Genomic DNA, 72089 nt, shown 5'->3' on the forward strand with positions numbered 1-72089 from the left:
GAACTCTCACACCCCGTGACCACAGCAGAGTCCAACGGGAAAACAAAGACTCTTCTTCTTTCCTGGCAAAGATTCAGCCAATGAAAAGCATGGACTCTGTGTCTTCTACTTTGTCTTCTCAACTTCCTTTTCCTCTCTATAACATCCTTCTCCTTCCCTTGCCATGTGAGGACTTGCAGGTGGCTTGCCATGGTTGCAGACCCCAGAACTGCAATTCTCTGCTGATCCCGAATAAACCCATTTTTGCTGGAATAATACCTGGCACTTTATTTGTTTTAGGTCAACAAATGCAAAGAGAAAAGTTTTCCTCCTGCTGACATATATATTGAAACAATTTAAGTGGATGATTTGAAAATTGCAAAAGGTTGTGTAATAATAACTTCCATTTAAAGGGTACCAATGCATGAAGTGTGTTACAAGTGCTTAATTCACTGTGACTTATATAATGTCCACAAGAGCGCTCTAAATTGGAAGTGTCAGTATGATGCTTGTTCTACATTTAAGAATACTGAGGCAGAGAATCATTAAGTAATGTGACTGAAGTCCTTACAGTATTAAGTATGAGAGTATTTGCTTGAACCAAGGCTGTCAGACTCCAGAGTGTGAACACTACGGTGTCTTGTCACCAAGTTATGTATTCTGACAATTTCATTTTATTAAATTCTATTCTATCTATATTATCAAATCTATTCTATCAAAATCTATTCTTCAAAAAATCACTAATATAGAACACAGAAGACTGGATATTTAGTCTGGATCCCCACCAGAGGAAAGTAAACTATTAAAAATAAATTAATATGGCTTTACTGATATGAATGGAAAATTGAAACATTGCTCTCCATTTTGATCATCTTATATATTCTACTTTTCTCCCAATGTATGTTGTTTAAGGTATTTGATATTCATAAATCAAAATGTACAACTATTACCACTCAAACTAAAATTAGTAAATTGTATGAACTGTTTGATTTTAAAGAAGTCTGAATATGTTTATAAATTTTCCATATATGCAGAATTCTCTTCGCTGTTTAATAACATTGTCTAGTGGATTTTGATTTAAATCATTCATTCTGTTTAAATATTCCAAACAGTTAGTTAAAAATCTTCTGAACCATTTTGAAAGGAAGTTACTGAATAGTAATTTTAGTTGAATATTCAAACATATTCATATATTTAAAACACTTGGATAACAACTCCCTTACCAGTTATTAAAGCAAGGGGTGTTATTCAGGCTAAAATTATCTAGAAAAAAAAAAGTTGAGATTATTTCATCACTTTTAATATACTAAATGATAGATATAAAGTTTGTTAAAATATAGGAACTGTGGGTAAGGAAAATACTATAAATCAGGAGAACAGAGTATAACAGAAGAGCACATTTAGAATGTTGATGAAATCGGAATGTGTCTTGGGATATATAGTGAATATTCATTCACCCAAGAAAAACTTATCTAATCTTTATCTAATAATTCAGCATTCTAATTACATGGCTAGATTTGAATTAATATGTTTAACAAGGATATGCATTTTAATTTTACTTAACCTCATCATAATTTGATTAAAAATATGAATGATTTTATTCTTCTGCTGAATACTTGGCACTTTCTGCATTTACACAAATGAAAGCTTAGGTATTGGAAATAGACTTTGGGTTTTATACCAAATCTAGTCTCTTTGCATTGATATTAAATTGTTATTTATATTAATAATAGAAAAATATTTTTGAGATTTTATAGGAAACAGAGCTGAAACATTAGTATTATTCCTTAATGAAAGCTTTCTCTTCTCTCATAATTTCAGAAAGTTGTATGTTTTTGTGATATATTAGTTTTATTTTTTTAAATTCTTTTCATAGAAAAAAGTGCTTTTAGGTAAGATTATACTTGAGAATTAAATCAAAGAAAACCTAATAGACACTGACTTGGTAAAGAAAGGAGGAATAAAGTATCTCTGTAACCAGCAAATTAAATCTTTCTCAACTCATATTATGAGATCTTACAGACTTAGTGTTACATTTGGAGGTAAATATTAAAAATATAAAATGTTTTTTATATGTGACTGTTGAGGGAAATATCTTAACTTTGATTCCAGTCACCTTTCCACTAAAGCTGAAATAATTTTTCTGATATTCAATGTTTCTTCTATCACAAGAAAGAAAAATGCTCTTAAATACGTTCTCCATCATATGGCTGTTTTGGTTAGACTTCATCCCATCAGGAATAAACAAGCAGTGCCCTAGGTTTATGCCCTTCTTAGTAATCAAAATTAGTCCACAGTAATTAAACTGCTTCCTAACGTTGGACATGTAAGTCATTATGATTTAAATGGGTTTATTTTTATTTTGAAGGTAGAGTGGGAACTGACCAAGATTTCACTGACATTATGCCAAATGAATAATATCCTACAGAAAAATGAACACGTAAAAATTTTAAAAACCTAGTTTTAAACGTCTGTTTTACAGTTGAGAAATCCTGCCACTCACTGATTAGTTTACATTGATATTTCCCAGAATTTTAGTGCTCTTATCTAAGTTATAATAAAAGTACTATTAAAAAACTTGTTTTGATGGTTTAATGAAATGTTATATTTTAAAAACATATTGTAAGCCATAAAGTATTATGAAACTAAGCTATTACTATAATATAATTAATTGAGTCCAAATTTCCCAAAGGAAGAAACTGGTGGAAAAAAATACAAATATATATATTTGATTTAAAGATGTTGTTTGATAGATTATGGAAGGGTAAAAATATTCTTAAATTATAACTGATGATCACTTTTTAACTTTATTATTTCTAGAAATTTCTTTTTCCATGTATGCTTAAAATGTCAAAGAAAAGATGCCAACATTTTTTATCTTTGGTCTTGAAACAGATGTTGCTGATATGAATTGTGCATCTGTCCTTTGATGACAATATGAGTCGTGTTCTGAGTTCTGGAGAGATGTGTGTAGATGGCCTAGATTGTGCCTTTTAGGACATATGTAAGCTCAACAGCAGAAACGAAGTAAACGCACATTCCAGTCTACTCTTCTGGCTTTACGCTTTGCAAATTATTTTTCAAGCATATATATTTGCTGTAACTTCTGTATGTATTATACCATGCTTTTATACATTTATTTTAATGTCTTATTTAAATTAATATTGTCGTGGGCTCAATTGTGGACCTCCCCACCCACATTTGTATGTTGAAGTTCTAATCCTCAGTACCTCAGAATGTGACCATTTGGAAATAGGGTGTTTAAAGAGATAATGAAGGTAAAATGAAGTCATTAGGGTGGGCCTTAATCCATATGACTGTTGTCTGATAAAATGAGATTAGGACAAGGACAGACCCAAGGGAAAGATCAAGTGAAGATAAAGAGAAGAGAATCATCAACAAGCCTAGAAGAAAGGCCTCAGAAGAAACCAACCCTGATCTCAGACTTATAGCCTCCAGAATCATAAGACAAGAAATCTTTGTTGTTTAAGCCACCAAGTCTGTGGTACTTTGTTACAGTATCCCTAGAAAACAAATACAAATGACAATAAACCAAATAAGATATAATTCTTATTTTCCACATTTGTTGTGTTTTAATTTTTGTTCCTTTTCTTACAAGAATCTCTAGACTAATCTATATGTTTCATGATGCCATTTATTAACGAAACTAAAAATTATGGTAAAAATAGATTGTTACTATCAAGGACAGTCACAATGAGTTCATAAAACCCAGAGAGCTGAAATGATCAGAAGTCAATACTTCTGAATCAAGACCCAGTGAAATTTTATATGTAATACTGCACTTATAGTTGATTAAATATGTTTGACATTGTTTGTCTTGCATGTTAGAAATGTGTTTGATTGTGAAAAGCCCACATTTACAGAATTTTTTAAAACTTATTGTTCCAAACAACCATAAGAAAATGAATTAACCAATTTTAGGAAAATTCTTGAGAGTGTTTTTGATATTTCTTATCTTCAGTTAAAATGTACTTTAGCATCACATTTATCAGATACCAAAAAATTATAAATATTTACTAACTGAAAGAAATAAGCAGTTGTTATTCAAAGTGGCTGAGAATTCCACTGTTAACACGTATAGAAAAGAACAAAATAGTGAGTGGGAACTTTTTACTGTATTTTGGATGCTTGTTTGCAGTTTGGGCTGTTACTCTTTCTGTTAAGTATCATATAAAATTATGAGGGTCTAGAGTCTAGAGGAACAGTCAGGGTGAGTCAGGGTCAGAGGGTGAAAGAGGATGCATGTTTGAACAGGAAAATGATTGGATGCGTTAGTGTGGTAGGAGAATTTAGGACTAATTTTCCCTAAACTGTCAAAACACAGAGGGTGGGGCTTCCCCAGTGGCGCAGTGGTTAAGAATCCATCTGCCAATGCAGGGGACACGGGTTCGAGCCCTGGCCTGGGAAGATCCCACATGCTGTGGAGCAACTAAGCCCGTGCGCTACAACTACTGAGCCTGTGCTCTAGAGCCTGCGAGCCACAACTACAGAAGCCCGTGTGCCTAGATCCCGTGCTCCGCAACAAGAGAAGCTACCGCAATGAGAAGCCCGCTAGCCGCAAATAGAGAAAGCCTGCTCGCAGCAACGAAGACCCAACACAGCCAAAAATAAAATAAATGAATTTAAACAAAACAAAACAAAAAAAACACTGAGGATGCCCTTTAACTTTGTAGGCAGCAGTGTTTGGGGGTTGTTCATTCTGATAGAACAGGGAAAATGGACCAGCACAAGGGTCAGTGAGCAGAGCAAAAGGGTAATTGCAGGCCTGGCATAGCATGGGTTATTAGACTGCTTTTCAGCTAAACACTCAATAGACATAGGTAGTAATTAAGAAAAATTAAAGTGAAAAAATCATAAGACTACATCTCTAAAAAAAATAAAGCACAAAATAGCACCACTTCATGGCCTACTAAAAGATCACCGCACAGTAGAGGTAGGTTTTCCAGCAGAATAGAGGAGCAGCTGTGATTCAACAAAAAAGTGAACCAGAACCTAACCCCCCCCCCAGAAAAAAATGTCACCTGGAGACATTTTTCTTTTTATAGTTCAATGAATGATTTAAAGATGTTACTCAGTATTTTATGGAATGGTGGAAATATTCTTAAATTATAACCAGTAATCATTTTTCAACTTTACTATTTCTAGAAACATGTCTGTCTAAAATGTTACAGAAAAGATGTCAACCTCTGTCTCTGACCTTGAAACAAATGCTGCTGGTGACAGGAGCAAGCTAGAGAGTTTCAACTTTATTCAATACCACTGTGACTCTATTGTACCATCCATATTTGTAGAGCCAGCCCATTTACACAGGCATTTTCAGTGTCAATACTTTCACAATTCCCTATGTTCAAAATCAATCCTAAGTTCATTAATACCCTAGAAAATTTTTCCTTTGCAATTAAGAAAAAATGACAATGATTTTTTACAACTGTTATGGCATTTTAATCCTGGATTCCCTTTTGGATAAATTACCTATCTTGTCACAGTCTGGTTTACACTGGGCCACCATAACACATTTATACAAGTAACATAATTGTATCCTGAACTCAGCTGCCAGCTGATTACATTTTCATTCATAACCCATCTCAACTGCCCTGCTCATTATTCTAGGTTAAAAAGGATTTAGATAAAGGAAATCTTCGTTTACTTACATGAAATTAGATCTGAATTTTGCATTCTAACCTCCATTAACCCATTCTTAAATTACCCACTACTGACATGTGAAATCATTTAAAACTCATTGATACTCATTCTATACAAAGCAATATATGTAAATAAAAGTTTTAAGGCTTTTGAGATATTACACGGTAACAACATTTTTAAGATGTTGTATCTATACCTCTTTTTGCAAGGAAAAAATCCGTTTAATTACTAGGAACAAATAACAGCAAATTCTGTATCTTTCACTACCTATCTCTTCTCTTTCCCCAGGGTCTTATGTCATCAGAGTAACTTAATAACAACCCTTCTTACAGGATTTGATTATTTGGGGTTAATAGTGCCATTATCAATAGAATGCTGTATAATATTTAAATTGAAAGACTTTCTGAGAAATGAAACTAACCTGATTTTCATTCCCTTACATACTGTTCATATAAAATGTGAATTTACATATGAATTTTCAGTTCTGGAAAAGGAAAAGTCATTTGTCACTTTGGTTTGTAAATATATATTAAGGTCAGCATTTTCAGCTGACCTTAATGGCTTGACTAAATTTCAACTTATATAATTACTATCTGCCTATGCAAATCACCCCTTTAATTAAAATTGCATAATATAGGCCCAGTTTCATGATGTAAATTATGCTAATTTTTTTGAGTCATTAAACTTCACCAAGGATCGTCCATGCTTCTGCACTAGAGTTTCATGGATTTATTTCTAAATCATATAACTGATGAATTGAGACACAAAGCAGCCATTTTGCTGCAGCAGATTTATACAAATGATCCTATGAAAATATAAAAGCATACTATTTTATAACCCAGTAGTACAGACAAGCTATATCTATCATCCATATCCTTAGCCTCACCTAATTTTGACACTTTTGCTTTCTAAATGCCTATATTGTTGAATTTTTATAGAAATGTGCTATTTATTTAATCAGAGAAGTAATTGCTTTGAATTATGTTAGAATTAGGCTAATTTCTAAGACATTATGGATCCAGTCTTCCCAAATTATTGTTATAGAAGAATCCCTGCATTGATGTGAAATATAATGTATTTGAAACTCAAATATAACAGAACTTGTGACCAGTCTGAAACATATGGTAGTAGGAAAAAGTATAGAGAGATAAACACTGTGACTTTATGTAAATGGTTAATAATGAGAAAATTATCTCACAAAAGCAATAGCAAAATTTCTTTACAAACCATCTTTTATGCTTCCTCATTCCAAAGTTTTGCACCACATCAAATCCAGTCTCTCTACACACTCTGGCTTTATTATCCTGTTGCCCCTTCTTTCATTTTCTCTGTTTTCCCATTCACATCTGCCTACATGCTCCTGCCCCGCCACTATTTCAGTTGCCCTTTACTGGTGTCCTAAATACCTTATGGGTGTCATTGGCATCCCTGTTTCATCTACTGTCCTTGCTGCTCACAGAGAAATCTTTCGGGGTTATCACATTCCTATTGTAAAACTGAGAGTGACATGTATTCTTTTGCTGTCTCCATTTTTTTCATTTGCTTTTTGAGAAAATGAGGGCTTGAGCTTATTTACACATACTAAGGGGAGAAAGCCAATAGAATTAGAACAATTGAAAACATAAATGAAAAAGGTGATAATCAGAAGATCCTAGAATAAAAGGAAGGAGAAATGACGCTGAACTCTGATGAGAAATTAGCTTTAGGCAAGAGAGAATGTGGGACATAGATGCTATCATAGAAAGGAAGGGGGGATGCCCACATGAGTTATCCTGATATTCTTAGGGAGACAGAGAAACAGATGATCTCTTAGGAGTAAAGAAAAATAGTAGTAGGTTTTTCTTGACTTGCAAAGAATAAAAGAGGCAACTGAAAGTATACACCAGATTCAAGTGAAGTCAAATACTAAGGCCACATTACAAAATTGGAGAGAAATGACTTCGCTTTTTCTGAAACAATCACAAATCCTCAGCTCATTCAGGAAAAGGAAACCACTACTGTTGTTTGCACATTTCACTTTTTATTTCACTGTACTTCACCACAGAATTGAAATCACTCACAACTTCAGGGACAAGGATATCCAAGAAATTTATTATTATTATTATGGAAAACCTGAACGAACTTTTTGGCCAAACCAATACTATCCAGCCTGTCTAGAGTAGAGATTTCAGACAAAGGTTGACATTGATATTGAACAACACTTTAATGTAATTTATTTTTATTTTTTAATTTATTTTATTTTATTTTTACATCTTTATTGGAGTATAATTGCTTTACAATGGTGTGTTAGTTTCTCCTTATTAAAAAGTGAATCAGTTATACATATACATATGTCCCCATATCTCTTCCCTCTTGCATCTCCCTCCCTCCCACCTTCCCTATCCCACCCCTCTAGGTGGTCACAAAGCACCGAGCTGATCTCCCCGTGCTATGCGGCTGCTTCCCACTAGCTATCCATTTTACATTTGGTAGTGTATATATGCCTATGCCACTCTCTCACTTTCTCCCAGATTACCCTTCCCCCTCCCCGTATCCTCAAGTCCATTCTCTAGTACGTCTGCATCTTTATTCCCATCTTGCCCCTAGGTTCTTCAGGACCATTTTTGTTTTGTTTTGTTTTGTTTAGATTCCATATATATGAGTTGGCATATGGTATTTGTTTTTCTCTTTCTGACTTACTTCACTCTGTATGACAGCCTTTAGGTCCATCCACCTCACTACAAATAGCTCAGTTTTGTTCCTTTTTATGGCTGAGTAATATTCCATTGTATATGTGCCACATCTTCTTTATCCATTTATCTGTCGATGGACACTTAGGTTGCTTCCACGTCCTGGCTATTGTAAATAGAGCTGCAATGAACATTTTGGTACATGACTGTTTTTGAATTATGGTTTTCTCAGGGTATATGCCCAGTAGTGGGAGTGCTGGGTCATATGTAGTTCTATTTTCAGTTTTTTAAGAAACGTCCATAATGTTCTCCATAGTGGCTGTATCAATTTACATTCCTACCAACAGTGCAAGAGGGTTCCTTTTTCTTCACACACTCTCCAGTATTTATTGTTTGTAGATTTTTTGATGATGGCCATTCTGACCGGTGTGAGATGATATCTCACTGTAGTTTTGATTTGCATTTCTCTAATGATTAATGATGTTGAGCATTCTTTCATGAGTTTGTTGACAATCTGTATATCTTCTTTGGAGAAATGTCTATTTAGGTCTTCTGCCCATTCTTGGATTGGGTTGTTTGTTTTTTTAATGTTGAGCTGCATGAGCTGCTTGTAAATTTTGGAGATTAATCTTTTGTCAGTTGCTTCATTTGCAAATATTTTCTCCCATTCTGAAGGTTGTCTTTTCATCTTGTTTATGGTTTCTTTTGCTGTGCAAAAGCTTTTAAGTTGCATTAGGTGCCATTTGTTTATTTTTGTTTTTATTTCCATTTCTCTAGGAGGTGGGTCAAAAAGGATCTTGCTGTGATTTATGTCATAAAGTGTTCTGCCTATGTTTTCCTCTAAGAGTTTTATAGTGTCTGGCCTTACATTTAGGTCTTTAATCCATTTTGAGTTTATTTTTGTGTATGGTGTTACGAAGTGTTCTAATTTCATTCTTTTACATGTAGTTGTCCAGTTTTCCCAGCACCACTTATTGAAGAGGCTGTCTTTTCTCCACTGTATATTCTTGCCTCCTTTATCAAAGATAAGGTGACCATATGTGCGTGCGTTTATCTCTGGGCTTTCTATCCTGTTGCATTGATCTATATTTCTGTTTCTGTGCCAGTACAATACTGCCTTGATTACTGTAGCTTTGTAGTATAGTCTGAAGTCAGGGAGCCTGATTACTCCAGCTGTGTTTTTCTTTCTCAAGATTGCTTTGGTTATTCGGGGTCTTTTGAGTTTCCATACAAATTGTGAAATTTTTTGCTCTAGTTCTGTGAAAAATGCCAGTGGTAGTTTGATAGGGATTGCACTGAATCTGTAGATTGCTTTGGGTAGTATAGTCATTTTCACAATGTTGTTTCTTCCAATCCAAGAACATGGTATATCTCTCCATCTATTTGCATCATCTTTAATTTCTTTAATCAGTGTCTTATAATTTTCTGCATACAGGTCTTTTGTCTCCTTAGGTAGGTTTATTCCTAGATATTTTACTCTTTTTGTTGCAATGGTAAATGGGAGTGTTTTCTTAATTTCTCCTTCAGATTTTTCATCATTAGTGTATAGGAATGCAAGAGATTTCTGTGCATTAATTTTGTATCCTGCTACTTTACCAAATTCATTGATTAGCTCTAGTACTTTTCTGGTAGCATCTTTTGGATTCTCTATGTGTAGTATCATGTCACCTGCAAACAGTGACAGTTTTACTTCTTCTTTTCCAATTTGGATTCCTTTTATTTCTTTTTCTTCTCTGATTGCTGTGGCTAAAACTTCCAAAACTATGTTGAATAACAGTGGTGAGAGTGGGCAAACTTGTCTTGTTCTTGATCTTAGTGGAAATGTTTTCAGTTTTTCACCACTGAGGATGATGTTGGCTGTGGGTTTGTCATATATGACCTTTATTATGTTGAGGAAAGTTCCCTCTATGCCTACTTTCTGGAGGGTTTTTATCATAAGTGGGTGTTGAATTATGTAGAAAGTTTTCTCTGCATCTATTGAGATGATCAGATGATTTTTCTCCTTCAATTTGTTAATATGGTGTATCACGTTGATTGATTTGGGTATATTGAAGAATCCTTGCATTCCTGGGATAAACTCCACTTGATCATAGTGTATGATCCTTTTAATGTGCTGTTGGATCCTGTTTGCTAGTATTTGTTGAGGATTTTTGCGTCTATGTTCATCAGTGACATTGGCCTGTAGTTTTCTTTCTTTGTGACATCTTTGTCTGGTTTTGGTATCAGGGTGATGGTGGCCTTGTAGAATGAGTTTGGGAGTGTTCCTCCCTCTGCTATATTTTGGAAGTGTTTGAGAAGGATACCTGTTAGCTCTTCTCTAAATGTTTGATAGAATTCGCCTGTGAAGCCATCTGGTCCTGGGCTTTTGTGTGTTGGAAGATTTTTAATCACAGTTTCAATTTCAGTGCTTGTGATTGGTCTGTTCATATTTTCTATTTCTTCCTGGTTCAGTCTCGGGAGGTTGTGCATTTCTAAGAATCTGTCCATTTCTTCCAGGTTGTCCATTTTATTGGCATACAGTTGCTTGTAGTAATCTCTCATGATCCTTTGTATTTCTGCAGTGTCAGTTGTTACTTCTCCTTTTTCATTTCTAATTCTATTGATTTGAGTCTTCTCCCTTTTTTTTTTTTTGATAAGTCTGGCTAATGGTTTATCAATTTTGTTTTTCTTCTCAAATAACCAGCTTTTAGTTTTATTGATCTTTGCAATCTTTCCCTTCATTTCTTTTTCATTTATTTGTGATCTGATCTTTATGATTTCTTTCCTTCTGCTAACTTTGGGGTTTTTTTGTTCTTCTTTCTCTAATTGCTTTAGGTGTAAGGTTAGGTTGTTTATTTGAGATGTTTCTTGTTTCTTAAGGTAGGATTGTATTGCTATAAGCTTCCCTCGTAGAACTGCTTTTGCTCCATCCCATAGGTTTTGGGTCGTCGTGTTTTCATTGTCATTTGTTTCTAGGTATTTTTTAATTTCCTCTTGATTTCTTCAGTGATCTCTTGGTTATTAATTAGTGTGTTATTTAGCCTCCATGTGTTTGTATTTCTTACAGATTTTTCCCTGTAATTGATATATAGTCTCATAGCATTGTGGTCAGAAAAGATACTTGATACGATTTCAATTTTCTTAAATTTACCAAGGCTTGATTTGTGACCCAAGATATGATCTATCCTGGAGAATGTTCCATGCGCACTTGAGAAGAATGTGTATTCTGTTGTTTTTGTATGGAATGTCCTATAAATATCAATTAAGCCCATCTTGTTTAATGTATCATTTAAAACTTGTGTTTCTTTTTTTATTTTCATTTTGGATGATCTGTCCATTGGTGAAAGTGGGGTGTTAAAGTCCTCTACTGTTATTGTGTTACTGTCGATTTCCCCTTTTATGGCTGTTAGTATTTGCCTTATGTATTGAGGTGCTCCTATGCTGGGTGCATAAATATTTACAATTGTTATATCTTCTTCTTGTATTGATCCCTTGATCATTATGTAGTGTCTTTCTTTGTCTCTTGTAATAGTCTTTGTTTTAAAGTCTATTTTGTCTGATATGAGAATTGTTACTCCAGCTTTCTTTTGATTTCCATTTGCATGGAATAACTTTTTCCATCCCGTCACTTTCAGTCTGTATGTGTCACTAGGTCTGAAGTGGGTGTCTTGTAGACAGCATATATACGGGTCTTGTTTTTGTATCCATTCAGCCAATCTATGTCTTTTTGTTGGAGCATTTAATCCATTTACATTTAAGGTAATTAGTGAAATGTATGTTACTATTACCATTTTCTTAATTGTTTTGGTTTTATTATTGTAGGTCTTTTCTTTCACTTGTGTTTCGTGTCTAGAGAAGTTCCTTTAGCATTTGTTGTAAAGCTGGTTTGGTGGTGCTGAATTCTCTTAGCTTTTGATTGTCTGTAAAGCTTTTAATTTCTCCATCAAATCTGAATGAGATCCTTGCTGCGTAGAGTAATCTTGGTTGTAGGTTTTTCTCCTTCATCATTTTAAATATGTCCTGCCACTTCCTTCTGACTTGCAGAGTTTCTGGTGAAAGATCAGCTGTTAACCTTATGGGGATTCCCTTGTGTGTTATTTGTTGTTTTTCCCTTGCTGCTTTTAATATTTGTTCTTTGTATTTAATTTTTGATAGTTTGATTAACATGTGTCTTGGCATGTTTCTCCTTGGATTTATCCTGTATGGGACTCTCTGTGCTTCCTGGACTTGATTAACTATTTTCTTTCCCATATTAGGGAAGTTTTCAACTATAATCTCTTCAAATATTTTCACAGTCCCTTTCCTTTTCTCTTCTTCTTCTGGGACCCCTATAATTCGAATATTGGTGTGTTTAATGTTGTCCCAGAGGTCTCTGAGAGTGTCCTCAATTCTTTTCATTCTTTTTTCTTTATTCTGCTCTGCAGTAGTTATTCCCACTATTTTATCTTCCAGGTCACTTATCCGTTCTTCTGCCTCAGTTATTCTGCTATTGATCCCTTCTAGATAATTTTAAATTTCATTTATTGTGTTGTTCATCACTGTTTGTTTGCTCTTTAGTTCTTCTAGGTCCTTGTTAAACGTTTCTTTTATTTTCTCCATTCTATTTCCAACATTTGGATCATCTTTAGTATCTTATTCTGAATTCTTTTTCAGGTAGACTGCCTATTTCCTCTTCATTTCTTAGGTTTGATGGGGTTTTGCCTTGCTCCTTCATCTGCTGTGTGTTTCTCTGTCTTCTCATTTTGCTTAACTTACTGTGTTTGGGGTCTCCTTTTTGCAGGCTGCAGGTTCGTAGTTCCCATTGTTTTTGGTGTCTGTCCCCAGTGGCTAAGTTTGGTTCTGTGGGTTGTTTAGGCTTCCTGGTGGAGGGGACTAGTGCCTGTGTTCTGGTGGATGAGGCTGGATCTTGCCTTTCTGTTTGGCAGGTCCACGTCTGGTGGTGTGTTTTGGGGGGTCTGTGGCCTTATTATGATTTTAGGCCTCCACTGTAGTAACGGATGGGTTTTTGTTCCTGTCTTGGTAGTTGTTTGGCATAGTGTGTCCAGCACTGTAGCCTGCTGGTTTTTGAGTGGAGCTGGGTCTGGCGTTGAGATGGAGATCTCTGGGAGATTTTTGCTGTTTGATATTACGTGGAGCTGGGAGGTCTCTTGTGGATCAGTGTCCTGAACTTGGCTCTCCCACCTCAGAGGCACAGCCCTGATGCCTGGCTGGAGCACCAAGAGCCTGTCCTCCACACGGCTCAGAATAAAAGGGAGGAAAAAAAGAAAGAAGAAGATAAAAAAAAAAAAGAAATAAAATAAAGTTATTAAAATAAAAAATAATTATTAAGAAAAAAAAATTTTTAAGTAGTAAAAAAAAAAACAAAACGGACAGACAGAACCCTATACAGACAAAAATCACACACAGAAGCATACACATACACACTCACAAGAAGAGAAAAAGGGAAAAATATATATATATCTATCGTTGTTCCCAAAGTCCACCTCCTCAATTTGGGATGATTCATTGTCTATTCAGGTATTCCACAGATGCAGGGTACATCAAGTTGATTGTGGAGATTTAATCCGCTGCTCCTGAGGCTGCTGGGAGAAATTTCCCTTTCTCTTCTTTGTTCGCACAGCTCCCGGGGTTCAGCTTTGGATGTGGCACCGCCTCTGAGTGTAGGTCGCCTGAGGGCATCTGTTCTTCGCTCAGACAGGACGGGGTTAAAGGAGCAGCTGCTCCGGGGACTCTGGCTCACTCAGGGGAGGAGGGAGCGGTACGGAGGAGGCGGGGCGAGCCTGCGGCGGCATAGGCCGGCGTGACGTTGCACCAGCCTGAGGCGCGCCGTGCGTTCTCCCGGGGAAGTTGTCCCTGGATCACGGGACCCTGGCAGTGGCGGGCTGCACCAGCTCCCGGGAGGGGCGGTGTGGAGAGTGACCTGTGCTCGCACAGAGGCTTCTTGGTGGTGGCAGCAGCAGCCTTAGCATCTCATGCCCGTCTCTGGGGTCCGCGCTGATAGCCACGGCTCACGCCCGTCTCTGGAGCTCCTTTAAGCGGCGCTCTTAATCCCCTCTCCTCACGCACCAGGAAACAAAGAGGCAAGAAAAAGTCTCTTGCCTCTTCGGCAGCTCCGGACTTTTTCCTGGACTCCCTCCCGGCTAGCCGTGGCGCACTAGCCCCCTTCAGGCTGTGTTCACACCGCCAACACCAGTCCTCTCCCCGGAATCCGACCTCCGAAGCCCAAGCCTCAGCTCCCAGCCCCACCCGTCCCGGCGGGTGAGCAGACAAGCCTCTCGGGCTGGTGAGTGCTGGTCGGCACCGCTCCTCTGTGCGGGAAACTCTCAGCTTTGCCCTCCGCACCCCTGTGGCTGCGCTCTCCTCCGTGGCTCCGAAGCTTCCCCCCTCTGCCACCCGCAGTCTCCGCCCGCGAAGGGGCTTCCTAGTGTGTGGAAACCTTTCCTCCTTCACAGCTCCCTCCCACTGGTGCAGGTCCCGTCCCTATTCTTTTGTCTCTGTTTTTTCTTTTTTCTTTTGCCCTACCCAGGTACGTGGGGAGTTTCTTGCCTTTTGGGAAGTCTGAGGTCTTCTGCCAGCGTTCAGTAGGTGTTCTGTGGGAGGTGTTCCACATGTAGATGTATTTCTGATGTATTTGTGGGGAGGAAGGTGATCTCCGCGTCTTATTCTTCCGCCATTTTGAAGCTCTCCCCTAATGTAATTTAAATTTCAAGAAATCTTCTCCCTCAATTGCTAGTTCAGATTCTCTAGCTTCATACAGAATCCTTTTATTAGAGTTCAAAAGAGAAACAGAACCAATAGGATACATGATTCATATATATACATATGTATATATATATACATATGACTCTGACAAATACAGGGATTCTGTAGAAATCTGTAGAAATCTTGATACATATGAGGAGATTTATTAAAGGAATTAGCTCACATGATTGTGGAGACCTCTCATCGGCAAGCTGGAGAAATAGGAAAGCCAGTGGTGTCATTCAGCCCAAGTCTGATAGCCTGTGAATGGGTGGGTGATGGTGTAAACCCCAGTCTGAGTCTGAAAACCTGAGAATCAAAATAGATGAAGTCCAAGGGCAGAAGAAGATGGCTGTCTCAGCTCAAGCAGAGAGGAAATTCAATCTTCCTCCACATTTTTGTTCTCTTCAGGCCTTTAATGAATTGGATAACACCTACCCACATTTGCAAGACTGATCTTTACTCAGGCTACCGATTCAGATGCTAATCTCTTTCAGAGAAACCCTTACAGACATACCCAGAAATAATGTTTTACCAGTTATCTGGGCACCTCTTAGTCCTGTCAAGTTGACACATAAAATTAACCATCAAAATTCCTACCAAGTGTTGCTATCAGAACTCCATCTGGCACTTCTATTTTCACCTAGGCAGTCTAAGTCCTCTCTCCAGGTGCTACTTCTTTCCAACTTGATGGTGGTACCCATGCATAAAATGACAACAAAGCTTTGCAGTAAAGGAGTCCCAAAGAAATACTGTTGCCCCCAGTATTGGTAACTAAACAGGTTGTTTTTCATAGACATCTCTTCTTAGGTTCCAGCAAAGAAACATAAGAACCTGTTTTCTTGTGTTTAGATCAAGAGATATAGGATGATGATGGTACTATGCTGCATTCAGTATCACTACTCCACTTCCATGTCTATGGCTTTCCTGTAGACCCAAGCTCATTACATATGGCTACTTCTTGCCTGAAGATAACTGTCCCGGGAAGCATATCAGTTAATGCAGATATGTAAAGTTCTGCCAAGTCTACTCTACTAGTGTTCCAGACATTCATAGAAATGTGATTTCTATGTGATACCACACCAAAAAACCAAATACACATGACATATAGTCCCCTTTGTCCTAAATATTCCATTCCTTTGCTCCTATCAACTTCTTAAATTCAGGCTATCATCATCCCTATATTTATACTCACTATTCTTGTTTTCAGTCTCTTGCTAGACTTGAATCAAAAAGAAACCTTACAGTCATCAGTCTGCAAAAAGAAAGGTATCGGTTGATAAGCTGAGGTATTCAGGCCACTCTGTAAAAAGAAAATTCCTAACATGGGGAGGGGAGAGAGGTAGTCCGTATATTCAAGGGTCTTAAAATTCAGGAGAGAAGTTCACTTCAATTGTTACTAACTTTCTACCCTTCAAAGAAAAGTGAACAAACGTGTAGAAAATCAGAAAGGAAACTTTGTTCACACAGGGGAAGTGAGAATATATATTTTGTGTTCCTTTTGTATTCCTCTATTTGGCAAAGAAGCAATTAAGCAGGTGAGAGACAACCCTATGGAAACACAAACAGTAGAAGAAATCTGTCTAAAACATCTGTTTAAAAATTCTGAAGTCAGAAGATTAGAGATTGATAAAGAGAAATATTCTCTGTATTCAGTTTAACACCTGCTCACTGAATCCCCTAATGCTCTTTTACTGTGCAGTGTTCTCCAAATCATGGATAACTCTGTCAATCAGGAAATCACTTAAATGAGGCCAAACCACCTTGTGGCAAAAACAACAGCAATAAAAACTGCAGGGACCATGGAAACCTTGAACATTGAAGATGTAAAAAAAGAAGAAAAACACAGAGTTTCATTTCTGTTTTTTGCAGTCCTTACTTAAGTGTTCCTTGTCTTGCTAATTTATTTTCAACAGAAAAGATACATTGCATTTTTCTATTGAGACCCCTTTTTCCCTTTCTTTCTTGACATTCTACTAAGATATATCCCTAGGTTTATAAGTAAAAACTATAAGAGTAATATTTTCTTCATGTCATGATCAATGTGTACTCTTTTTTCTATGATTCTGGTCTGGTGGCTCACGGTATCATCGTTATTTGAAACAAAGTAGTTAGAGGAGAAAAATGTTCAGCTATCAAAATTAATTTATAGTTAAAAACCATTATATGAATTTTAAAGACAACTTACAAATTAAAATTTACAGAATTCAAAATTTCTTTTTTTTTGACAAATTGTTTATTTAAAAAATGCCATTCATGTTCATGTGACAGTTTTACTTATTTATATTTTCAATTTTAGTATAATGATTGCTGAAATTTCAGCATTCTGATGACTACTGCTTTTGCCCAAATATAAATATGAAATTATGTGTAAATATTTTTCTAACCTTGTAACTGCTTTGACTATTTTAATTCTGTTCAAATAATGGTTTATTTGTTTGGTTTTTCACATACTGTTAACAAATGGTAACCAGACAACAATACAGAAACAGAAAATCTGTGTTGTCAAGCTTTGAAATTTTAATAAGATTAAACTTGAATTTCATTTCTGACTCTATAAATAATTTTACCAATTTTCTTACAAAAAGGTATATTTACATTTGAAGATCCTAAATTGACAGCATTTGCAGTTTATGTTCAGGTATGAAAAGAAAATAATAGAAAACAGCAAAAGAAGTTTACTTTTTGCATAAATTACTTCAAGTTTTCATAGTTGTTTTAGTTGGTGGGACTACAAAAGATTGTTGTCTTACATTGTAGATTTTAAATAAATGTAATTTCTGTAATGTTTCTGAAATTCATAGAAATAGGCTCAGATAATGCCTTTAAGATAGGATTCCCAGTACAAGAAGGAATTACATTCTCTGTAACTAGTTGAGTCCTTCAGTTGAATAAATTTGGTTGTGAGTCAACTAACACAACACTGAACCTGATGTCAGAATCACTGTGTTCCGGTCATGGCACTGCTGTTTCATTTCTCTAAGTCCTATTTCATCAGCAGCAAAAGTGAGGAATTTAACTGAAGTTGGGTTTTATAGCATGTCAATATCATATGTATTCATTTCTCTCAAGCTGCTCCTGCCAGACCATGTCCTATGGTGTGTGCTCAACATGGGCCCACAGATAACATGCAGAATGTCATGTTGGCCTACTCAACCATAGAGAAATCAGAATCCCAGTACATCAAAAACTCTCAGCGTTTTGAAAACTGATTGATCTAGAACGGGAACAAACATTACTGACCTATGCCTAAATTTGATGGTGACTGACAGTTCTACAATATTCCTGGCTGGCATCCCAGTTTAAGCTTATGAGTATACGGGACTGCTACCTGACCTCTGTTCTCTCTCCATCCTAACTTACACCCCAGAAGCTTTGCTAGGGCCTGCTTCCTGCCTCCACACTGTCAGTTTCCAGACATATCATTTATCAAGTTCTGATATAAAAAGACTCCTCATGTAGTTAAGGAGGAAAACTTGGATTGCATGTACTTCTATTGACCTTTCCATTTGTTGACGTTGCAATTGGTAGCCACTTAATCAAAACTATGGCACGCCCTGTTTGGTCCTGGTTATGTGTGCTTTACCTTACATAAGAAAACCTCATGGAGTGTAAGACGTTATTATGGAAAGAATAGTGGGAGTTGGGAGACCTTTTATCACCATCCATATTTTACCTCTTTAAAATTGAAGTGGTAAAATGTAAGTCCAGCCACTGCCACCTGTTGGTTTCTTCATGAGTTTAGGACTGTGACAGTGGCTTATTTTCTAGGCAAATCCTTAATTAGATTACAATTTTTAAAAAAAGATACTACATTGCATATGTATTGACATTCTGCTTCACTTTTAGAATATCCCTACTCCTCACATAAATCTTTCAAAGTAGGTATTATCTAGTCATTTGAGGCTCAGAAAAACTAAGTAAATATCCCTTAATTACAATGCTAGTTAGTGCCATTACAGACCATATCCTTTTGTCTATAAAATTTGTGTTCTTTTCTACTACCTATTTTCTTCCCATTTTGCTTTAAAAAAATCTCTTTATTTCTCCAGGCAACTGCAGCTAAAATTATCCACTACACATTAACCCCCGTCCCTTTTTTAATAGTAGCTCTCAGCTGTCTGGTAACTCTCCCTGGATATTGACTTAGTGGCTGATTTTTATTATTATTTAAAAGCCTGTAACTTATTTCTTTCTGTTCCTTACTCATTTCTATAAGACAAGTCCCTGACTAAAGTAGTCCTTCTGGAGGTGGAGAAGAGAGAACCTCTGTTGAAACTAGCTGTCCCCAGAATTGTTCTCATACATGGTTAAATAGTAGGTACTCAATAAATATTTGTTGAAGAATCAATGAGAGATGGACCTAACAAAAATTGGTGCTTTATAAATAAAAGTAGTTTTAGGGCACAATCAAACCTGTTTTCTTTATATTTACCCTTTGACAGATTAGGTCTGCCAACTGTAGAACATGAGAAAACAAACACATTGTGGGCTTGGGCAAGAAGCATGTCCCCATAATGTCTCTTTATATATTTAATCAATCAGATCAATTTTGGGTAACTGAGTTCTTTTCTTGGGTTACAAATTCCCTTAAGATAGTTCAACCTATAATGCATTTATATTTGTGTCTACAGCTTTCTAAAGTGAATGCAAAAGATGGGATCAGCTTCAGTGGAAGTGGAAAGGGAGCAGGAAGGGAAAGGCAAGAAGAATGAGTATGTTATCTGGTTTCTTTCCATTTCTTTCACTCCATCATGATTAGATTACTTGATGGATTTTCCTTCTCCAAAGAATCTACAAAAGTTATCTTGAGAATTTCATGCAATATATGCTGTTAAGCTATCAACAAAGCACTTAATATTATCCTTGAACCAAATGTAGGATAAATAATGACTAATACTTGTTATAAATTGGCAAACATTACTATCACAGTAGTGTTTATAAAGTTTCAGTTACACATATGGGAAAATAATTGCAGGATGATATATCTTGCAAGGAATAAACCAAGACAGACCTATCCGATTCAGATTCAGAACTAAATGCTAGACTCTGTGTAACAGTTGGTCTTAATTGATTTCTTTGGATGGACATCTTTCTAAGTATGTAGAAAAATCATTATTTATATAACTGACTAAACAGGAGAATTAATGCCATCCATCAGCACTTACGAGACTTTCTAAAATCATGTCTTCATTTATTTACAATTATGTAACCAGCATTAATAACATGTCATGGATGAAATATGTCACAGAGAAATAGAGCACTTTAGTCTTCACAGACATGTTACTGTAGCCAAGAGATATAGATAATGTCATTCCACTCTAAGGGTGTATATACTACAGAGACTGCCGATTCAAAGTTTTATTCATTTTACAATGAACAAAATTCCAAGTTAGATTAACATGGGAATTTGGTAGCATGCATACAGTTCTTCTTCCATTAGGCTTTTGAGAAGCTCTGCATGTATTCTCAGTTGAAACCTGCAAACATGAAGTCCGCAGGACTTTAAGATTCCCTCACTGAGCAGAGAGAACGAGACTTCGGATCTCTGCCCAATAGACTGAACAATGACATCTCAGTAGAGTGATGGTCATTACTCCTCATTCCAAAACACAGGGGGCATTTCTAGTGAATCACAGAGTAACAGTAGAGTGTGTTCACTGCTGCCCTGGCTCATGGGAAGTTTTCCAGATGGTTATTCTCATCTCTATTTGGTTTAGCCAATTAATCTTTTCTTTCATGGATGTATCCAGACCAGAGGTACCTCTCCTCTCAAAACACACACACACACACACACACACACACACACACAAACTATACCCTGAAGAGGCTTAAATGTCTAAGCATATTTTCCCAACTTGATCATATTCTCAGCTGCAGATTACTTCTAACACCATTTTCATTCATTGTTTAAACAACAACCTAAAATTATTTAAGTGACTTAATACCACTTTCCAAATGCCAGGGGAGAATCAAAAGAAGTGAAAAATTTTTTCATTAATGGAAATAAGTGAACATGGTAAAAAAGCAGCAAGGGAACAACTCCTAGGGAGCATATTAGCAAATGTGTAATAGTTTAACCATAATTTTGAGGTGTGTGCATGTGTGTATTTGTATGTGCGTAAATGCTTTTAAAATGTAAAATAACAAAAAAAAATGTAAAATAAGAATTGGTGTGGAGTTATGAGGGAGGGACTCAGCTAAAAAGCAACCTCAGTGAGATCTCTAAACACTGAATCTCAGTAGGTCCCACCTCATGATTCTTTATTTCAATTCACTGTTTGATTCCTTTATTGTGCTGCACATTTTATAATTACTGGTCATTCTCTCTGTTATGCCTCCCCCACTAGATTTTAAACTTCTTAAAGTCAGGGATTTGTTTTGTTCACTATGAACCACCTAGAGCCTAACAAAGTGCTTGTTGCAAATAATGCTTGTTAAGTGATCAAAGTAACAAAGATATGGAATTTAAAATTTCACAGGTTTTTTTTTTTTCTAATTTTTTCTTCTTTATGCTTGCTATACTTCAATTGAAGGTCCAGAATACTTTAAAAAAAAAAATCTTACGGTACTATGTGGGTAGGAAAAAAGATACAGCTGAAGCTGAAAAGCCATTTTTTAGGGAGAAAGTACTTGTGCTTTCTTTCATTAAGTACCCACAAATGTGCAAGGCTCTATGCTAGATTCCAGGTAGAGAAATATGCCCTTGCCATACAATGGCCCATAACCAATTGGGGAGATTGACAGCTAAACAAACAATGTCAATATAACGTGGTTCTCTGTTGTATGAGAAAGACTCTCAAGATAAGATAGACATGTTTTCACAGAGATGACCTTTAGTTTTGGTCATTAATGTTGAGTAAGCTTTTTATTAGTGAAAAGAAAGAGAAAACACTCCCTAGAAAACGAAAGAGACAGCGAAAGGGCACAGCATGGTCACGAATACAAAGCAATTTAATGCAGCCTTTCTTGAACGTGCAGGATAGATGGGAACGAAAAGAGAAAAGAACAGAAAATGCTTGGTCCTCAATTATATTTAAGGTGTTAATCTACTGTTTTCCATCTTCACCAAGATTATGATTAATAGAAATGATTTGAGTGGAAGCAAGTGGAGTTTGGATTAAGATTGTAAAGGAGATTTTAGACTTCCATCATTGCTAATCTTAAAGAGCAACCTCTTTCTATAATTTAGATCAGCTTGATAATGAAGAAATAGAATATATACTATTTCGAGGTCTTTTTCTTTCTAATTTTATAACACCTTATGAAAAAATAACTCTATTTGTAATTTACTGTGTGAAACTCAAAGTTTAAGACTATACTTCTGGAAATGTGAATTCAAAAACTTGAATCCTTATTACAATTGTTTTTCTATAGTTTACATTTACAGAAGCTTGCAGCTTTCTTACTAGAGCCCAAATATAAAACTTTACTTGAAATGAGTATAAGTATTCTTATTTCATTTATCACTTTTTACATGGTAAGTAAAAAACCCTGAATTTTCAGAAACAAGGACAATTGTTTCACTAATCCCCTAAAAAATGTCATGCTGCCATTTCTGTATATGTTTGGAAACTTTACACAGACCTCTACATAATGAATCATTCACATACATAATCCACTTCTTTTTAAACTTTGGGATAAATAAGGATCACCCCAAAGACAATTTAAAAATTCACAATTTACTACATTAGAGAAAAATGCTGAGAGGAAAATATAATATTCAATAACTCAAGGCTAGACTTTAACCTGGTAGAAATAAGCAGAGAAAATGTGGAGAGGAACTGGGGCCCCCAGGGCCTGCACTGCAGGTTGGTCTTTCAATTGCTGCAATCTAGAGTGATGGGCTGTAGAATCATCACCAAATGGTTCTCCTATTTTTTTTTCACTGAGGAGATTAAAGATACCTCGTGTAATGTGCTCATGTTCTGTACTCTCCACTTGGGAATTTTCATTACATCAGTTATTTTACTCCGTGTCTCTCACATCATACACACACACATCTTACAAGGGGACATCATCCTTGTAGTAGGAGACCCCGTGGGACCCTATCCTTCTTTCTTCCACACATCTCTCTTCTCCCACACTCTGCTTTCTATCTAAATTATTTCCTCATATCCACCAATCACTCAGAGCCAAATTTCTCAAGACACTTTATCTTCATTTCCTTACCATGTACGTTCAAATTTCTGTCTTTAAGGATATTTCCAAGAAACATAAAAGACATTGAAATTTAAGTTTTCATTTAAAAACTTTTCAATTAGGCCTGTGTACTGTCTGAGTTGCCCTGTCCTTATACAGTTCTAGAAATGTCCCAATTTTTACTCAAATAAGTATTCTCTGTTAAGTGTACCCATTTTGTTTATTACTCTTTCCCATTCAATTCTCTCTGCACTTTGCCCTTTATCACTTATATTGCTTGTTTTCCCTTCTCTTCTTTATTGGCTATCACCCAACAGCTCAAAATGTGAGCTCCCACTTTCACTAGGAGCTTCACATCTGTCTAGACACACACACGCACACATGCAACACATGTTCACACACACCTCCCTTTCTAAACATTCTCTCTCTCTCATATCTCTCAATTCCTCAAAGTCAAATTTCTCAAAAGACACTCACTGTCACTATTTCCTTATGACCTATGGGCTCCCTAATCCTCACCCCAATTCTTCTAATTACTTATCTTTCAAAGGAAAACAGTGACCCACAAACTGAAAATCAATTCACTCCATGTCTCTGTAGCACTTTGCTAACTTCACCCCAATGCACACTCTTCCTTCAGCTATACATTTCTGTGGGCTTCTAGGAAGCCCCCTGACCACTGGTGGGAAGCCATCTCTACCTTTCCTTCATGGCCTTAAGAGAAGGTGGCATACAAGCTGGACTTTATTCCAGTTAGGTTTCTCTACACTCTTCCCCTCCTTTCAGAGACCATGCCTACTGGAGGCTTTGGAGGCTCAAGTCCAGATTTCTCTAATTCTGTGGTAGTATTACCAAAATTTCTGAGCAGAATCTAACCAAAATAACATTATGAAAGAATCAATTGTTATAGCAGCTACGTTCTTGCTCAGTTTCTTTGTAATGACTCAGTTACTCAACCAAAAGCCCCACCAGGAGAAATTTGAAGGGTAGAACACTCTGCAGCTCCGTGGACCTCTGTGATGACAATATATTACCCATAGTCTCCCCCAGGTCATCTGTTAAAACACAGGACAAGGTGCATGCCAATTTACCTGCTCTGAGGTGAAATGTGGGGAGTAAACACATAAACAAAACCAAGAACCTAGATAAGATCATCAACTGGCTTCCAAAGAGGAAACATGCACTCTGAAGTATGGATGACAAGGAGGACTGACATCTAAGAGTAACTTTTTGTAACATTTTCTCTCGTGTCTTTAAAACAAATACCTATTTTTGAAACTTGATTTTAAAAAGCTTCTTTCCAATTGACATTCTAGAAATATGAGGTCTACAACTGATCAACTTATTATTACAGGGGCAGTAACTTGATAGACTATAGTCTTCCTCATGACCCAGATCACTGTACAGGCAAAGAGCTGTGCAGGTGGCTAGCACAATGGTGAAGATAAGTTATTTTGCTATTACTACTGAGCCTTTGTTCAAGATAAGGGGGTTTTTTTTGTTTGTTTTGACTGAAGAATACCATGAGACATTTGTTACAAAGGCAACATGTAAAAATATTTTTCAGACATTGAAAAAAAAAAAGACTATGTCACTCTTTTCCTCTTTATTGTCTCAAAATAATTAGGTTCCAATAACTAATTTCACTTCTTATAATAAGAATAAATATCACCATTTTAAACCAATATTATAAAATCTTTAAAATATCTCTTGTTTTTTATGTTTGTTCTTAAATTTTCTAGGTGTTTTAAACCAACAAGTAAACAGGATCACACTACAACTATAACACTGTCAGAGTAAAAGGCTACACAGAAAGTTCTTCTTTTCCTTGGAAACCTGTATAGATTGCAGGAAAAAAGTGTACAGCTATTCATAATCATTTTTTATTTGTCAAATAAGTTAGCATCACTATGGTTGCTCATGAGTTTCAATTAGCATAATAAATATCTTCAATATTATCGCAAGGAGAATTTTTTCTTTTGAAACTAATACATTTTAAAAAAAATTCTCAAAATTACTTGGATGCCATATCATTTAGACAAAATATGTAACACTACATAACTAGATCTTATTTGCATGTCCCTTTAATATTTGCTTATTAATGAATACTAATATTCTCTTTGCATGAAGAAATTATGTAATAAAAATATGAGATACCTTTCTAAAACCATATAATCAGGGAATACTGGTATCAGTTCAGGCTGAGTAAGTATGACTTAAGGCAATACTTAAATTATCGACTGATGCTTAAAGAATATGTTCATAAAAGGCTTGAATTAAGTAAAGTGGTCAAAGGTGTGTGTCCATTTACCCGTCTTTATGCACTCCAATTTTGATTTGATTCACTTGTCCACAAGTTTCCACTGCTACTCACAGAATTCTCTTAAGGTTAAAACATTTTAGTTTAAAAATGTATGTTTGCTTCCTGCTAGTAAATTGTAAAAATTATTCAACTGCAGTTTAGTAGCTTATTAATATGGATTTGATCCAGTGGTATGGCTGTTTGACTACATGAAAAAGATTTATTGTCAAGTCTGAGGTCATTGACAAATACTCTCAGCATTCTCTTGTAAATAATATGTATCCATTCTAGTTTATTCACTGGTAAAAGTAAATATAGCACTTAAAAAGCATTTACATTTACACTTGAAAAGCATGGACATTATTTGCTACTTTAAATTAATTTGATCCAATGTTGACTTCATTTAGCAATAACTATTTCTAGTTAAAAGACATGATTTCAATAATCATTTTTAAAATAATTAGACTTTAGGGAAATTGAGCATGACATGAAAGTTAAAAGAAGAGCTGTATTTTCCCCACTTTTGGTAACCCTAGGGTTGGAAGACAGGAAAAGGTCAAACTTCAGGTGGGTCATAAAAAGGATTTTACCCAGGCACTGCGCGATCCATGTCATCCAGTTGTCTCCCAGTTGTAACAAAAGTCAAAAACAAATAAAATGGATATTAAACAAGGAAATAGTAAACTAATCTATTGATGTTTGAAGACAAAAACATAACTTTTTCAACTTACTGAATATGTTAATGGAAGCAATTCTCCCTTTATATCTTTTTGCTGGGAGGGATACTATACAGCTTTTTGTTTCGTTTTATTTTTTTACCTTACCAAAATTTACATTCTGCTCTCTCTGGGTGGTTTGAAGATAAAAGCTATTTGTTTGGTCATTCAATGCCAAAATAGTAATGTGGTGGAGGACAATTTAATCTATTTTGTCCTTTCTTACTCACTACCTATATACCTCTATTTCACTCCCTTATCTTCACTATTGCAATGCCAATCAGCCAAAAAGGGAGAATGAACCAGAAAGAGGCTGTCAACATGCAATTTCTAGACTATAAAGCTGCAACAATTGCTTCTTAGGATAAAACCTATTGAGGCAAAAGTAAAATGTAAGGTTATAACTCTACTGGCTCCTTGAAGGAATATGAAAACAGAGGCTCTGTGGTCAGTTTACAGCATAGAAGGGAAGTGAGGAGAACTCAAATTTGGCAACTCTGATTTCATTGCTTTTTTAAGGGAGACAGTGCTGGTATCAAAGGACTTAAACCCTCAGTTCCTGGACAAGCATAAATGTATTGAAAATGATTCAATTAGCAACTCCAAACAATTTTAGATGTACCAAGCAACCTTCTAAATATACTTTGATTCCCCATGTTTTATTTATAATTGTAAATTAATAATTTGCAATTCTCATTTATTGAAGAAAATTTAAGTTGTGGCACAGTTTTCTATCTCAATATATTGCTTAAGTGATTCCTTTTGCCCTAGGCAAGGAACATGATCTGAATTGTGTTTAATAGATACTAATGTGGTGGTTTGAGCAAAATTCAACAGAGAAGGGAGAGACTGGGAACAGAGACCAGTTAAAAGGAGTAGTTTGAGACTTAGTAAGGCTGTAGAACTTGGGGAAATCAAATTGCTAGGTAAAGGATAAATTAAAAATGAAAGCACACAGGTAGCATATAATATGGGACAAGACGTAGGAGAGTAATTTATGAATAAAAATAGTAATCCAAAACCTAGTGGTCCAGCAGTTAAGACTCAGCGCTTCCACTGCAGGGGGTGCAGGTTCCATCCCTAGTCTGTGAACTAAGATCTCTCACGCCACAATGTACGGCCAAAAAAGAAAAAAAGAGTTTTGGTTTGTTTTGATATTTGGTTTGGTATGAACATCTTTATAGACTGAGAAGAAGAATAAACAAGGATTTTAAGATGTTATTGGTGCAAAACTTTTTTAAATATTATCTATTTTATATTAGAGTTTTTTAATATAAAATATTAATAACTGAAAAGAAACTTTGTTACTGTTTTCTTTCCATAGCAAAAGGAAAGGAAAGGGACCAAATAATTTTAGCTCTTGCATTTTTTAGTCTACTTCTCTACTGGAATAATAATTTGTGCACATTAAAAAAATTATAATAATTTCAGAAATAGACTACTCTTTTTCAAATGTAAAGGAAGAATGGTGGTAAGCTACTAATTATTTTAATTAACTAAAGAATCTTAGAATGTTAATTATAATTTTTTACAGTATATCTTTATTTCATTTTTTAAATCAAGTGATGACAACCTTAGGTAATGGGTACACAATTAACTCCTCATTTATTCGTCTCTCAGGGAGTACTTCAACTCTCCATATATCAACCTAGGTTACTTTTTTGTTTTGTTTAATTAAGTATCAGGTTTTAATATCATTTTAGTGTCCATCATGTAACTGCATGAGGAAACTGGAATTGCTGACAGTCATTAATTCCTTCATCAGACTCAAAGTTAATTTTATCTGTTATTGTCTCACCAAATAATAAATATAATTAGAATCAAATTAACAATAAACATATAGTCATCTCTTCCATTCAGGACCAACATTTTAGAAAGACTAATATTAAGAAATGATTTGGCTTTCATTTTTAAGATTGTACTAATTCAAATTATTAGCCTGTGTACATGTGTACCACATAAACAAATGAGTCATCTGTCTTTCTCATCCATGTATCATTTTATTTTATTTTATTCTGAGTAATCACTAAAAAAAATAGAATGAAACTTGTAACTTCATTTCAAAAATAACAATATACTAAAATGTGGGAACGCTGAATACAATTCAGAACTGGATGGGCAACAGGGTGGGTAAAGGAGGGAATTGAAGCTGCATAAAAAATATGTGAAGACAAAGTGATAAGTTGAATTGATTAACTTCACAATAAGAAGCAATTCAGTACTATAGAATATGCGATATGGACCAAAGAACTCCCATTTTTCTGGATAATAAAACACTCATTCTTCAGAAAGAACTATTATTTAAATTTCATTTGGGGTGGAGGTAAGACACTTCCATTGCTAATGATTTAGAAACATCATTCTTGTACATCTTGTGTACAGTGAGCAAATCCAAATTTCTATGAATCTCAAACATTAAGGAAAACATAATTGCAATCCAGTTTGCATAATGAAATATAAAAGAGCCATATAATTCTTATCTTAAATTTATAAAGATGTACCATAAGGGGCAGAAAAATGTACCTAAAATTCATATAGAATGACCCAAAATAACCAAAGTAATAATTGAGCAAAAAGAACAAAACTGGAGGCTTCACACTCCCTGATTTCAAATTATATCACAAAGCTATAGTAATCAAAACAGTATACTACTTGAATAAAAACCAACACATAAACCAAAGGAACAGAATAAAGAGCCCAGAAATGATCCCACACATATGTGGTCAACTGTCTTTGACAAGGACACCAAGAATACAAAATGGGGAAAGGATAGTCTCTTCGATAAATGGTGTTGGAAAAACCAGATGTCCACATGCAAAAGAATGAAATTGGAACCATATCTTACACCACACATGAAAATCAACTGTAAATGTATTAAAGCCTTAAACATATGACCTGAAACCTTAAAATATCCAGAAGAAAACATAAGGAAAAAACTGTTTGACATTGGTCTTGACATTGATTTTTTGCATTTGACAACACAGACAACAAAAGCAAAAATAAGCAGAATTACATCAAGCTAAACAGTTTCTGCACAGCAAAGGAAACAATCAACAAAATGGAAAAAACAACCCACAGAATAGGAAAAAATATTTGCAAACCATATATCTGATATGGGATTAATATCCAAAATATACAAGAAACTCCTATAACTCAATAGCAAAACAAACAAATCACCACCACCAACAACAAAAACACAAAAAAAAACCCACATAGAAACAACAACAACAAAAAACCTAATTAAAACATAGGCAAAGGACCTGAACAGACATTTTTCTAAAGAAGACATACAAATGGCCAACAGATATATGAAAAGGTGCTCAGCAAATCAAAACCACAATGAGATATCACCTCATACCTGTTAGGATGGCTATTTGACTATTTTAAAAAATGGGGAAAATGGGGAGGTAACAAGTATTGGCTAGGATGTGGAGAAAAGGGAACCCTTTTCCTTGGTAGTACTGTAAATTAGTATAGCCATTATGAAAAGCAGTATGGAGGTTTCCTCAAGAAATTAAAAGTATAACTACTATATGATCTAGCAATCCCACTCCTGGGTATTTATCCAGAAAAACTGAAATCAAGATTTTGAAGAGATATCTGAACTCCCATGTTCATCACAGCATTATTCACACTAGTCCAGATAGGAAACAACCTAAAGGCCCATAGATTGATGAATAAATAAAGATATTGCATACAAATACAATGTAATATCGTTCAGCCTTAAAACAGAAAGAAATCTTACCATTTGTGACAACGTGGATGAACCTGAAGGACATTATGCTAAGTGAAATAAGCCAGAAACAGAATTACAAATACTGTAGGATCTTACTTATATGTGGAATCTAAAATAGTCAAACTCATAGGAGCAGAGAGTGCAGTGGTGATTGTCAAGAGGTGGGGAGAGGTGAAAATGGGGAGGTGATGGTCAAAGGGTACAAAGTTTTAGTTATGCAAGATAAATTCTGGGGATCTATTATATAGCATTGTGTCTATAACTAACAATACTTTATTATGTACTTAATATTTTCTAAGACGGTAGACATTACATTAATTGTTCTTACCACAAAATAATAATAAAGAGGGTTGGAGGAAGCTTTGGGAGGTGATGGATATGCCTAAGACCTTAATGGTGGTGATGGTTTTACGGTGTATATTTATCCAAATTCATTGAGTTGTATACATTAAATATGTAGAGATTTTTGCATTTCAAAAACAAAAAAATAAATAAATGAATGCTTTAACTAAGGGTGCTAGTTTAATATAGTAACTTTATTAGGGCTTTGTGTGAGTTGTAGTTGAAGAGGTTAGAGAGAAATGATTTTAGGCTAGTATACAGGGATCTTCAAGTTTTCTGAAAGATAGATGAAATACAACATATTTTTTTCAAAGTTTTCTACTTCTGGGCACACTTCATTTATTTTAATTTTCTCTAATATAGCTGAGGCTCAATGTAGAATACATAACAATCACATGTCCTTAAATGTGATTTTTATAGGCATTTTGTGATTAATAGAGGGATGTATCACAGCTGTGGAGATGCTGGTGAAGGGTTGTTGTTTGAAAAGGATATCCTTCATTATTATAATAGAAGAGGAATTAAAAGTCTCAAAAGTCTACTAGTAATATGTAAATTTTTGGTGTTGATGTTAAATTACTAGATTTGGTTTCACACATGTGTTAAGATTTCAATGCTTTTCAAGTTTTCTTGCAAAATGATTGGTCTTAAATACCCTTTCCATGGCTGACAGTACTCACTAACCACATACTTTGAGTATGGGCCCTGACGGTCATGTTCATTGCTCTGTTTGATCTCCTGCCCTGCACCTTTTCTTCATGACAGCGAAGGAGTTGGAGCAGTGGTTGCTAGGAATATTTCTGGAAGTGGTTCTTATTCTTGGATGTTTAGCAGTAAACTAACTTAAAAGAGGAGAGACTGAACCACCTACATATATGAAACAGAATTCAAACGAAATAAGTCCTCAACTCCAGCAGTAGCCTCTCCAAGACCACATGGAATTAGTGAATGTGTGACAGAGGGGAAATCAGAGTATGAAGAAGCAGTCTTAACTGATTGTAATTATCATTTTACTTTTGCAAGATTTTACAAAAATAAATGACCATGAGAGTGCATTGCTGGAACTCCTCTCTGGTCCTAGAAAGGGGCCAGCATAAGTGAAATTAAGCTTCATTAGCACCATAATAAATGTACCTCTGAGCCCCAGATGAACATAGCTGCACTATGAAGCAAACAGGAATGAAGAACTCATGGGGCAAATGACAGCCGAAAGAGGCAAAGCTCGGCTTAAAGAAGAGAGCTTTAGGAAATGCAGCCAGTGACTCTGGGGGCAGAGCCTGAGCGTGAGCATCCCAGCTTAGGCATTTCAATTTGCCCTCCTTTGCAAAATCACTTGAGTGACCGTGACATTGGAATTAGTGGGAATCACTTCACTTTGCAGATATTTATTGGGTGCCTATTATGTTCAATGCACTGGCTATTTTTCCTCAATCTATATAGCAGGTTAGGGTAATGCGCTTATACATTACATAGATTATAAAAACAAGAGCTTATGTTATGAGAGTAATAAAACATAAATTAGGTATGACAGAGTTGATTTAATGGAGGAAATTACTTTATCTATTTGAGGGGATCAATTTTCCAGTAGTATATAAACTTTGAGGGGTCTTGAAAGTTAATAGGTTTAAGAGAAGAAAATCCAATGAAGATAAGAGAGGCCAATGTGAGTAAATTTGTTTTCGAAGTTAAAATTCACAGGGATATATATAGCCCAGCATGCAAGATTTTTTGACAATCTCTGAGCAAACGTTCCTATGCCGACTTCCTATGCCACACTGGTATCTCCCAAACATATGGCTCACCTTCAGACTCCTGTGTCGTTCACCTTCATTTCTACATGCCAGGAACACCCCTGTCCATTCACCTCTGCCTGGTTACCTCCTATTCATGCCTCATATTCCATCTCAGTGTTGCTCTCCAGTAAACTCCTTCTGCCTTGTCCATAGCATAATAAATTACTCTTCCCTATGTATCTTCCTAGCATATTGTATACCACATTTTGTGTCTAACTCTGCCTGCTAAACTGAAGTCATTGAGGTTTGGAATAATGATTCATTCTTTTTGTAACCTCTATGTGCTTAGCATAGTGCTTTAAGTTCAGAAGAACTTGATAAACATTTGAAGAATGAATGAAGGAAGAGAATTTTAAAATATGCCATGGTCTGCCAATATCCCTGAAGGGTCTTCTTTCCTTGCTGTTTCATTTGTGAGAAAAATAGCAGTTAAACTCATTCTATTTTACATTGTATTTTACTAAAAAGAAACAAGAAAATACAAACTTACTAAAAAGCAAAGAAACAAATATTGAAGTGAGTTTTATGTATATGTATAGATATATAATGATACATGTATACATACACATATACATTATATGTATTATATATATATATGTTTAAAGGCCTAAAGAAAATATGCATCAAGAACACATTGCGCATAAACTAAGGGAATAAAAATGTATAAATCTGTTGAAATTGCTAAATACTCCAAATTCTCTGCCTCATCCCTATTCATTGACTTGCATTTTTATTACCATTATAAAAAGAATAGGAAAGTAACAGTGAATTTTAATATAGTCTGCCTAAATGTGCATGTTGATTGCTTTCCTTTCCAAGGTCTATAATGATTTAAGGCGGGGGGAAAATTTGATTGCTAAGTTATGGTCAACTGCATTACGTGATGCATTGATAAGTTCAAAATAAGGTTGATAAAACAAACTATAGTGAATTCTACCCCCTCCCCCACCCAAAAAGAGAAAACCTTCCATTTTACTGGAACTACTAGGTCTCAATGTGCAAACTCTTATGAAAGTGAGTGCAAAGTGGAAAATACAATTTAAGTATTAGCTATAGTGCATTGAGTTCCTTCTCCTGAAAATTGGAGAAGACATAACACATTTTTTTCAATCTATGCAAGAAACAACAGAAAATCACTCAGTGGTCAGAAGGAAGGGCTTTCAGATATCCAGCAGTCTGGCTTTGGATTTCTTAATACTATTACATTATTTTCTTCTTGCTAATTCAAATTCAAATGTAAAAATTCATATTATAATAATAATGTAATGGAGCATGCATTATAACTAATATGTAAGATACTCTAAGTATTACAGCTATTATTGCAAGTGTAAATTCTTAGAACAATATACACAAATGTTCACAGAAACTTTCTATACTTACTAGGTAAGAGGCAACATTAATTTTGTGAACAAATTCTGTTTCACATTGCTTATACCACATCTTGAACCCTTAACAACTTTATTTCTAAACTTTCCCCAGTTATTTTTGCATGTAACTGAGGGATGTCATGTTATTTAGCCTTAATCTTCTCATTGAAGATTTGCTTCCCACCTGAGTAATCTGTGTTGTTTTTACAGCTTCCAGTGCCCTTGAAAAAAAAAAAAAATGTCAGTCCTGTGACAGCCATAATTACTCACCTCTACCTCCTAGGACCCGCAGATTTTCAGGGCAATACCCTGGCCCACAGTGTGCCAGAGCAGGGCAATGGAAAGGAAAAGTCCTATTCCCAACTCTTTCATCAGCACTGAAATCTACAATGTATGTGCCTTTAGTTTCCAATGTACTCATCTTAGATTCACAAGTTCACTCAGTAAACCAGCTGCCATACCTCAAATCTCTATAATGTAGCTCAAAAAAATGCCTCATATCAAAACCAGCAGAAATATCATGTCCTTCACTGTTCTTGTTTCCACTATCTTTCTTCTCAGACTTTGGTACACACACACACATACACACACACACACACACACTCACAAACACAAAAAGTTTCAGGTAGATAAAAACTTTAACACCTAAAAACATTAAAAAAATCTTACTTCTTTTTTCACTCCAAACAAAAATCTTTTTACCTGAAAACACATGCAGATATTACTTGGAAAATTTACCTATCCACCAATTCAGTAAACAGCTAGACCTCGAATATGACTAACTACACATTTCTCATGTTGTATTCTAAGCACCAAAAGGCAAAACTGTATTATAATTTATACATATTGTCTTTTATTTGTAATATTATTGAGTTATTTTTACATAAATCAGCAAAAAATAATTTTAAGTGAATGGGTAGTTCCAAGAGATAAGAAATTCAAGTCTCACTCATGTCAATATTTATAACAACTACCACATGGGGTTTATTAAAGGATTAAATGAGTTAATATTCACAAAGTACCTATAATAGTGTCTGACCACAGTACATGTCATGTATATGGTAGACATAGCGATAGTCTGGTTTGTTTTGGTGAAATGTGCCTGGAGGTAAATAGGTAAAAGAAAAATAGAAAAACAGAACAGAACACTATACTTCCCAGCCTGATTTGTTTTATTTCTTTATGTTCTTTAATATCACTCCTCCTGTCTAATGTCTTTGAACTTGCTCCATCAGACACCCTCCCATAGTTCAGATTCAGGCATTCAATGGCTGCATCATGACAATATTTAGAATATTGTTTATGCAGCTACAGTTGCCCAGTTGCTTCTTTCACTTCCTTATCGCCTTATTCTAATTATGACATTTTGTATCTGGGGTTTTTCATAATTCTCATCTCAGGTAGCAGATGACAACCATTTGCTGCTGTTTTTCTGCTTGTTTTTTGTTTTTAGAATACCCCACTTCCTCTCTAGCCTCTGAGTTCAAGGAGGTGATCTGAGTTATAGCAAAAGATTTTTAAGCAAACTTATACTTAAAAAAAAGCTTTAAAAATTTAAGTTGTTCAGTGGTTCCACTAGTTTACAATTCTACAAACAATGTAAGGGAGTTCCAGATGATCTGCATCTTCTCTATGGACAAATTAATTTCATATTTTTAATTTTTGATCTTTTTTTTAATCACACTATTACATGGTATCCATCATTGCTGAGAGTTTGGAGTAGATGTGGAACTTCAAAGTATAAACTTGAACAAAAGCCAAGTCTGTAATAAATGCAGGTTGAAAAGAGTTATTTTTATATTGAACAATATTTACTAATAAACTGTGCAATTTTCCCCATTCTTCTTTTGAATAAGTTGTTCCATAATTGGAAAATAATAAGCATAATTTTTCTCTTTCTTCATGAAAATATTTTCAAATCTGAGAAATTTCTGATTTATTTTTTTATTCAAAGGCAATTCATTTTTCACATTGGATGACCAGATTCCTGTGTGATATATATTTGCATATACACATAATAATATCATGCCAAAGATTCATATACTCATTTTTAAGAACTGTGAAGAAATCAACTCAGAACTTTTTACCTGATGAGTACTAAAAAATGGTGTAGTTTTGGCATAGAATGTGAGTGAAAATAACAGGTAAATAAACCAAACATTGAAAATTGAGCTTGAAAACTGAAAATTATTTAATTAACTCAAATACTTGAAAAAGGTCTTGAACAACTTACATAGTTCCTTTCAATTGACTTGTAAACCTTTCTGGTATTTTCTACTGAAAATTCTCTTTTCTTCAAAACATATCTTGATATTATGTATTGGGGTTTTGTAGTTATAAATGTAATTTTATATAGCAACATGCAAGTACAAATGTAAATATATACTTTTGATGTAGTTTCATTTTCTCTCATGGGAAGTTACACTAAAACAGGTCATGAGAAATCCAAATCATTTCTTATTGAGGTTTAAGTATGAAATAAAAATTGTATCACATACACAGAATTATTATATAGTAGATCCCACCAAGCTATCTGCAAACTTGCAACTAAAGTCACTGACATTGCCTAGGGATGAGTAGTCCCCATGAATGATCTAAAGTTATCTCCAACACAACGTGTTTAGCAGGTCTCAAAAGCTTGATACACTCATCACCTGATCTGTTCTGTTTAGTATAGAAATAACGATTTCTTCCTTTGAGTCAAAAAGGAATTCCTTCAATTTGATTTCAAGGGATTTTATGATTTTTATGAGCTTGAATGCACAATAGGATTCAGGAAAGGAACAACACAGAATTCTGTGCATATGTCCTTGTATGCATGAAAAGAAAATTTATACTAGATACAGTTATATCAAGCCAATTCTTTCCTAAGACAATGATTTCATTTGTAAAGGGACAGGAGAAAAGGGAGAGTAATTACAATATTCTGTGATACAATCTAATAACAAAAAGGATACTACATCAGCAGTGATGAAAATAGCCATCATTTCATTTACAGTCAAGTGATATATAGAAATGTATTAGTAAACTTTTCTTCCCAAATATTTGTTGGTAATTTTCTTTATTGTTTTCCTAGTTGATTTAAGTCCCCTGATGGTAATTCAGTTTGATATATATGAATCTTTTTTTATATATACTACCAAATAGGAAAGTATCACAGGGTGTAGTTTCCTTCATGTCCATGAAAATGTTAGAAGGGTGATATATTAACTTCTATTATTTCAAAAAAAAAAAACCCCAAACAAACAGACAAAAAACAACCTCTCATGTAGTTCTGGAATAAAACAAAACAAAATTAAAGCAGTTTTAATACTGAGTGGCCAGGTTGAATTCATGAAAGTCTAAAGTCACATTTTTCATTAAAAATATAAATACATACACCAGTCTTTCTTTTTCCATTTGGGAAAAGTGCCAGGCCAACAATATACAATCACTACATTGAAAAGATTTAGATCTCTTCCCTCTGGCAACCAGTTTTGCATTTCCTAGAGATGCTAGGTCTGATTCTCTTTCAGTGTGAAAGGAATATTAGTTCCTCTATAACTTGTACTTGTGTGAAAATGGCAGAAAGCTTTACTTTTAAAATATATTTACCTATTACATAGGATATAATGTGAACACCATAAAAAGTGAAGCTGAAATCCAGGGTATTATAGTATCATCTATAAATGAAAAGATTTAGCTTGTGACATTGTATGGTCTGAATGTACTTTGTTTACAAGTGGTCAAGGAAGCATATACTTTTTAAAGAACTACTTAAGAGTTAAAACACATCCAGTTGTGAAATTTTTGAAAGTCAGACCAGGTAAGGGGAATAACAACAAACAGCCACAATGTTAAAAATATTCTTATATTTTATATAGAGAGTTCTATTTTGTCAAGCAGAGTAGGATGCCCCAGTTGGCAATCCCAGGGAAGGACTCTAAATATGTCTGCCAACTGCACCTGGTATTGGAGTCACCAAGCAAAACAATACAGTCAAGCACTGCATGGAACAATGCTTTGCTTAAATCAGGGAGACAGAGAAAGATAAGCTTCAGTAGTGTTTGTGGGTTCCCCTATGGCCGGCTAGTCTCTCCCAGCAAGTGGTGCAGGGCGATTTGCATATGGGCAGCCCTATTGTTGGGCAATGGAACCCAGTCCACTCCCTGTGGAGGACAGATATAATATTAGGGTTGGCCAGGTGCCATATGACACACATGCTCCAAGCAGAGACAAAAGAGCTTTCACTGACCTTGAATCAGGGAAAGATTTTCCCACACAAGGTGATAAACCCAGCACAGTCTGTGTGGGCTCTTTATCTCTTGCTAAGGAAGTGTTCCAGGCCCAAGGTCCATTCATAGGTGACTAAGTGGGGGCCAAGAGATTGTACGCAAGAGACTGTCTTTTCCAATGCATTTTGTGTTAAAATTTTCACAGATCTCTACACCATTTCGATTGTCATTATATTAATTAATTTCATATTTCCTATTTCTTTGGCAGAATGTGTATAAAATTATCTGGATTTGGTATTATCTGTACAAGCAGGAGTAGATATTAAAATTTGCTGACTCAAATACTTTAAAAATTCAGGATATATTTATGTTTCTTGGTTATGTTTTCCTACAAAATTCCATTTTATGTGATTTTTTGAATTATTGGCCAAAAGGTTCTCATTATTTTCCTTTTTATTAAAGTCTCTGCTATACCTCCAGTTATATTCACTTTTTATTCTCAATATATTAGTACTTTTCCTTCTGTACTTTATTATTGATGAATCCATTCAGAATTTGCTTTCTTTTAGTTTTCATCAAAGATTTAACTTTGAACATTGCTGACTTACTTGCAATACTCTTTCTGTTTCATTAATCTTTGTCCTTGTTTTTATTAATTTCTTTTCTCTAGATAGTTGAAACTTGTTATGCAGGGTTTTTATAAAAAAAGATTTTTGTATTAGAAATGTCTTTTCCTAATTGGTAGTTGAGGTTTTACATTTCTCTGTAAGTACCTATTGACCTGTAACTCACAAATGAACTATATAGCATTTTCATTATTGTTCAGTTCTAAATGTGTTCTAATTTGCTTCATGATTTCATCTTTACCTACAAGTATTTTAATTATGACTCTTCTGCCTTTAAATTTTTATAAAAAATGGATTTGTTAAAACTTATCTTGTGATTTATAAATTATTACATTAAAGGTGGAGCTTCTGGTCTGTATATACAATTCATTTATGCTTGCTAAGAATAACTTTATAGCTTTGTATATGGTCATTTTTGGTATTTCATGCATGCTTGAGGATGAGATGTATTTTATATTTGTTAGATACAAGTTTACATATATCCACGAAGTTTTTAGGTAAAATTTTCTACATTATTACTAATTTTTCTAATTTTGTAGATTGTCTTTTATATCCCTAACAGTTATTTTTTAAATTTACTTGATCAGTCAACTAACAAAGATGTGTTAAAAATCTCTTACTGTAATCATGCATTTGAACATAACATATTTTAATTCCATCAGTGTTTTCATGTGTTTTGAATATATGTTACATGATTCATATGAGGTTATAATACTTTATAATTTTCTGGTGAAATTACATAGTTTGAATTATGAAGCCCCAGAGTATATTTTCCCCCAAAGTCTATTTTGTCTAACATTCTATCTCTTGTTGTGTATAAAATCACCCCCAAACTTAGTAGCTTAAAATAACATTGACTTTGAGCACAAATCTTCAAATTGAGCAGTTTTCAATGGGAACAGCTCATTCTTGCTCCACTTGGTGTCAACTGGGTGGCTTGAAGCTTGGGAGCTGGAATCACCTGAAGTTTTCTTTATTCACATTTCTGGTGGCTGATGCTGGCTGTCAGCTGGCATACTAGTGATTGGTGGAATCACCTACTCACAGCCTCTCGTGGCTTGGGCTTCCTTGAATGATGGTGGGTGCAAGATCAAACATCCTGATAGAGAGAGGGTGTTATTTCCATTTTATTTCACCTTTCAATTTTCAGGTTCCCAGGCCAGAAGGTGGGCTTTTCCCCAAGTATAACCACTGCAGCTGCATAAATTACCTAGCAGAGACAGGAATGCACTTGAATTGCCTCTTATCTAGCCTCCTTCATACAAGCTCATGCTCCCCGCCAGGGTTGGACTGCTTCTCTTCACTTTTAAGATTTTTCAGGTAGTTGCTTTTTGTATCCAGGTTTTATATTTTATTTTTCAGGGAGTACCATCTGGTAGGTGGTTATTCCATCACACTGAGAAGCAGAAGCTACAAAACCTGTAATAAGTGTATGTGACAAACGAAGGTGGCCTATGGGAATTTTTTTTTTAACTTCTGGATTCTCAATTCTATTGTCTATATGTCAATTCATATTGCAGTACCACACAATATTTATTGTTATAGTTTTATAGTAAGTTTTGAAGCTGGAAGTATAGTTAACATTTGAAATTAGGAAATGAGTCCTCCAATTTTGTTCTTCTTTATTATGATTATTTTGGCTATTCCAGGTTCCTTACATTTCCATGTGAATTTTAGAATGAGCTTGTCAATTTCCCTATAGTCAGGAGATTGGCCTGGGCTCAAGGGTTGAACCTGTGCTCCCTCAGGAAACATGTAGTTCAGTTATCTTGACTGGTGGATCTTGGTAAGATCTCCATGTTAAGGGGGCATCTGTGAGAATCCTTTGAGAACTTTGAGAAGTGGGTTGTAAAATATCTGTTAGATATTCTAGGGCACTCCTAATCAAGGAAAACTTTTGCTATATTCTCATTTTGTAACACACTAGAGTCTGAAAATAATGTAAATTTAAATCCCAAAACAGTACAGGGATAAGCCTCAATTATAAATTTTCAGGGGAGATTTTGTTTTCTGCTTACAGCCCATACAAAGACAGACAAGTTTCTTGGTCATGTTCTTTTGGTGATTTCTATTTTTAATTCCATTCCTTCACTGAAGATTTGAACTTCAAAGACCTCCATATTAGACAGTGTATCATTTTCAACTTCCTCTTTGGCAGTATCACCTGCTGTTTTTGGCTCTTAAAATCCAACCTCTTGTTTCCTGATATTAGCAAAAGTCTCCAGGGCAGAAATACCTTTAGTGTTAGCTCACCACTCTTATTTTTTAGATCATTTTAATTTTTTGATCCCAAGGACTTTTCTTATTCTCTCATGATCTAAAGTGTTCTGTAATAGAATGTTATATTATATGTTTAAATATTTTTAGGTATATTCTCAGGATACATCATTTTACCTACTGCTTAAAACAGAATTATAGCACTGGTTTAATTTTTTTTTCCCAAAATATTTTATTGTGCAGAACAAGGAGTTGCCTTACAATATCTCTGGGTGGTGGGTGAAACTAGACTCCAGCAGGAACCACGTTCCTGCCTATCTCTTTTCCTTGCCCAATCCTGCTTTCCCAATCATTTTCTCTTGAAAGCTCTCCATTAATAAATTGCATGCACCAGAATTCCTGTCTTAGGCGTTTCGTTTAGAAACTCCTAAGTAAGACAGTACATGACTCCAAATCATGACTCTGATTTAAACCTTTTTATTCCCTTCCTCTTCATGAAAGGAAGTAAACCTTAGGTATCAGAGAGAATTATTGATTAATGCTACTAAATCCTTCTAAAAAAACATGAGTTTTCCACACAATGGGGTATGGAAGTATACTTCACCCATGGTGGGGTGGAGGAAATAGTGGAAGTTTGCTGAAAAATAAGTATCAAGCTTCATCTGGAAGTTAGTCTTACGTGGAGATGGTGCAAAACATTCCGAATTAAGATGGAAATGTTAATGGAAGGAAACTGGCAATATTAAAAAACACAGACTGTTGCACATCTAAACATTCAAGGGCTTGGAAGAATTCATAATGACCGGAATTCCTTTTTCTTTTTCTTTTCTTTTCTTTTTTTTTTTTTTTTTTTTTTTGGTGTCTCTAGTCAGCTTGCTAATGGTAGACTGACCAGAAGGGGCTTGTGATACTGTGATTTATAATAAGAAATATATATTTGGTCTTCATCCCCATTCCTGGCACAGATCTCCTAAAACCCTAGGAATTTCCTTAGCAATGAGAGCTGAGAGGACTAAAGATGAGAGTCTTTCATTATTCATAGCAAGCCCCTTCAACCACACCTGAGTTTAAGTTAATTAGGTGACTTTTGAAAAGCTCCTCGACAACCACAGAGTGTAGGCTGGTTGCCAGGAGAACCAACCATGTGATTAGAGCGTTGGAAATTTCAGCCCTACTCCCCACCTCTGGGGAGAAAAGAGGAGTTATAGGTTGAGTCAATCATCGATGGCCAGTGACTTAATCAACCATGCCTACATAATGAAGCCTCCATAAAATCACTAAAGCATAGAACTTGAGAGCTTCCAGGTTTCTGAACAAGTGGAGGTACTGGGAACGTGACACACCTGGAGATGGCATGAATCTCCGCCCCCCCTTCCCACATACCTTGCCCTACACACCTTTTCCATTTGGCTGTTCCAGAGTTAAAGCCTTTTATAATAAACCAGTAATCTAGTAAATAAAATGTTTTCCTGAATTCTATGAGCCATTCTAGCAAATTATTGAGCCAGAGGAGTTCATACAAACCTCAGATTTATAGCCAGTCAGTCAGAAGCACAGGTGACAAGCTGGCTTTTCAACTGGCATCTGAAAGTGGGAGGAGGAAGTCTTGTGCAACTGAGTCCTTAACCTGTGGCCTCTGTACTAACTCCAGGTATAGAGTGTCAGCACTGAATTGAATAGTAGGCCACCCATTTGGTGTCCAGAGAGTTGGTGAATTGGTTGGTGTAGAGAAAAACAACCCACATGTCAGGTGTCCAAAGTGTTCTATGTGTAATAGTACAGAAAAACAGTGTTTTCCAGTTCAGAGTTTTTGCTAGCCAACAGCTAATCAACTCACTGTGATACAGAAACCAAAACTTATACTTTCCCAATGGTCTACAGGTTATTTTTTCTCCTGTCCCTATTAAAATTGAGTTTTTATACTCGATCTGTGATAATAACTGTTTCCCTTTTATCCTTTCCTTATTTTTCATCCTCCTCAAATTGCAAATGGTTCAATCATCTTTTAAACAAATTTCTTATGTGACAAGAGCCCTAAATGGAGTGTCAGGACAAATCCATTTATATTATTGAAGTAAACAAATATCAACACAGCACAATCTCACAACTTGTAATCATTTGCAGACTTTAAAAACCAAAACTCAGGGACTTCCCTGGTGGTCCAGTGGTTAAGACTTCACCTTCCAATGCAGGGGTGCGGGTTCGATCCCTGGCTGGGGAGCTAAGATCCCACATGCCTCGTGGCCAAAAAACCAAAACATAAAACAGAAACGATATTGTAACAAATTCAATAAAGACTTTTTTTAAAAATGGTCCACATCAAACAAAACAAAACAAAACAAAACAACCAAAAAATCATGTAAAAATAATCCTAGCAAAACATAATTATTACTAAACAGAGTATAGACATACCACAAGTGGGTATCAATTTTATAGAACTAAAGATATTTTGAAAGGAAAAGTTCTCAAAAATCTGTCTTTGAAAACTATAAAATCAAATGCAAGAGAGAAGTGTTAAATAAGGAGAGAGAGAGAGAGAGAGAAAGAGAAGGAGAGAGAGGAACAAGACACACAAGGGGAGAGAGAGGAAAAGGATCCTGGCTACTCCTTAGTTATACTCAAAGATTTGATGGTTAACTAACTAATATGAAAAGAAAAAAATATAACACTTCTAGAGAAAATTTTAATATGTTGAATAAGCATGTCTTTAAATCTTGATAACCAAGTTTATGAGGTAATAATTTTTTTTAAACCACTAAGAGGAAAATTAACAAGATTTTATCCACTTTATCTTCCTTTATTCAGAAAGAAAAAATATCATGAGACTAATCATAATCAAAAATGTCATAAAGTGGAAGAACTGTATCATATTTTAAGAACAAACTTTTGTGTGTGAAATTTGCTAAAGTTATTCTATTCTCAAATATATTGAAGTAGTCAGAAGATATGCATTTATATTTAATTGAAGTTACCGAGACAATGGCATTGTAACTTTAGCTTAGTGTTCCAATATCAAGAAAAACTTAACCTACTGAAAATATACATGCCCCATAACACACTCCTTTCCTAGAAAAATAAAACAATAGTAAAAGAAATGTTGATTTTGACTTCTAATTAGGAAAGTTACTGTATAATTTTGTATTTTACAAAAAGTAATTGAATTTTAAAATAAAACATATTCTCTGAAATCACAAATCTTTAGCATTCACATAAGAGCTAACATTACAAAAGCAATTAATAAAAAGGATTTTTAGAGGAGCAAATAAATAAATAAATATTAAACAAGCTTGCTTTCATATCAAATTTCTTTTATTTCCACACTCTATCAGCGGTATCAATATTGCCAGTGAAATAGGTTTTGTAGTTCATATAATTTCTGCACACAGAAACATAATACTCTGCAGAAAAGTGGGTACTAATTTTTAATACATTTTCTAATGTGAAATTACTTCAGGGATATTTCATGTCAGTTGACAGAATATTCGAGGACGAAGCTCAGGGAATGCCTGAATCTGTATATGCTAAATGCACCACAAAATGCAATCTTTGAATTATGTTTTGCTTAGGAAGTCACCAAGAGCATTTTAGTTTCACTTTATCTTATTTTAAATTATAGATTCTGTTTATATGATGCCTATTACCATTCTTTCCTGCCTTCTGAGGCAAGAATAAGATTTTCCATTGTAATCATCTTCTGTTTTACTTCCCGTAGTGGGTAGTAACAGTGAATATATGAAGTATAATTAAAAAAAAAGAAAAAGTGTTCATATGATAATAGGGTAAAAACAAAGGAAATAATGACTGTGCAGATCAAAACACTCACTATGCTAGCCGAAATTAGAATATAAAAGTGAGCACTGGATTGACATCGCTAAAAATGGTGGAGTCTGCAACTCTAGGGCTCTGTCCCTCCACAGACACAACTAAAACGCTAGCCAAAATTCTCAGAATCAACTTTTGCAGACTGTAATCTAGTCAGAAAGTACAGGAACCAGGGGAAAGCTTAAGGAAAAAAGAAGCTGCTGCATTGTGAGGTAAGGGCTCTATGGCATTTAAAAAATATCTACAATATTTCTTTCTAAAATTTATATGGAAAATCAAAGGAACTAAAATAGCTAAAGAACTTTCAGAAAGAAGAATTAAGTGAGAGAAATAAGTTTTCCTGATTCCAAGACTTTTTACATAGGTACAGGAATCAAGAAAGACATGTTCACACAGAAACTTGTGCACTAATGTTTATAAGAGCTTTATTCATAATAGTCAAAAATTGGAAACAAACCAATATCCTTCAACTGATAAAAGGTTAAAAAACTATGGGGCATCCATACCATGGCATTCTACTCAACAGTATAAAAGGAACTGATTATTGACACAACCACCAACCTAAAGGAATCTCCAGAGTCTTATACAGAGTAAAAAAGCTAATTCTCAAAAGCTATTAATACAAGTTACATCCCGTATGGGATCATTTATATAACACCCTTGAAATGACAAAATTAAGAAGAAGGTGAATGAGGAGAGAAGTGGGTGAGGCTATAAGAGGACAATATGAAGGAGCTTTGTAGTTACAATTTGGGTAAAATGTAGACACAAAGGTTCTGTGTATTACTTATTACAACTACATGTGAACCTACGTTTATCTCAAAATAAAAAAGTTTAGTTAGAGAAAAGCAGGGATATTTGGTGTATCTCACTGATACTCAGACGGCAGATTACTCATATGTAATTTGTCATATTTAGGCAAAAAAGTTCTAGGTTAGCCGAGCAGAAAACTCTTTATAGACTATTGCTCGGTTTCCAGACATATGACAATTTATAGACAGTCCACAGTTACTTCGAGGAAGGATTCTACATCTCAGCCACAGTGGCATACCATGAATATTACTCCACGATTATTCCAGAGGAACTTTGAAACAGCTACTGGAGTAACTTTGCACAGCAACAAGAAATACCTGAAATTTCTGAGAGGTTTTTTGTTTTGTTTGCTTGTTTCTTTGTTTGTTTTTGAGATACTGTTTTTGACTGACTCTAATTCATGGTACCCTGAAAAATGACTATGGCCCATTAAAGGAGAACTTACTGAACTCAGCTTTCAAAGGGAGTGTTGACTTAAATTTTCCTCATCGTCTATTCCTGGACCACAGATTTATCTGATGGTTATTCTCCTTTCACAGAATATATAATCAACATACTCAGTAACTGGTGGAATTTCTGCATCTATTCCCTGACCGCAGAAATGGCAGGAAGGGACAAATAAAAACCCAAAGAAATGCCTCCCTCAACCAAAATAATAAACAAAAACAATTCTGCATTCATGGAGCTGATTGCACAGTTTAGTACTATGAGGAAATTTTTGAAAATTGCAGGAGTGATCAATACCTATTCAACATGATTTTGCTAGCATGAAAAACAGGTAAGTTGTGGAGAAAGCCTTTTTATTGATAAACTATTTGATAATCTAGCATCAAAACATCTTCATTAGGTGATGCTAATTTCACCTGCAGTTATGAAGGTGGTATATTTACCATAGCAAATAAAAGCAGAATTAATGAATCTGGAATTCAGTTATTTGTCTATTTTTTTCCTTATCGCTATTAGCAAAGGAAGTCAGAAGTCGTTTGTTTCTATGTAGAAAGGATAACAGTATGCCTTCACATATTTGCCTCAACGGTATGTCAAGTCTGCTTCCTGTGATAATACAGTCCAAAGGGATCTTGATTATCATGATATTCCACAGAAAATTATGCAAGTCCATTTCATTGATGAGATTATGCTAATTCCTAGAGAGTAGGAAATAGGAAACACTTTTAACTGCCCTACTAAAATACATATCTGACAGAGGATCAGAGATAATCCTCAGGAAACTACGGCAGCTTGACACATTAAGTTGCCAAGGCTCCAGTGGTTTGAAGTATGTTGCAATATTGCTCTAGAGTGAGAGACAAGTTGATGAATCTTGCACTGCCCACCATGAAAAAGAGGCTCTTTTTGGATTTTGATGGCAATATATATCACATTTGGAATAACATGTAAGGCTGTCAGCTTTAAAGGTGTATTAAGAAGGAAAAGGTACTTTTTCATTTGTTTCAGCTTGAGTGCTAGTTATTCTACCACATGTTTTATGCAATATAATGACCCAATATTTTCCAGACATGTTTGTTGCTGATAGGGATGTTCTATTAGCCTCTGTCAAGCTCCCAAAATGAGAATCCAGTTCAAACACCTAGAATTCTACATTTCTGCAATGCTCACTACTATAAAGAACTATTTTTTATTGGAAAACCAGTTCTCAGTTTGTTCCTAGGCTCTTGGAAGGACTAAACATGTAACTGAGGGACACCAAATGGGTACCCCAAGTGGGAATTATTGATCCATCAAACCATGAAATTAGACACAAATACCATCCTTCCATTCTAAATTTTAAGTGATATATATGAGACCAAACCAAAGCTTGTTCCCAGAACAAGCTTTTGTAAATTGTACAAAAAGGTATAAAATACTCATGGTACCTGCTGCTACTACCTCAGTGCCTCTTCCCTATCTCAACCTCATCACATCATGTGGCTACAGCTCCTATTAGATAACTAACCCTCCTTGTAGAGCTACCATCTCTGCTTTGAGATACAGTTTTTCTCATTGTCTCATCAGGCCTAAATGTAATTGTTCTTCATAGCCCCCAGCCCTGAGGTATGGCACTATCATGTTTGGTTCCTTATATTCTACATTCTACACCTTTTTGTAAAGTATTAAATACCCTTAAAAATATTAACTTTGAATGTTCAAACTGTTTCTTGCCATTATCAGTTGGATAAAAGGGGAAATATTGAATATTTTCCCTTTACTTAAAAGAGTTATAAAAGAATTTCACTGCAAGTGCTAGCCACTGCAACCATAGAAGAAAATAAACACACACACACACACACACAAAAGATTGGCAAGAATGAAATAATGCCATTTGCAGCAACATGGATGGACCTAGAGATTATCATACTAAGTGAAATAAGGCAGAAGGAGAAAGACAAATACTATATGATATCACTTATATGTGGAATCTAAAATATGACACAAATGAACATATCTATGAAACAGAAACAGACTCACAGAGAGAGAACAGACTTGTGGTTGCCAAGGGTGGTGGGGGGAGGGAATGACTGAGAGTTTGGGATTAGCAGATGCTAACTAGTATACATAGGATGGATAAACAACAAAGTACTACTGTATAGCACAGGGAACTATATTCAATATCCTATGATAAATCATAATGGAAAAGAATATGAAAAATAATATATATATGTACAACTGAGTCACTTTGCTGTACAGCAGAAATTAACACATTGTAAATCAACTATACTTCAATAAAACTTAAAATAATAAAAAAATAAAATAAAAACAAAACAAAATAAAACCTGTGGGGATATTAGTGGCATAAAAGCATGTTTAGACAATGAATTCAGGGATAATGCATTGTGCCTTAGAAACTACTTTTCAATTACAAATAATACTTAATTTAGAGTTAAAAATAAAATCAAACAACCCAAAAGAGCATTCATCAACTGTAAAGTAAGTCTCCTTCCTGCCCCAGATAACCACAGTTATCTGTCTCTGTTCCCAAAATTATCTGCTGCTGAGAGTTAAAAAAAAAAAAAAAAAAAAAAAAGGTTGGCAAGGAATAAAAATAAAGTGTCATTATTACAGATATATGACTGTGTATTTATTTACACAGTGCAAAAGAACATAAAATTCATTGCTGGAATTATTCAAATCATTTAGCAAATACAAAGACAATATATGTAAATCAGTTGTTCAACTATATGCTTTCAACTAACAGAAAATTAAAAATTACTATAGCATTAAAAATATCAGGTAAATATGAATGAATTTAATAAGTCATCCAAGATCTTCAGGTATTACAATAATATATTATTGATCTTCATTGAAGAAAGCCTATATAAATGAAGGACAAACTATTCTCATTAATTGCAAGGCCAACTATTGTAAAAATGTCAATTTCTTCCAAATGGATATTTATATTTATTGCATTCCATTCAGAAATACCAAGGTTTCTTGTGGACCCGAAAAAACTTTCCTACACTCTATGTGAAAACACAAACACCAAGAAATGCCAAGATGCATTTGATGAGGCACAAGTTATAGGATTTGGCTGTACTTGATATTAAGATTTAATGTATGTTTTGTATAACTTTAAGTGGAGTATAAACTATAAAAATATTAAATCACTATGTTGTATATCTGAAACTAATATAATATTGTAAATCAACTATATTTAAATAATAAGTAAATAAAATATTTAATGTCATGCTAAATTAGCAAAACCAGTTTGCTATTGGTTTAAATATAGTAGAATATATTAATATATACTATATATCTATGTTTACATCTATATCCATATGATATATTTGCAGATAAATATACAAGTTATACATACACACATGCATACATACACTTGCTTTATGAAAAATGACACTGCTGATGAGTGCAACAGGACTATTTAATATACAGCACTGAAGTATCCAATTAACTATATAGAAAATAAGCCCTACCTTACAAAAATCTATTTCAAGTGGATTGTAATTGTAATTGTGAATAGCACAATGATAAAAGTTGTAGAATGTAATTTAGCAAAATATCTTCATTGCCAAATGGGAAATAAATGATTTATTAAATATGACATAAAATTCGTAATCATAAAGGGCTGTATTAAGTTATGAAATCTGTTTATTTTAATTTCTATTCAGAGAATGAGAGAGAAGTCATGAACTAAGGGAAGAAATTTGAACCACACATAATCTTACCTAGAATAAAAATGTTAAAAATTCTGGATAAAGGGATAGGGTATACTCAAGGGAACTATAATTGGAGTGATTGAAAACTTCTCAACAACAATAAAAGCAATGGAAGCCAGACAACAATGGCAGAATATCTTTCATGAATAGAAAATTAATAAATGGCAACAAAACTTCCATAACCAGTGAAAATACTCATCAAGAATGAATGTGAAATAATGATATTTTCAAACAATAGCAAAAACAGAATTTGTCACCAGTGGTTCTCTTTTAAAAAAATACTAACAGTTATTCTTCAGGTAGAATAAAGCTAACCCTAGGAGGAAGTTCAGTGATGCAGTAAGAAATGAAGGACAACAAAAATCCTAAACATATACGTAAATATAAATTACGTTGTCATAGAAAATAATGTCTTCTTCAGTAGTTCATAGTTTATCAAAATACATGATGGCAATGGTCACGAATCAAAAGAAGAATGGGCTTGAAATGTTCTAAAAGTTTTGAATTATCACGAAAAAAGGAAATATAACTATTATCAAGTTAAAATATTCTAGACTAAGCACTGAAATTGTAAAATAATGCATTAAAATGCTGAGAAAAAAGAAATATTCCACTAGAAAAATTACACAGTTAAATCAAAATAGATTTTAAAAAAGTAGGGAATAAAAAGTAACATATAACAGGCAGGGCAGGTATTGAAAGCAAACAGGGAGATAATAGATTTAAACCAAATATGTCTGTAATTGGACTAAATGCTCCAAATAAAAGACAAATATCCTTAGGCTGGAATTTTAATATTCCCATATATGTTCCTTACATGAGATATATCTACAATATAAAGATATTCTAAGAGTAAAATAAATAGAAGGAAATATTTACTATGCAAACACTAATCCAAAAAGGAGGTGTAACTATATTAATGTCAGACGGGGTTGACTATAAGGAGAAAGTGCTATCAGAGTTGCAAACCAAACTTTCATAATGATAAAAGGTATAGCTCATCAAAAAACAATAACAATTAAAAGTTGGTATGCAACTAATAACAGCCTTCCATTAAAATAGTAAAAAGGCAAGCCACAATGTGAAAAGAGATGTTTGCAACAGATGCATTCCACTAAGGCTCATCCCAAATATATAAATAACTCCTACAAATCTATAATAAAAAGACCAGGATTAAAAAATAAATAAAAGTTGGCAAGACACTTGACAAGAAGATATTCAAAAAATGAGATATGTGTATTAATTTCGTATCCTGCTACTTTACCAAATTCATTGATTAGCTCTAGTAGTTTTCTGGTAGCATCTTTAGGGTTCTCTATGTATAGTATCACGTCATCTGCAAACAGTGACAGTTTTACTTCTTTTCTGATTTGGATTCCTTCTATTTCTTTTTCATCTCTGATTGCTATGGCTAAAACTTCCAAAACTATGTTGAATAATAGTGGTAAGAGTGCGTAAACTTGTCTTGTTCCTGATCTTAGTGGAAATGGTTTCAGTTTTTCACCATTGAGAATGATGTTGGCTGTGGGTTTGTCACATATGGCCTTTATTATGTTGAGGTAAGTTCCCTCTATGCCTACTTTCTGCAGGGTTTTTATCATAAATGGGTGTTGAATTTTGTCAAAAGCTTTCTCTGCATCTGAGATGATCATATGGTTTTTACCCTTCAATTTGTTAATATGGTGTATCACATTGATTGATTTGTGTATATTGAAAAATCCTTGCATTCCTGGGATAAATCCCACTTGATCATGGTGTATGATCCTCTTAATGTGCTGCTGGATTCTGTTTTCTAGTATTTTGTTGAGGATTTTTGCATCTATGTTCATCAGTGATATTGGCCTGTAGTTTTCTTTTTTTCTGACATCTTTGTCTGGTTATGGTATCAGGGTGATGGTAGCCTCATAGAATGAGTTTGGGAGTGTTCTTCCCTCTGCTATATTTTGGAAGAGTTTGAGAAGGATAGGTGTTAGCTCTTCTCTAAATGTTTAATAGAATTCGCCTGTGAATCCATTGGGTCCTGGGCTTTTGTTTGTTGGAAGATTTTTAATCACAGTTTCAACTTCAGTGCTTGTGATTGGTCTGTTTATATTTTCTATTTCTTCCTGGTTCAGTCTCAGAAGGTTGTGCTTTTCTAAGAATGTGTCCATTTCTTCTAGGTTGTCCATTTTATTGGCATATAGTTACTTGTAGTAATCTTTCATGATCCTTTGTATTTCTGCAGTGTCAGTTGTTACTTCTCCTTTCTCTTACATTCCTATACACTAATGATGAAAAATCTGAAAGAGAAATTAAGGAAACACTCCCATTTACCACTGCAACAAAAAGAATAAAATACCTAGGAATAAACCTACCTAAGGAGACAAAAGACCTGTATGCAGAAAATTATAAGACACTGGTGAAAGAAATTAAAGACAATACAAACAGATGGAGAGATATACCATGTTCTTGGGTTGGAAGAATCAACATTGTGAAAATGACTATATGACCCAAAGCAATCTACAGATTCAGTGCAATCCCTATCAAACTCCCAATGGCATTTTTCACAGAACTAGAACAAAAAAAATTCACAATTTGTGTGGAAACATAAAAGACCCCGAATAGCCAAAGCAATCTTGAGAAAGAAAAATGGAGCTGGAGGAATGAGGCGCCCTGACTTCAGACTATACTACAAAGCTACAGTACTCAAGACAGTATGGTACTGACACAAAAACAGAAATGTAGATCAATGGGACAGGATAGAAAGCCCAGAGATAAACCCATGCACATATGGTCATCTTATCTTTGGTGAAGGAGGCAAGAGTATACAATAGAGAAAAGAGTCTCTTCATTAAGTGGTGCTGAGAAAACTGGACAGCTACATATAAAAGAATGAAACTAGAACACTCCCTAATACCATACCCAAAAATAAACTCAAAAAGGATTAAAGACCTAAATGTAAGAACGGACACTATAAAACTCTTAGAGGAAAACATAGGAAGAACACTCTTTGACATAAATCACAGCAAGATCTTTTTTGATCCACCTCCTAGAGTAATGGAAGTAAAAACAAAAATAAACAAATGAGACCTAATGAAACTTAAAAGCTTTTTCACAGCAAAGGAAACTATAAACAAGACAAAAAGACAACCCTCAGAATCGGAGAAAATATTTGCAAAATGAAGCAACTGACAAAGGATTAATCTCCAAAATATACAAGCAGCTCATGCAGCTCAACATTAAAAAAACAAACAACCCAATCCAAAAATGGGAAGAAGACCTAAGTAGACATTTCTCCAAAGAAGATATACAGATTGCCAACAAACACATGAAAGGATGCTCAACATCATTAATCATTAGAGAAATGCAAATCAAAAGTACAACGAGGTATCACCTCACACCAGTCAGAATGGCCATCATCACAAAATCTACCAAGAATAAATGTTGCAGAGGGTGTGGAGAAAAGGGAACCCTCTTGCACTGTTGATGGGAATGTAAATTGATACAGCCACTATGGAGAACAGTATGGAGGTTCCTTAAAAAACTAAAAATAGAACTACTATATGACCCAGCACTCCCACTACTGGGCATATACCCTGAGAAAACCATAATTCAAAAAAGAGTTATGTACCACAATGTTCATTGCAGTACTATTTACAATAGCCAGAACATGTAAGCAACCTAAGTGTCCACTGACAGATGAATGGATAAAGAAGATGTGGTACATATATACAATGGAATATTACTCAGCCAGAAAAAGAAATCACATTGAGTTATTTGTAGTGAGGTGGATGGGCCTAGAGTCTGTCATACAGAGTGAAATAAGTCAGAAGGAGAAAAACAAATACCATATGCTAGCATATATATATGGAATCTAAAAAAAAAAAAACGGTTCTGAAGAACCTAGTGGCAGAACAGGAATAAAGACGCAGACGTACAGAATGGACTTGAGGACACTGGGAGGGGGAAGGGGGTAAGCTGGGATGACATGAGAGAGTAGCACTCACATATATACACTACTAAATGTAAAATAGATAGCTAGTGGGAAGCAGCTGCACAGCACAGGGAGAACAGCTTGGTGCTTTGTGACCACCTAGAGGGGTGGGATACAGAGGGTGGGAGGGAGACAAGAGAGGGAGGGGATATGGGGATATATGTATACATATAGCTGATTCACTTTGTATACAGCAGAAACTAACAACAATGTAAAGCAAATATACTCCAATAAAGATGTTAAAAAAAAAACTAAAAAAAAAAAAAAAATGAGATATGTATGAAAAGGTACTCAACCTCATTGCTAATAGGAAAATGGAAATTAAAACTACAGTAGAATACCTCTATGCCTCTACTAGAATAGCAATGAAGAAATCAAAATCTCGAAGTACCCAGTGTTGGTGAGGATGTAGTGGAAGAGGAACATTGACACTCTGCAAATGTAAGTGTAAAACCCTAAAAACATATTTCTTAACCCAGCAACAACTTTTAAAATATAATTAAGTAAATGTATCTGTTTTAATATCTTTTTATTTATTACCCTGAGTAATATGGAAATTAGTATATATAAGGCAATTAGTATATATCCTCTTTTTCCCATTCATTTTAACCCTCAAGTTTTAAGCATTATCTACTAAAGGTGTGCATACACATTTCTTCAGACCCAGAAATCCCCCTAATAGATAACCAAGAAAAATGTACACATTTGTACCAAGAGACATGTACAAGAATGCCCAGAACAGCTCCATTCTTAATAGCCTTTCTGCCTGTGCTGCCAAAAACGAGTTCACAAGACTGCATGTGCTCTACCGCCAATCTGATTGTAAGCTTTCCCCCAATAAATCCTATCTGATATCTGCACTGCTCATGACATGATCCATCTGCTTGACATAGCAACTTAGATACATCTCACATACATAATGTTGAACAAGAAGTCATTCACAGAAATACACAAACTGGTTGATTCTGTTTAGATAAGTTTCAAAATAAGCAAAGCTCAAATATAGCATCTGACCTTAGGATATTGGTGCCTTTAGGCAGGAAGGAGGGAGTGGTGATTGATAGTGAACACAAGGGAGTTCTGGGGAGCTAAGAATGTCTTATGATGTCTTGATCTGTGGGGGTAACGTGTGTGGTTGATCGGTGATGATTATTTGGCAGTGTATTTACGTTCTGTGCATTTAATTTTGCCATCAAATGATGCTGTTTCAAGTTGATACATTAAACAATACAGTGTTTAGTACATTTAACATATTAGCCATGCTGCAGAGACAGTTTGTGTTCACTAACATTGTCTGCTCTCCTCCACTTTTCTCTGCCTGTTTTGCAGTTAATTTTGAGACTTGTGAGCAGAGGTAGCATGTGTCACTTCTGGGCTCTTAAGAGCTAGTGTCTTCTTTCGTCTTTCTCTTCGGCTGCTGTGGTGTCCTTGGAGGCCACACATTCCAGATGGTTTCACTACCAGATGGAAGGAGCCTTTCCAAATCCCATCAATCTTTATGTATGTGAGAAATGAACCTGTGTTCATTACGCAGCTGAAATTTTTTTTGAAGAAACTAAAATTACCCAAATACCAAATGTCAACATTATGAACAATAAACAAATCAATAAAATTTTGTGGTAAAAAGGGAGAAAGAGGATATTACTAATTTTTCTTACTGCTCAGGGTAATGAATAAAACATATTAAAGATAGAAACTTTTGTACGGTTATGTTTCAAAAATTGCCATTGGATCAACTTTATCAGTCTTTAAATTATTACAAGAAACATCCAAAAACGAAGAAAAGATAGCTTTTTGTGTGTGCATAGACTGGATACGGAAGATATACAAGAACATGTTAACATTGGTTGTCTCCAGAGACAAAAATTATGTGAATGTATTATACATATAAGCCATAAATAAGAATTAAATTTACAAAATGGTATAGCTGATCTCAATAAAAATAAAGCATTCTGTTCAGATGTGTACTTCCCATTTAAGAAATCATCCACAGTCGCTATTAGAGTACCTCATTAAATGTGTCTATTTAATTCCTATCTACTTATCCTCCTTGAACATATCAGTGGTGTATAGATATAGAGATAAACAGAATCTAATTTATTTTAAAAAGATATATAGCTGGTCTCAGCAAGCGATAAATTAGATTTATCAAACACTCAAGATTCAGTAGGTAAAAATATTCTATAAAAACTAAACTTAGCTCTTTTCTTTCCTTCTTCATAGTTCATTGTGTATCAACCAGTTAAATCCCTAAAGGCCTGTGGGGTTTTAAAATGCAAGATATAATTCCTTCTTTTTTGGACGACTCTGATTTTCTCAGGTAAAATATAGTGATAGTCTTAATTCTGGAAGTAGTTAGGGTAAATACAATTTGAACAGAGAATTTTATAAATAACTTAATGATTTTGACTCTGCATCGATGACAAGATAAAATGGACATTTAATATATATGTTTTTTTCTCAGTCCGAGCATAGGCTATCAATTCAAAACAGGACTCTCAAATTCTTTCCTTGCCCAGGAAACAAAACTATATTTTGTATGCAGGTGTTTTGCCTACCATGAAAACAACCTTAACAGGTCAATGATATGCTCTTCAGTGTGCCGGACTCTTGTATTATCCACTTAAGAATATTTATCAGCCATAATTTTATGTGATCTTATCAATATTTTCTATAGATAGCTCCTCATGGGATAATAATAACTGCACAACTCATAGGTTGAAGGGGCACTTTTAGTAATGTACCTTCAAAATGCATCTTTTAGTGGTTGAAGCAGTTCTAACATTGTGAAAGTTGGAGAACATATTGTCCTCTTTGTGACTTTATGTAGACTTTTGACTCTAGAAAAAGTTAAATCCAAGTCACATTATGATCAGATCATTACATCTGTCTAATGATATGATGTTATTGCATAGTTTGATTGAGGAGTTTATTGATTCCTGCTACTGCTCTCTACTATATATGAATAGGTCTGAAAGTGAGAAGGTTTAAATTTGATAATGAAAGAGAAGCCTCTTTCACGACATCCACAAGATTCTTTTCACAGTTTATCTGATGAACTGTCAAAAGAGAGTCACACCCAAAACTCAACACTTGAGCAAGAAAACGGCACAGACAGTAAAACTCCATGGGTATAGCTCCAGAAATTATATAATCCTTATGGGGAACTTAAAGTCTTTTTGACAGAGATGGTGTTTTCATTTTTTCCATATAAAAGCAAATACTTGAGACAGAAAAAGCTCATAAGAAGTGAGCACTTGAACATGAACTTTTTCATGTACATATATTCTTTTTCACTAAAAGCTGAGCCCAGGAAAAAGGGTTTTGTACAGACAGTTTACTTGGAAAGCGGTCCAAAGGAACAAGAGTGGCAAATGTGGGAAAGTAAAAACAGAAAAGAGGAAGGCTGGATAGGCGGATGTGTTATCCAGTTTGCAGCTGCTACATGGGACTGGTGCTTGATGTGACTAGACAATGCGAGAAGTTTTGTAAAACATGCAGTTATCTCTTGACTTCAATCCCCCCATTGAATAAAGATGGCCCCTTGAACTTAATCCCTGAGCCATTTGAGTTGTATATACAAGAATGCTGAGCTGGTTCCCTTGGTGTCCCACACCACAGAGTCATAGGAAACTTGGAGCTGGAAGGAAGATTTAATCTGCTTTAGACAAGACCTGCCTCTGTGCTAAACTGCTCAAAGCTTGCTTGGCACTGCTTTTCTGCAACATTGGCTCTAACAAGAGTTGGACCAAGAGAATTTTATAAACAGTATTACATGTGTCTGATAGAGTTTTCTACTGTAAAATTAAATACAGATTTTAGTGTTTATCAACACTGGATCCTGATTATATGAAGAGTCCTCTTTATACTTGATAATTTGTGGTTGTTGCAAAAAGAAATTTAAAAGATTTTTATGCTTACACCATTATTAAATGTCTGTAATATAAACTAAGAATTAACCAAATTAATAATACTTTATATTCAGGAAAGTATTAGTGAGTAGATATTTTCTTGACTACCTGGGGTACCTAAATGGTAATCTTGGCCATGGACCCAGTTTTAAACACATAAACCCTGGCGAGATATTTCTAAAAATTTCGACGATATAATATATGGCATTCTAGCAGCTGTTAATAGTAACTGATAACCATCAAACGGCATAGACTGGACATTTTCATTATCATCCTAAGTAAATATTTGAAGACTCAATTAAAATTATGCTATTTGAAAGGGATAACATATTAAACTAAAAATCATTCTAATGATTCAGCTCAATAGAATGGAGCATATAAATGATGTAATTATATAACCTGTCTCAATAAAATGGGATAATGAAGTGTTAAACTGTGATTAGAGGTAGAATGTCAGTGCATTTGTTATTGTTAAACAATCTCCCACACCCACCCCATGATTTGTTTCTCTCAAACTCTGGCCTGTATCCCCTGGGAACACCTGATGGCTGTAATACTAATTTCAGGTGATGTGTTGAGTGAATTAATTAAGTAATTAATATATAAATATAAAAGTGAATATGTTAGGAGTGTTAACCTAATGGACTTCACAGACTACTAAATCAAAGGAAACATTGCTTAATCCTGTGCTTTCCAAACTTGAACTTTCATACCAATCACCTGTAAATCTTGTTAAAATGCATTTTGTATTAAACATTTTGAAGATTATTGCACACTATCTGCTTTTGTACCTTAAATTAATTGATATTTGACATTTTCAGCCCAATATTCCTATTAGCCACTTATTAGAATGCTATAGTAAAGCATCCATTTTCTTAAAGTAGTTACTATATAGCAACATCAAAATATTTTTACATAGTCACTGGAATCTCAGGGTTTAAATGAGAGCTAGCCCTATGTTTAAAGCTATAGTGTTTTGCCCTGACATTTAAAGTCCTCCATACTTTTGACATAACCTTCCGTTACTACTTTTCCAAGATTGTGTGGTCCCTCCCAACTCCACCACAAACCTCACATTCTTCTGTGTGTTTCAAAAGCCACAGGAAGACATCATAACCCTAATTCTTCTGCAGTGATAATTAGCTCTTACTCCACTTTCCTTTATTGACACATGTTTACTGTTTAATATTCTTATTCACTACTTCTTAAAAGAGTGAAACTCTTAAAGGTGCTTCTTGAAAAGATATTACATCTAAAAGGAAGGACCAAAAATTATTTATATCCCTGCCCATGCTGATATGCACTATGCTTTTCTTTTACTTTCATTTATATACTCCAGCAGTTTAGTAAGGTCTTTACTAAAATGAGTGAATACAATAATGTAGTTATTTATGATTGCAAAATTACCCTATAATCAGTCTTAATTAAATTATGAATCAAATCAATACTCTGATAGCAATTAACTTATGGCAATTTTATGAGTTTTAGTAAATAAAATTACAAAAAATTCAGTGCCCTAAAATTGTAAAAATAAGATGTTCCTTTGGATTTAAAAAATTACAATAATTAAATTAATTTTCTAATTAAAAATTGTCATAGTGGTAAGCTTTAGTTTGAATTTCATTTTTTAAACTATCAAAACAAACAAACACACTAACAGGTAAAAAAGCACAAGAAAGAAAGCAAACCCACAAAGGGAAAAGTACTAAATCTTCCATATACTATGAGAAATCTCAGTATTAAAAATCAGCATTTTCAAGCAAAATTTGCCATTTTCAGTGTAGACGGTTTTGGAGGAAAATTAGCTATCATATTAAAATAGTAATGAGCTCACAGTATTTTTTGTAATTAAATGTTTAACTTAATAATAAGTGGGCCTTCCAAAAATGTTCTAGATACATGGTAATGGTGAGATATAAATTTTCATGTTAGAACTGCTGTACTGTTAAAAGGAAAATTGCCCCTTCCTTGCCTTTCAGTTACTTGAGATCAAATTGTTGGCTCAGTGTCTGATCATCCGGGTGGCTCCACGCCAGATTAGCAATACTGCAAACCCGAGTCTATCAGCTTGAGGTAGTTCTGCTGGCAGGAGCCTCTACAGCACTTAATTTAATTAGATGAAGCTTCCATTGTTAAAACTGCTGAACACAGTATTTTTGACTGAGTCAAGGAAGAATCTAATTTATTAGACCTTTGAAACTGTGCTGTAGAAGTGTTATTGTGGTGTCTCACAGCAACTGCAATGTTTTGAATATAAATTCTGAATCCCAAGGAAAGCAGTATTTCAGGGATCTATCCCGTCTTTATTGCTGATGCGCCAGGTGTTTTTTCCTTTGGTGCGGTGCATCCTGTTATGATCTTGGTTATTGTTGGCTTGCAAGTTAGAATACAGTTTCCCATTTTTATTCCACAAAGAAATTTAGTGCCATGATATAAGTAGTGAGTGAGGATTAAGGGGACCTACATTTTATTTCATCTTTGTTTTATTGTGTGGTATTGAACCTGCCATTTCATTCCAGTAGGCTTATATAGAAGAAAAAGGACAGACTTTTCTTTAGAAATAAGAGCTGTTATAAAGATTATAAAATAAATTCTAAAAGGAGCTTTGAGATATAGGGAAAATGAAATTAATTTTTATTGAGCAACTGCTGAATGCTTGCTATACAATGGCAAACAATCAAACAAAACAAAAAATAGCGGTCAAAAAACCTCAGCCTTTGTTTCAAAAAAGATTATACCAAAAGAGAAGGACTAAAAATGATCAATATGCCTGCTAAGAATATACCTGTTCTGTAAGGGAAGTTTAAAATAATTTGTGGCTTATATTCAACTTTGGCAAAAGGAGGAACATTCATGTCTTAGGTTAAGTACAAAGAAGAATAGAATTGCAATTATATTTTATAATCTTTTTAGGAAGATACATACTTTAGGCTCTTCCTTTAAATGGAATGGAAAGTATTTGACTCTGGAAATCAATGTTTTGTATAAAAGACAGTAGATATTCATGTTAAAGTCATAGGGATTAAGGAAGAATATTCACTGACAACACACAGCCATGGCATATACATTTACCAAGAAAATATTTATCAATTGCATTGTCTGTGATTTAAGTTGTGTCCTAGGTCCTAAGGATGCTGCAGAAAATGGCAGACATAGTCTCTATCCTACATTCCCAATGGGATTTACAATCTAGCAGGGACATTGATGTATACAAAAATAATATCGTCTTATATTACAAAGGATACTATGGTGCAATGAAGGATATAATGGAAAGATCTAACCTTGGCTGATGAGTCCAAAGTAGGTTTCCCTGAGGAAATTATGTTTAAGCTGCTATCTGATAGGAGGATAGAAGTTAGCCAAGGGAACTTTAAGGTGACTATGTTATTATGCCTTTCTGTTCTTATTGAAACACATATGGCTTTCTATTTTTCCAGCTGGAATAGCTCTGTTCTTCATCAAGGAAATATGGAGTAAGTATAATGACAAATACATGTTAATCTAAGACTAAATGCCTATATAGATTCAAATATTTTAAATTACTTTGAAAGAAAAGGGGAACAAAAGTGAAAATTTTCATTAAATACTTACACTTTGCATAGATTTTTATTACAGAATAAAAATAGTTAAAACATTCAAGTGCTTTAAAAAAATAAAACTCAAAGTACTTTGCCACTAAGAAAATTTATATGACTTTAAGAACAGAACTTTTATCTAATTACTATTCTATTATCTTCATCATTATTATTAAAACAAAAATCCTTTATAACTTTTATTCATCTGGGAAAAATTAAAGGCCTTTATTTTTAGCACATTGCAATTCTTTGTTATTAAGGGGCTATTGGATGGAAAGGTGATCCACAGTCAGGCTAGAAAAAAGGTAAAGAGCAAAAATCATTGAGGGCCATTAACACCAGTGCTTTCAAATTTCAGTGAGCATCTGAGTCACCTTGGGATCTTGTCATATGTCAATAATAATTCAGTATTACCAGGGTGTCACCTGATAATCTATATTTACAATAAACACTTAGGTGAAGATGTATTTTCTTCCCTACAAAACATTCTTTGAGTAATGGAGTCTTAGACTTCATTAAGAATTTTAGACTTCATTTTAGAACAATGGGAAAGCATCAAGACATTCTAAGCAGGATAGTGACATGATGTGATTATTTTTAAATGATCATGTTATGAAGAGACGCAGAGGAAACTTTAGTGCATATTGTTAAGTGAAAGAAGCCAATCTGAAAAGGCTCTGTATTGTGTGATCCCAGTTATATGACATTTTGAAAAGGTAAAACTATGAGGAGAGTAAAGAGCCCAGTGGCTGCCAGGGGTCTAGGGGGAAGAAGGGAGGGATGAATAGGTGGCATGGGGGATTTTTAGGGCAACAAAACTATTCTGCATGATATTGTAATGGTGGAATCATGCTATTACACATTTGTCAAAACCAATAGACTGTACGGCACAAAGAGTGAACTCTATTGTAAACAGTAGACTTTAATAATAAAACATCAATATTGCTTCAGCAGTTGTAATAAATATATAACATTAATACAAGATGTTAATAATAGGGGGAACTGTGAATGCCAACTGGAGAAGGGTCATATGTGGACTCTGTATTTTCCACTCAATTTTTCTGTGAACCTAAAACTGCTCTTAAAATTAAAGTCTATTAATTAAGAAGAAAAAGATCACTCTTGCTACAGTGTGACAAAAAGCTTAGAATTTAAAAAAGCGATGCAGTGAAGAAACTAATTTTACCTCGCAATTTTCCCAATATATAATCAGTATAATACTATCATAAGGCCATTACCATGTATGAATCATCAATGACATAAAATATGCATTCCCTCAATTCCTACATTAGTATGAAAATAAAGATACAAAGTAAACATGAGAGTCAAATGGAACAGTTAAAAAGAGCCCTACTATAACCCAAAATATTGAACTGTGTTTTATTCATTTTGTACATTGTACCTTCACTGTGTGGTTCATGTTGTTGAGGTGGGAGTTGATGATGGCTCAGAACATTGGGATGGGAGTGCAAATAGGGAAAAATATACCAATTCATGGTAATTTACAAAACAGAATCATAGGACTTGATAATTCACAGGACATGAGTGGCCAAGGGAATGAAATGTTCAGGATCACTTACAAGCATTTGGACAAATGATTGAGTAGGTGGTGGTGTCTTTTACTGATAAGGAGATTAGGAAAAAATAATAGGTTGTTGCAAAGATAATAATAAAAACAATAGATCACAGATACTTGCTGTTCTAAAAGAGAAAACAAAACAGTGGTAATGGTTGGGGAGACACAAATAAATAATAAAGAAAGAAAGAAATCAAGCTGTAATTCTTGATGAAGTTAGAGTAAAATTGTGTTGAGGGTAGCTGGGAGGAGAGGATTATCTTGTTTTAGAAACTATCATTTAAATTATTAATTTCAGAGGGGAATGAACCTTGGCTGTTAGTAAGTTCCAATGTATAAACACAGGACTTTTTACCAGAAAAATGGCATAGAAAATAATCAAAGGAAGAGACTACCAGAGAACTGAAAGACCAGAATGTTGGGTGAGTCATGTATGAGGATGATGGAATCATATTGATGGATGGAAGGAGTAACCGTGAAAATTAAGAATGAGTCAGGTGCTAATATCTTAAATAAATGAGGGGGAGTGTTGGTAGCTCAGTATACCAAAAGAATGGAGCAATGCTACTTATACAATAAGAAGGAAGCAAGTCTTGTATTCAAGTTTTGTGAGTCTTAAATAAGTAGGATTTTTAAAAAATATGGTAGAGCTTCAATGGCAAGGAACTGGCGATCAGGAACAAAGACTCTGATATGTATGGGGTGAGAGACTATAGAAGTTCACCTCCACAGAAGACTTTATACATATAGAGGAGGTTGCCGACCATGGAATAAGAGTTCCAGAGTAGGAGTCCCAAGGGTTTGGAACAGAAAAAGGAGAAAAGATTTTAATTAAAGGACAGGAAGAGCAAAGAGGTTAAAGGTATGCTAGGAAATGAAAGTCACTTTTACTTTGGACAGATACAAAAAAGAAGCTTCTATTTTTGTCCGATACAGGGAAAAACAGGGTGGAAAGGCATGGAAAATGTCACCTCACTAACCCCAGGAGAATATAGGTTGGGAATCACATAAAGGAGAAGATCTGGGGGTAGATAGGCACAGGAAGACAGAATCCCAATAGCATCTTGTCAATGATCTACAATAGGTCAGCCTATTTGGATGTTAGTGGACGCAGAGTCTTTGCTCCAAATGTTCATGAGTCAATGGGATGGCACAGACCAGTATTACATTTTTAATAGATTACCTCTATTCTAAACTCATAACAAGAATATAACAGAAATTGGGGGTAATTGGAGTTTTCAGTTATTCTCGTTTTAATTAGCAATTAATAGAGTTTCAAACTGCATAAGTAATCAACTGTAAAGATTAAATTTTGTTACTTACATTATCATAACATTTACTTGGAAGTTGAGCTTTAGAAGGTTCATATGTAAAATATGTTTCTATTTATTTTAGGTGACTCTTGAGAATTACAATGAAGGTTTCTTCCATTATGTGGAGTAGTGGTTCAGAATATTTTTAGATCATTGAGAGCGCTTTTTTAGCAATTCTCCTCATGGTGAGCCCTGGGTCATTTAAAATTTATGCTATGCACTCAACAGGAACGTTATCAGGATCCTGGGCTATGTGAAAATTGAGAACATTCATTGATCAATGATGTATGAACTGAATCTACAACTTGTTTATTTGGCTTCACCTGCACTTCACTGACATTTTGATTCATATTCTTGGTCATATGTATGTAAAAAGTCACATACATGCTGGAAAATAATCAAACCATTTTGATACTCTAATGATATCTAATTTGTGCAGTAGCCTGACTCAATCTTATCTAGGGATCAAAATCATCTGAGTAGTTTTACATGGAACATGTTCATTAAAATGCTGTGAGGATTTTCTTGGGGTTTACCCTTTTAGTAAAACAGCTATTGCAAATTCTGTGCATGTTTGAAATATATATACAGACTGATACCTGCTTTCTCAATTTAGAGAAGTTTGCCATAAATGTAAAATTGTGTAAAATGTATGAATTTTAAAAAAAAAAGCAGGCCTCAAATGTATAAGAAGGTGTTAAAATTATTTTATTAGAAAAAGCTGGAGAACTTACTAGGCTTCATTCATTATGGTCTGTTTAGGTGATTATCTTTTTGTCCTGTTCTGCTTGGATTCCATGCTTCTTACCATAGCAGTAAGCTTGAGTGCTTTCTGGACAAATTTTGTCTCTTTTATTATATACATTTATTATGTCTCTTTGTCAATAAATTAATAACTCATCTCTGACCAGAGTGGCTGTTTCTCTTATCTTAGTATATCAGGTTTTCATATGATTCATACTTTTTTACCCTATGACCCTTTTGTTGCTAAGAAGTTAAGCTTTGTTTTACTAGTACATCTTACACTCAAATTTTCTTTTGGTACCTGATTCCTCTGAAGAATGAATGTCTTACCCCTTCATCTTGAGCTGTTGAAACACTTGGACTTGAATAGGATGCCTCTATTCTGCAAGGTATCCTATAATCTCCAGGGGAGCTCAACTCAAAATTCTGCTGCTAATAGCTTGGGGCTTGGAAGTTTGCACTCTGTCAAAAGACTGACAGTATTTAAATCACTTACTACCTATCTGACTTTGGATTATTTGCTTAATTATCTTGTGTGTCTATATTTCCTCCTCTGAAACATTATGATGTTAATAAAAGTGCCTGCCTCCTTGGGTTGTTATAATGATTAAATGAGTTAATAGTTGTGTTTGCAAAATGAAGTGCTTACCTACATATGTACTCATTATTTATTTGTTTGTTTGTTTGAGCTTAGCTTTTTTTGCTAATGATGTTTATATTCATCCCAACACTCTTACTCACTATCACCCCTCTGTGGACTTATTTCCTCATGTAGAACTCACCTTAGGTTCCATAACTATAAATCCTGTAAATTTTTTCCAGCATTGGCTTTGTCTGTCTCTCTTTTCAAATTGCTAGTGGCTTGCATGAGTTACTCACTAAAGATTTTTCATGCATAAAATATCTCCCAAATAGTTGTTTCAAGGACAAAACAGATAATATATGGTAAACACATACCAGAGTGCTGAGCACTCAGTAATGCTCAATAATTTCTTAGCTTGACACCCCATCTGTTATGCCTATTTGAATGATAAGTCTCTGCTAGTCCTACTGCAAATCAAGACTTGTTTATGACATTTATGTAATAGTGATTTAGAGCCAATAAACTTTGGGGCAGTAAGATCTCTTTGCACCTATAACACTTCTGACACCAAACATGTAGGTTTTCCTCACCAAGCAGTTCTCCTACTCTCTGCAGACACCAACTGGGTGTCCTACAAGTCAATTCAATCCTGATGCTAACTACCCAGAGTCAGAACAGATCCCACAGGTTAAGGGCTCAGTTATACAAGACCATCCCCACTTCAGGTGCCAATCACAAGTCTCAAGCTTCTCATTCTTCCCATCTGTTGGCTATAAATCAGGCATTGCCGAAACTCCCTCCTCAGGGTTTGCTAGAAAGTCTCCCTGAACTCAGGGAAAATTTACTTCCTACTACCGGTTTATTATAAACGATATTATAAAGTATACAAATGGACTTCCAGAGGAAGAGGTATGTAGGGAGAGCCTGGAAGGGTCTTGAGATAGGAGCTTCTGTCTCAGTAGAGTGTGCCACTCTTCTGGAAGCTGCTTGAACCCAATCTTTTAGGGTATTTATGGAGGTTCCATTGTGTAGGCATGTTTATTAGTCTCCTGCCCAATTCTCTTCATTGGAGGTCAGGGGGTGGGGCCGAAAGTTCTAATCACTTGGTTCGTTCCTCTGGCAACCAACCCCCATCCCGAAGCTACCTTGGGGTCCATCGAGAGTCGCTTCATTAGCATATACTCAGGTAAGTTTGAAAGGGGCTTATTATGAATAACAAAAGATGCTCCCTTCACTCCTATCACTCAAAACTACAAGGGTTTTAGGAGCTCTTTGCCAGGAACTAGGGACATGATGAAGACCAAATATATATTTCTTATTATACCACAATATTGTAATGCTGACCAAGAAACACAGAAGGATGCGAATAAGAAAAGAGTTTATTTGGAATCTTAGGCATTGAAATTTCAGAGACACAGATTCAGATAAAACTGAAAGAGTGTTCCAAGGAATAGAAAGAGTCAAGGGTTTATAAAGGCAAAAGCCTCATGGTTGTTAAAGTTGCCTGGCAAGAATTATGACTGACTCTGATGCAATAAAGAACATGTTTGTCCTTAAGGGCTATGCCGTGAGTTATTTTAAGGTAAAGGTCTGATAAACATCTTTAGTTTCTGGAACATTGGGCAGATGTTCTGGATGCCTGAGTTAAGACAATAAGTGGTCAAAGTTCAGATTACATCCAGGCTGAGACCTGCATAAGTCACACTTCCTCAGTGGCCTGGCAGTTCCATTTAAGAGAGCTCTCTTACCAATACTGACTCCATTTTAATTTTCTTTTCATAATAGACAGTACCTTGAATAGCTATCTCATCCCTTAAACATTATAAACGTATTATTTTTGGTTTTGGCTACTTAGGGATCAGTTATCCACTAGTTAGTTTTCAGTAAATTTGACCATTAGCCATACTGACTGAAAAAATAAAATGAATTGGGGGTGGAAAACACAAGATGATTAAAAGAAACTTGCATAATTGAAAACATTAACAGAACAAATTTTTAAAATAACTGCAGTGATAATAGGTAACAACATTTCACTTAACCAATGAAGGAAGGGTTGCTGTCTTACAGAAAAATAGAAAACAAAAGAAAAGAAATCTTTACAATTTTGCTAGTGAAAAAATGCATTTGGCAGAGACTGTATTGATCTAAACAGAAACCTCTATGGACAAAACACTCAATAAAGTGTATTCCTCACCTCCCATTGGAATATGCCTTTTCTTTTTTTCTTAAGTCTCTGAGTACTAAGTTAAATTTTCCATGAATTTTGTATGTGCAATATACATGCAAGACAATACATGAGTAATAAAATACATGTGTAATAAAACACGTGTAATAATATACAAGATTTTAAATTCCTATCTAAATTCTAATCAGGCATTAAAACTTGGTTTTAGGGTATTTTAGAAAATGAGAAAGAAGTACACTAGTGTTTTTTCCATATTCTGGTTGTACATTATGTATTACCAGCCACATACTCAGAATGGGGTCTAGGAGAGAATTCACTGATATGTTGTTAATTAATGGCTATAAGTCACAAAGTATCTTACTGGTAGTTGAGAAAATTGCAACATAATATATAAGGGACAAAATTTCAATAAAAAAAAAAGTCTTAGGGTGATAATTTTGTCCAAAATTTAATATAAAATTATTTAAATATTAACTGTGTGAATTAGTAAATGTAACAGATTTTGTAGTCATAGCTGAGATACTGATTAACATCTATATCAAATAAGTGGCAGTAAAAAATTATCATTTATGAAATATGCCATCATATGAAATTATTCACTTAAAATCTTATGGACCCATACACAGAAATTGATTATTGTGTTTTCTTCCTTTATACATTATCTTCATGGATTATACATTTACTAATTTAAACTGAATGCATTTACTCATTCAATAAATACTTGTTGGGCAACTAACCATGTGCCTGGAATTGCTTCTGTTCCGTATATAATATACTACTTGCCTTGCAAGGGTTAAATAATATTGTTTTATGTAAAGAAATACTTATTATGCTTGCAAAATAACTAAAACAGGAGATGCAAAATTTCAAGGTGAGATTTATGCTGTGTATTATCTCAAATAACCTAATCCTTAAGACAATCAAAATTAAAACAGGGTAGATATAGTTTTTTTAATTGTATTAACTATGTACGTTAATCTTAGAAAATTGTAGTAGACTATTGTTACAAGCATTAATAAGAAGCACAATTTTCAGAAGTTTATCATGAATGAAAAATGTGTCATATCTTATAAATGTTAACTACATCATAGATCCTGAAGTAATATGCTTTCATCTTTTATCTTAGTATATGAAAGTGTCAGCAAAGCTTATCTCTATCTAGTAGAGTTTATGAGATTAAAAATTTCCAATTGCTAGTCATCTCAATCAATGCAATATTTCTTATTAAATAATTTAAATTGATTTGTAATAATCAATCAAAATTACGGTGGGTTCATGCAGCAATAAATCTGAAATGATACTAAGTATAAAACCTTGTTATTCCTTCACATAGCAAGTATTTACTAAGCACTTCCTATAATGCAGGAATTTTACTAGATAGCTAGATGCTGAATATAAAAAATGATCCAAGTTTCCAAGATTGAACAAAGGCATCTAACTGAGGAAATAATCTGTGGCCATCAAAAAGGATCAATTCTCACCTTAAACTCTAAGCCAAAGTTCCATTGTTATTTGTTATCACCCATAATTTTATTCTCTCACTGCTTAATGCATTTGTTATTGGTAAACAATCTCTTATACCCCCTTTTCTCTCTCATACTCTGCCCCATATCCCTTTAAAACAAATGTTAAATGTGATATTAATTTCAGATGATTTGTTGAGTGAATTAGCTAATTAATACATAAGATAAAAGCGAATATGTTAGGCATGTCACCCTAATGGACTTCACAATCTACTGAATCAAAGGTAATATTGCATAACTCTGTGCTTTCCAAACTTTAACATTTATACCAATCACCTGTAGTACTTGTCAAAAATGAGTAATCTGTTTCAGTAAATCTAGGATGTGGCCTGAGCTTCTGCATTTCTAACTCAACATTCAGTTGTCAATGCCAATCATTATTCTCCATTACTGAGGTAAGATCCTTCTGTGTACTCTCCCAAAAGCCTTATGAATCTTGAGGTCCTTTTGGACTCCTGGACCCAGTTCCAATGTGTATGCTGGCAGGAGGGACTTTAGGGGGCTTTTCCACACCAAGGAGTAATTCTTGAGACTCTAGCTGGGTGTCCTACAGTTCATCTCAGTTCTGACACTATTTACCTGGAGACAGCATCAGACACCACAGGTTCAGGTTAAGGGTTCAGTCCTACAGCACTGCCCTCCACTCTCACCTCAGATACCAGTTACAAGCCCTGTGCTTCTGACCAACTGGCTATAAATCAGAGGTTCCCAGGACACCCCACACCCACCCCGCTTTGGTTTGATTAATCTGCTGGAGAAGTTTACAGAACTCAGAGAAAGATTTTACTCACTAAGTTTCCAGTTTATTATAAAAATATATAAATCAGGAACCGCCAGATGGAAGAGATGTATAGGGCAAGGTATGGAGAAAAGGCGCTGAGCTTTCATGCTCTCTCCGGGCATGCCACCCTCCCAGCACCACCACATGTTCACCAACCCAGAAACTCTCTAGACCCCATCTTTTTAGGGTTTTATGGAAGCTTCATTAAATAGGCAGGGTTGATTAATTCGTTGACCATTAGTGATTGAGTCAACCTATGGGCCTCTCTCCCCTCCCCAGAGGTTGGGGTTGGGGGAAGTTCCAAGCCTCTAATCACATGGTTGGCTCCAGAGGCAACCAGCCCGGTCCTTAGGTGCTCTTCAAAAGTCACCTCATTAATATAAAAAAAGACAACTCTATCACTCTCATCACTTAGGAAATTCCAAGGGTTTTTTAGGCACTCAGGGCCAGAAATGAGCATGAAGACCATATATAAATATTTCTTGTAAATCACAGTATCACATGAGGTATCTAGTTTGGCTGGAGGCAACAGGTACTCTTCCCAGCTGTACATGAGTCCTCTACTCCTTCCTGGTGCTTATATCCCCAGCCTTGGTTAGGTACTCACATTTATCTATGGATCAGTACTCAACACCAGAGTACTGTGTCGAAAAGGACCCTCTGCAAACTCTAGAGTTCTTTTTCTATCCAGCTCTCTCCTCGCCAGTATTCTGATCTGCAAACTCTAGCCCACTCTGTCTCCCCAAACTTGCAGTACTGTCTTCTCAGCTCAGGCACTCTGCCTTGGTTTAGTCTCACTACATCACAGCCTAGAAACTCTCCCAAGACTTGAATCTGGGGAAAAAGGATGACTCACTTCATTTGTTTTTCATCACTCAGGAATCACTGTCTTTCAATGTCTATCGTCTAATATTTTATAAAGTGGTCTGTTTTGAGGATGTTTCTAGCAGAAGGGTAAAATTGGTCCCTGTAAGCTCATCTTGGTCAGAAGCTGACATCCTAGTAATCCTTAAAATAATTTTTAAAAATTTAAAACATTTTATAAAAAGTTTTACTGTAAGGTAATATTAAAAATATACACTGTCTCGTCAATTGCCTTATGAACCTGTATATCTACAATAATTAAATTAAGAAAAAAAAAATCCCTTGAACTAATGCTAATATTCCTAGCCTTAATTTGTTACTGATGTGCTACAACATATGAGAGTGCAAACAAGAATATTTACTTGAAAAAGTTTTTTCTTACCTTTGTATACGTATAACAAACACTAGCAGATACCAATGCTTGGTATCAATTGCCAATAAACATATTAAGGTATATAAGCTAAATTATATATATATGTCTATATGAATTTATATGTATCATAAACATGTATATATTACCTAAATAAAATATATTAGACACATATATACTATATTTAGGTCTCATTTATACCTAAGTCAGGTAATGTCTAATAATCTTTAAATTGAGATATACTATATATATTAAATGCCATAGTTTAATAACCCTTACCTTTTAAAATGTATCTTAAAAATTAAACTTAATGGGATAAAAAATCATCTAATACTTACTTTACTGTGCAAAATCAGGCAGAGTCTACAAATAAGTAAAACTTTTTTATCAACTGAATTTTTGATACTATCACAATCTTAGATTTATTTGTGCTTTTTAAAATCTTATCTTGCATTATGTCAGGACATTCTGTATGAGCATACACTCATCATTGGTTAAACTTATTATAGATAATCATATTTACTTCACTTTATCTTTGCAGAATAATCAAATTATGATCCTTTCAAGGGCTTATCACATTGAGTACACTCTGTAACTATGTTTTGGATATTCATCATGAGATTGAATAGCAATGTTCTTCCCTAAAATTAAGGATGGACCATATAATATAATTTTTAAAAACAATAAAATTATATACATTGTACCATAAATGCAGTATATTCTTACATTTATTTATTGTTTATTAATGGTTTTAGATTATTCAAGCATAGAATAAGGTAGTAAAACCTTAATTTCCTTTTTTTTAAATTAACATTACAAAATTTCAGAAAGCTGTTTGAAGTTAGAGATACATGGTTTTAATTCATTCATTTAGAGCTGAGTTTCATTTACCTTACCTGTGCTTATAACTCCTTTGTAAAATGCAAACTATAAAACCTACCTTCAAGTGGGGGACGTTTTGTAAATTAGTTATTCAGTGCTAGCAAAACACTTAGTGCATTGCATGGTGATAATTTACATATGTGATAGTTTATTTCCTTCATCTTTAAAACTCCTGATTGTAATGAGAGGGGGAAAGTAGAGCACTAATGAACACTTTATTGAAATTTTTCCAGGATAGAAACCTCTTTATATTTATTTTGAGGCCAGCTTTTTCAATACAATTTTTAAATTGGCATCTTATTTTACACACTTGAAAGATTGTAATGTATAAATGTTGATTAATCTGACAAGCTGATTCAGGTTAACATGCTAATGAATGAAAATGTCTACTGTAGCTTGTATTTATCTCAGGTTGCACACTTGCATTTTAACTAGGACTTTGAAAGTATTAACTCATAGGTATTATAGAAAAATCTGAACAGGTTTATGAAGAATAAAGTTGAGACAGTAATCTTTCA

The sequence above is a fragment of the Eubalaena glacialis genome, chromosome 6 (genome assembly GCF_028564815.1).
Source record: "Eubalaena glacialis isolate mEubGla1 chromosome 6, mEubGla1.1.hap2.+ XY, whole genome shotgun sequence".
NCBI lineage: Eukaryota > Metazoa > Chordata > Mammalia > Artiodactyla > Balaenidae > Eubalaena > Eubalaena glacialis.